The following is a 72,089-nucleotide window of genomic DNA, read 5'->3' on the forward strand; positions in this document are numbered from 1 at the left end:
TATTCTTTGAGCTGATTGGGTTTTTCTTTCAGTGATTGCTTAATTTTCATTAAAATCAATCATACTTAAAATAAGAATATTTCTAAGCTTTTTAAAAAAATGAGGGGAAAAAAGAGAAAATATTCAAATAAATCAGATCAGAGGTAGAAGAGGAGAAATTACAATGAACCCTTCAGAAATTAAATGTATAGTGAGAAGTTACTATGAATAACTTAATGCTCTTCAGCTGAAAAACCTAAAAGAAATGGATAGATTCTTAGAGTCATGTAATCTCTGAAAGCTGAATGTAGAGAAAGTAGAAAGCCTAAACAGGCCAATTACAAGTATGGAAATTGAAACAGTAATTAAGAATCTCCCAAAGAACAAAAGTCCAAGTTCAGATGGGTTCATTGGTAAGTTTATCAAATCTTCAAAGATTTACAGCCTAGACTCTGTAAACTCTCCCAAAATATCAAAGACACAGGAATTCCTTCTAACACCTTCTCTGAAGTTAGCTAATTATTCTAATACCCAAAGCAGACAGAGACACTTCAAGAGAAGAAAATTTCAGATCTATCTCCCTGATGAATACTGATGCAAAATTCTTTCTTTTCTTTTCTTTCTTTCTTTCTTTCTTTCTTTCTTTCTTTCTTTCTTTCTTTCTTTCTTTGTTTTTTAAAAAATTTTATTGAATCACAGTGAGATAGTTATAAGCTTTCATGTTTAGGTTACAAACACACAATGATCAAACACCCATCCCTCCATCAGTGCACACTCCCCACCAGCAATATCCCCAATATACTCCCCTTTCCTACCCTCTCCCTGCCTCCAAGGCAGACATGATTCCCCATAATCTTTCTGCTTTTGGGAATTATGGTTTGCAGTACAGACCCTGAGAGGTCATCATGTTTAGTCCTTTATCTACTTTCTGCACACATCTCCCATCCCGACCGATTCCTCCAGCCATCTTTTTCTTAGTGATCCCTTCTCTATTCCAGCTGCCTTCTCCCCTTTGCTCATGAGGCAGGCTTCCAGCTATGGAGCAATCTATCTATCCCATTTAGCAACTATCCTTAGGTGCTAGCCTCATGTTATGTTGTTTTATACTCCACAAATGAGTGCAGTCCTTCTATGTCCCTCTCTGTCTGACTCATTTCACTTAGCATGATACTCTCCATGTCTATCCGTTTATAAGCAAAGTTCATGACTTCATATCTCCTGACAGCTGCATAGTATTCCATTGTGTAGATGTACCAAAATTTCTTTAACCAGTCATCTGTTCTAGAGCACTTGGGTTGTCTCTAGATTTTGGCTATTGTGAACAGTGCTGCAATGAACATATAGGTACAGATGTCATTTCTACTGTGATTTTTGCATCCTCAGTATATATTCCCAGAAGTGGTATTGCAGGGTCATATGGAAGCTCAATTTCTAGTTTTTGAAGGACTGTCCATATTGTTTTGATGCAAAAATTCTTAACAAAATTTTAGTTAACTGAATCCAAAAACATATCAAAAAACATACTTCTGATCAAGTGGAATTCATCTCAGTGATAAAAGGATGGTTCAACACACAAATCAATTAACATAATATACAACATTAATAAAAGGAAAGATAAAAATCATACAATCATATAAATTGATAAGAGAAGCCTTTGATAAGATTCAATAACTGTTCATGATAAAACCCTCAAAAAATAGGGAGTAAGGAAATCTTTTTAAGATAAAAATGACCATCTATAACAATCCCAAGACCAGTATCATCCTTACCGATGAAAAATTAAAAGAATTCCCTCTGGGATCAGGTACGAGGTAAGGATGGCCACTTTCTCTACATCTATTCAATAGAAGTTACAGTAAAGTAAGTAAGTAAAGGCCCTCCCGTTGATCATCGATTTGCTTGAGCGGGCCCAGTAAGGTCTCCATTGGAGGCTTTGTTGTTACTGTGTCTGGCATATCGAATACGTCACGGGGAGCTTGCCAGGCTCTGCCGTGCGGGCGAGATCCTCTCGGTACCTTGCCGGGCTCTCCGAGAGGGGCGGAGGAATCGAACTCGGGTCGGCCATGTTGGCTGCGTGCAAGGCAAACGCCCTACCGCTGTGCTATCGCTTCAGTATTCAGGCAAAAAACTAAAAAACCAAAAAAATCCCAAAACAAAACAAAAAAGGGATTCAAATTGAAACACAAAACCTCAAATTATCACTACCACAGATGACATGATGACATACATAGAAGACCCTAGAGAGTTCCTAGAAACAATAAACTATATAGCAAAGTGGCCAGCTACAAAGTCAATATGCAAAAATCAGTCTTGTTCTTATATAGAAAGAATGAATCAGAGGAGAAAGTGATCAAAGATTCTAACCATTTAAAACAATATAGAAAAACATTATGTCTAAGGATCCGTTCAATAAAAAATGTAGAAAATCTATAACATAATAACTTTAAATCACTTAAAAAAGACATAAGACCTTGGGAAATAGAAAATTATTCCATGGTCATGGATTGGAAAACTCAGTATTATTAAAATGACTATCTTATATAAGCTATTATGTAGATCAATGCAATTCTCAATCCCCATCCAAATTCAGATTCTTCCAGGGTCTGGAAAAGTCAATAATAAAGTTTGTATGGAATCAGAAAAGATCACACATTGCCAAAACTATATTGAAAAATAAGAAATTGGGAGGTATTTCATTATATTTTTGGAACTGTACTATAAAGCTACTGACCCGGCCGACCTGAGTTCGATTCCTCCGCCCCTCTCAGAGAACCCGGCAAGCAACCGAAAGTATCTCGCCCGCATGGCAGAGCCTGGCAAGCTCCCCGTGATGTATTCGATATGCCAAACACAGTAACAACAAATCTCACAATGGAGACGTTACTGGGCCCGCTCAAGCAAATCGATGAACAACAGGAGGACCTTGACCGTGACAGTGACTATAAAGCTATATTGATCAAAACTGCATGGTACTGGAATAAAGATAGACCCTCTGTTGAAGGAACGTTGTATATGACTGAAACCTAATCATGAACAACACTGTAACTATCTCAAAGTGATTCAATTAAAAATAAATGATAATCTACTCATCAATGGGTCAGAATCTAATACTCTAAGACAACACCCCATATATATGGGCATTTAATTTTTGATAAGGGATTTGAGAACAGGAACTGGAGTAAATATTAGCCTCTTAGCAAATGGTACTGGGAAAATTGGATAACTACATGTAAGAAATTAAAGCTCAATCCATATCTTATACGTTACACCAAATTCAATTCAAAGTAGATCAACGATGTTGAGATCAGACCAGAAACTATAAATTTCTTTTAAGAAAATAAATATAGGCAGAACACTTCAAGATTTTTACTTCAAAGATGCCTTCAATGATCTGATACCACTGGAAAAGGCAGCACAATAAAAAAAATATACAAAAAGGACTACATAAAATTAAAAAGCTTCTGCTTGGTGAAAAAAACGCAGGCTAAAACTAAAAGACAGCTAATGGAATAAGAAAAAAATATTGTACTCAATATATAGGATAAAAGTTTGATATACATGATACATAAAGTACTCACAAAGATCAATTTAAAAAATTCAAAAAATGGGAAAGAAAATGAACAGACATTTCTCAGAAGTTAGCCAGATGACCTGTAAGCACATGAAAAAATATTCAGCATAATTTTATCATCAGGAAATACAAATCAAGACGACAATGAGATACCATCTCACATCAGTGAGAATGACACATAACAAAAATAGTAGAAACAATCTGTTGGTGGGGTGGTGATGAAACAGGATCTCATTCACTTTAGTATGGAAAGTTCTCATTAAACTTAGAACTGGACTACCTTATTACCCAGTAATTCCACTTGCGGGCATCTATCCCCAGAACATAAAAACACTCTCTCAAATGGACATATGCACACTACTTATTCATTGCTGCACTCAGTACAATAGCTAAAGTATGAAATCTATCTAGGTGCCCAAGGATAGATGAATGGGATTATGAAGATGAGGTACATATAATACACAACGAAAACTATGTAGCTGCAAGGAATGATAAAATCATGCAATTCGCTGCAACCTGGTTGGAACTGGAAGATATTGTGTTGTGTGAAGTAAGCCACAAACACAGGATGATATCATTTATCTGTGGTATACAGAATACTGGATGAGAAAATATATTGTAGTAAAAGGGGAATGACTAGATTACTCTTGACCCAGTATTTAGAATAGAGTAAGACAGAGAAGGAAAAACATCCCTTTAGGCCTTGTTTTAGGTTTGGTTTTAAGTCTATGAAGTTCCTGAGCTGCTGTTTATCTAGAAAATAGTGTAGCGTTCCTTCGATTTTGAGTGAGAGTTTAGCCGGATGGAGTATTCTTGGTGAAGCATTCATTTCAGTGAGTTTTTGACTATATCTTGCCACTGCCTTCGGGCTTGTAGGGTTTCCTCTGATAGGTCTGCTGTGAAACTCAGGTGTGCTCCTTTGTATGTGATTTCCTTTTTTGCCCTTGCTGCTTGCAGTATTGTGTCTCTATCGGCAGCATCAATCATGGAAAGTATCACGTAAAGTGAAATGACTCAGAAAGAAAGGGATAGACATAGAAAGATTGCATTCATCTGGGGAACATAAAGTAGCGGAATGAGAAACTAACACCCAAGAATGGCCGAGATTAGTACCAGGAATTTTACTCCATGACTTGGAGGCCAACCACACATACTAGGGGAAAAGAAAGCTCAGATAGAGAGGGGAACACCAAATGAAGGTGTTGGGAGGATCCTCCCAGGATGGGAGAAGCATGCTGAAAGTAGACTATAGACCAAACATGTTTCTTTTGCAAACCACAACACCCAAAAGGAGAGAGAGAACAGAGGGGAATGCCGTGCCACAGAGACAGGGTGGGATGAGGGGGACGGAGGGAGGGAGGGATACTGGGATCTGTGGTGGTAGGAAATGGGCACTGGTGGAGGGATGGGTATTTGATCATTGTATAATTGAAACCCAAGCACATAAATGTGTAAGTCTGCAACTGTACTTTTTAATAGTGTAAGTCTCACTATTAAAAAATTTTTTAATAAAAAAATCAAGTAGGGCATAAGAGAATGGGAAGTAATACGTGAACAAAGTTTCAGTTATACTGGTGAAATGGTGAGTGGTATAGCCATATATCCAAATCACAGACTCAACAAAACTGAAAGAAAGCATGAGATATAAGCTGCAACCAGTGAAACTTTGCAATGTGTCTATCAGATTCATAGGTGAGGACTCCACATCTATACTAAACCAGAATTTTTGCAGAGGAACCTCAAAATCTTTCCTTCTTTTTTCTTTTTTATGTGGTTGTGCAGAGTTGGCCCCAGGACCTCTCACGAAGGCTATACTTGAAATCAAGTCCATGTGATTGGGCTGTTCCAGTAGGATCTAGCCCCTTGTTTTACAAAGAGATCCACACATGGACGCCTTAGTTGCTGATCACCTTTTAAATTCCAGGAAGATGAAATCAATTTGCACTCCTCTCTTTCTTGGAAGACTTGGTTGTTTGTCATTTTTTTTTCGGATTCCTGGGAAGTCTGATTGAATGGCTGAGATTTTAGTACTTTCTATTTGCCTATGTATTTTTATAAATCAGATGATCATAAGCTAAACTCCAAACATACTGATTCTTGAAGTCACATATATGTATTTTGGTACCTTGCAAGACATCGTATCTAACACAGAGCTGAGGACCAAGCTCAGAGAGTTGGAATGAAAGCTTTGAATGTAATGCTGGAGTTTTGGGTTCAATACCCAGCACTGCTGGAAGCAACCTCCCACTTCCACCCTAGCACCAAGCTGGGAAAAAGCCTCCCACCCAGACCACGGGTGTGGTTCAATAGGCAAAATAAATAGAGAAAAAAATTATCTAACATAACACAGTCACAAAACTATGAGACAATGATGTAAACCACAGTGTTGGGCTAAGGTTTTTCATTCTGTAACTCCTGTCTTCAGGGAAAAACTCAAATGGAAATTTGAGGTTATTTCTTTAATGTTTTAAGATCAGGATTTTTATGAACTGATATTTCTGTGACCCACAGGAGGCAAATAACCACTCTAGACTTTTAACAAAGGGTCAAAATCTGAAATTTGTATCTCCCACCTACTAAATAATGCAGCTCAAAGTATTTGCAGTACTGTCTGTATTTTTGTAAAGCATATGATGCCAAATTTTGATGTAATCAAGGGTGTCTCTCAAACATATAGAGTATGGTAAAGATATTTTGAAATATAGAAAATGTAGCAAAATTTTGTGCTAAGGAAGGATTCCTGATTCAGCGAAATTTACTGCTGAATTTACTGCTGTGTTTGTGTTGCTAGGTTTGGAACAAAGGGCCAGGAACACACAAGATATATATTATTATATATATATATATGTATATATATGCTACCAGTGTGTTACATCCCAAGACCTGTCACTCTTGGTTAAAGAGAACTTTGTAAAAGAGTAACAAAAGCAACAAATTAAAAATAAATTGTTCAGCTAAATCTTCTGGATGGTACCATTCCTCTGCATGGTAGCAGAGGACCCAGGCTATGCCTCCCCGGGTCCCTGCCTGCTCTGTAGACTGACTGTCATGCCCACAATTTCCCTCTGGGTGCTATCTTACCACATCAGTAGCCCCGGCCCAGAGCCTCCCAATTGAATCCCAAAATGGATTCGTGCCATAAAGAGAAGTCTCTGGAAACTAATCATTTATTATCTAGAAATTTACATTTACAATCATGGCCATGTGAGCTCTCATGATATTTAAAATGATCAATGGAAAATAAATTATCTAGCATCTACCCCTGGCAGGTAGAGTTGAATGGTGGTGGGAAATTTCAAGCAAAACATAATGCCCCAAATTAGAGAGAGAGCATTGGTGAAATTGTCTGCCATAGATGCAGGGTGAGGACTGGAATATGGGTGGTGGAAAATGTGCACTGGTGCAGGGATGGGTGTTCCATCACTGTATGGCTGAATCTCAAACATGAGAGCTTTGTAACTCTATCTCACAGTGATACAATTAAGAAAAAAAGTAATGTAGAGTTCAATCAACTTAATCATTGACTGAACAAATAGCAGTACTCCTACATTATTAATAAAAACTGTAGCACTATCACCTGTCCTACTTGTTGTTCATCGATTTTCTTGAGCAGGCACCAGTAACGTCTCCATCGTGAGGCTTGTTAATGTTTTTGAAATATTGAATACCTCACGGGTAGCTTGCCAGGTTTTGCCGTGGGGGCAGAATACTCTTGGTAGCTTGCTGGGCATTCTGAGAGGAGTGGAGGAATCGAAACCAGGTCGGCCTCTTGCAAGGCAAACACCCTACCCACTATGCTATAGCTCCAGCCCTATTAATAAAAAGCACTGCACAGCACTGTTCTCCCATTGTTCATCAATTTGCTCGAGCGGGCACCAGTAGCGTCTCACAATAAATTGTGAGACTTGTCGTTACTATTTTTTTGGCATATCGAATACATCACGGGGAGCTTGCCAGGCTTTGCCGTGTGGATGAGATACTCTTGGTAGCTTGCTGGGCTCTCTGAGAGGGGCGAGGGAATGGAACCCGGGTTGCAAGGCAAATGCCCTACCTGCTGTGCTGTTGCTCAAAAAATAAATTGTTCAATAATAGTTGGAAATGATCGCTGTAGATAAGAACTGAATGCTGAAAGGAGGTAAAGTGATATATGTGATAACATTTCAGTACCTGTATTGCAAGCCACAGTGCCTGAAAGGATGGAGGGAGGGAGAAAGAGGAGGATATATATATATACACATACATACATACACACACACACACACACACAGAAAGAAGGGGGAGAAAAAAGAAGGAGGAGGAGGAGGAGAAGAAGAAGAAGAAGAAGGAGGAGAAGAAGGAGGAGGAGGAGGAGGAAGAGGAGGAGGAAGAGGAGGAGGAAGAGGAGGAGGAGGAGGAAGAGGAGGAGGAAGAGGAGGAGCAGGAGGAGGAAGAGGAGGAGGAAGAGGAGGATGAAGAGGAGGAGGAAGAGGAGGAAGAGGAGGAGGAGGAAGAGGAGGAGGAAGAGGAGGAGGAAGAGGAGGAGCAGGAGGAGGAGGAGGAGGAGGAGGAAGAGGAGGAGGAAGAGGAGGAGCAGGAGGAGGAGGAGGAGGAGGAAGAGGAGGAGGAAGAGGAGGAGGAGGAGGAGGAGGAAGAGGAGGAGGAGGAGGAGGAGGAAGAGGAGGAGGAGGAGGAAGAGGTGGAGGAGGAGGAGGAGGAAGAGGAGGAGGAAGAGGAGGAGGAAGAGGAGGAGGAAGAGGAGGAGGAGGAGGAAGAGGAGGAGGAGGAGGAGGAGGAAGAGGAGGAGGAGGAGGAAGAGGTGGAGGAGGAGGAGGAGGAGGAAGAGGAGGAGGAAGAGGAGGAGGAAGAGGAGGAGGAGAAAAAGGTTGGTTGCCATAGAAGCAGTATGAGGGGGATGGTGGCGGAATGGAAATTGGGACATTTGTTGGTGGGAAATGGTGAAGGGATGGGTTTTGGAACATTGTATAACTAAAACCCAATAATAGATAACCTTGTAACTGAGCATCTCACAATGATTCAATAAAAAATGGGAATTATTTTTAAAAATAAATTGTGCAGGCAAATGGTTTAACAGCTTCTGATAATGTACCATATATTACATAATATATTAAGCAGACTATGCAAATTTTTATAGTTTTCTTCAATTTTTCCCCAATAACTATAATTAAATGCCAATACAGCACATACTCATATAGACATTCCGTACCCTTCAGATGCCAAGACCAAAGCTGACTTAAACTGCATTGGAGTGCATGAGCAATGACTTTGACAAAATAACACTGTGGATTTTCTAGGAAAGCAAACAAACTCAACTAATCTAGTTAAGTTCAAGAGCATGGAAGAAGATCTGTATTTCTAGAGATCTCAGAAGCCAAACTCAGAGATCCAAGTTCAGCCAACGTCTTTCTCAGCCCTTTCTCCCAAACCTCTCTGGTTAACCTTCAGTCTGTCTAACAGCAAGCCAGTCTCATCCAGTCTACAGCAAGAGTTCCAAGCAGAACTGGGATTTTTTCCAGTTTATCAATTGTTCATGTAAAATTATTAAGGATGTCTCCTCTTTTTCTTTTTCAGGATAGGGGATCCCACACCTGGCTGTCCTCAGGACTTACTTTTGGCTCTGTACTTAGGTATCAATCCTGTTCAGTGGCCATATGGGGTGCCAGGGATCAAACCTGAGCCAGACACAGGTAAGCCGAATGCTCTACTCACTGTAATATCGCTTTATGATGGCTTCTGTTTTTTGGGTCACACAAATATTCAAATATGGCTGGTAGAGTAAGTGTGGCCTGGCAGATCCTAGATACCATAACTTGCAATTCTGATCATGGGAAAAGGTCTCTATCAAAGGAGATAGAGATATTCCCAGGAAAGAAGGGAGTGAGGGTGCCAAACTGACTAAAACAACATTCAGTACAAATCAGGGGGCCTGGAGATCTTGGATTAGTGGCTGATCCAGCATACTTGGGGGATCATGAATTATCAAGTATCAGCCACATGCCCTGTATTCTCTCTAGTCTTTAGATCTAAACTTCACACTAGAAAGACAATTTTTGTGAAATATCTTATTAACCACTCAAATTTTAGAATGACATGTACATTTCTAGTTATCTGATCAAATTATATTAGAAATAAATGTTCAAGTGCTTTATTTCCTCTGGTTGGTTGATGCTCTTCTAAAACCTAGCCTAGAAAAAATATTATTTAATTTATTCATAATTGTGGTTAAAAAATTACAATGTTGCTTGATCAGAGCACTTTACTTAGTTCTTAAATTAGAAAGGCTTAGCTCTATAAACAGTTTGTTCAAAATAAAGATGTAAAACCACTGATTGTTGAATTCAACCTATTTAGTGAAATATTCTGATCTTCTTTAATAGACATTGGTTAAAATACAGACAAAAACTTTAATCTCTGTTACATGGTGTTTCAACATGGGGCTAGGTCCTAGTTATTAGTAAGACAGAAAAGAATGCGAAAGATTAATTTTTGACCAAGTCACAAGGTTTATTGTGTTTTGCTAATGTATTCCAGTCACTGCTCAAATATAAAGGTCAAAACACGTACCTCAGCCATAAGCAATGTGTTCTACTGAGGATAGGGACTCTAGTATTTCCTCTGAACTCAAATTCTCTGGTGATCACGAATGGCTGCCTTGTTTCTCTCATTTGGAAATAAAAACAAAAAAGCCCTGTGTTTTTGCACAAAGTAGGGATAAAGCACATTTAAAAATAATCTCTCCCCATTTCCCAGTCTCCTTCCACCCTGTCCAGCTGCTCTGGAGAGGTGGTGAAACTCAGACCAGGGTGTGTCCTCTGTGGCTGACTGTTCACTCAGTCCCACGGCAAAAAGCATTGAGACAGAAGCAACACAAAACCAAAGAATTGATTTGGCTGTGGGATAAAGTGGAAAATGAAAAGAATTGCCTTTTGTATCAGTCCAACTTTCCCTTGCCCTTTGAATAAAACATGATTTTGTAACAAAGAGCCTTTAAACAATTTCTTGTTTTTAAGTTGGAGATCTGACAAATCCGGCTTGTGTCATCCTGGGTTAGAGCCACTTCTTAGGGTGTGGAGTTATTTGACTCCAGCACTGTGGATCAGTAAAACATGTGACACAGCTAGCTTCATGGCTCATTAATATTATCTTAGATTTAAGGGTGAGAGAAATGTACAGTATATTTTTCTTTGGGATTTGAATAAAAGGATTCATCAAGTGAGAGAGCACTAGCAATCATTTTGTTGTTGAACCTCACCTTTTTTTAAATGTAAAAATGATGGGGAAAAAGCAATGCATTTATTCTCTCATATTCCTAAGGAAAACAATTACAAGTTAAAGAAAAATTATTTTTTTTGTGATGTTGAGGATGGAACGTAAAGGGTCTTACTACACATCGTCATTTAATGCGTAGTGGCTCACTTGGCGCCAGAGTTATTGGGGGTGCTCAAGCTTACCCTCCTGAGAATAACTTCTTGTATAGAGATAAGTCTTAGCTCTTTCTGAGGGACCGTCTTCTATTCTGGAATAGCATTTGGAAAGGTACTGACTTGACTGCATCCAGGAAAATGTATCATAGTTTAGTGTTTTATGGCCATTTTTTAAGCCTCTGACTTGAAAATGAAAAGATGGAGTGAGAAGAAACATGGAAAAAGATGCTCAGTGCTTTATTGGTTCCTACCACCAAAAATGTAGTAACAGTGTTGCTTTAGAATTCTGGAGACAAAGATAACACTATTAGTTTTCTCTCTAATTTGAAGGCAGGAAACTTACTAAATACTCAATGCAAAGCAACACAGAAAAGAGCAGTCATTAATTCTACACAGAAATGCTACTCTGAAGACCTAGACAAGACACAATGCCTACCCATTCATTGAAAACTTTATGGAGAATTTTTCTCTAAAATTGAATCTAGCAAAATGAACACTGCTTAGGATGGGAAAGGGAGGGGAAAATTTCAGAAAAAAAATGCATACAGGCATTGAGAGGCATAAAAAATCATGCTACTTGGAGAACAAATTTGAATATTCTTTCAAAAAGTATATTAGTTTTGGTTCAGAAAGTGCAACAGGTAAGATTCTTGTCTTAAAGGCTACCAACCTAGGTTCAATTCATATGATAATCCATATGATTCCCCTAGCCTGCCAGAAGTGATTTCAAACTGCAGAGCCAGGAATGGGCCCAGAGCACTGCTAGGTATGGCCAAAACCCTCTCCTCATTTTTTTTTAAAAGTTTATCTATATTTATGTACTATTCTCCCTCTTGTTTTCTTTTCTTGTTGTTGACATAGTCAAGAGAGGATCTGTTAAAGTAAGTATGAGAGGGTCAGTGGGTGAAAAATTCAGCAGGCTGTGTAGGTAAAGAAGGTGATATAAACAAAGTTTAGAAGGTCTAGTACAAGTGCATTGACTGTGACTGTCCAATCAGGTGACTCAGAAGGACACAGTGCTCCAATAATATCACACTTAGCCCTACTTCCCACAGTGTCAGGAATTACCTCTTTCCTCAGACCCTTGCCAAGTTGGCATTTACTCCACAATACTTATTGAATACTCTCCGTCTTGAGCAGAGCTCCAGCAGCTGAAGAACTTCCGGACCCAGCCACAGCCATGCTGAGAACACTCTATATACACTTAGATGAGCCTCACGCATGAAGGAACTGGCAGACGAACCAAGGTGTGCGGGACCCGGGACTGAGATTTCCAAGCCGGCTTGGTTCGGGACTGGGCCTCCTCCACCCAGATCCTCCATCTTCCAGTAGCTAGACAGTTATACTCACCAATTGCTGTGTAACCCCATGAACAGCCTGGATCCAGAGACTGTAAAACCAAACTCCCAGAAGCGTGCTGTTGTTATTCTCTCTAGTTCTCACTCTTAGAGAGCCTGGCAAGCTACTGAGAGTATCCCGCCCACATGGCAGAGCCTGGCCAGCTATCCGTGGGGAACTCGATATGCCACAAACAGTAACAATGATGGTCCTCATTCCTCTGTTCCTCTGACCCTGAAAGAGCCCCCAATATGCCATTAGGCTACACTAGTCCGCGACAGGGATGAATGGAGACATTACTGGCACCTGCTTGAGCAAATCGATGAACAATGGGGTGATAGTGATAGTGATAGTGGTAGGGACTTATTGAGTACCCTCTGTTGTGAGGAATTGGGAATTGAGGATAAAACAGTGCATAAAGCAAAATTTACTATCCTTATGAAATGAGAATGGTGGTGGTGGGAGGAAGGAGACAGAATAAATATTAGTTCATTAAACAAATAAAAAGTAGGCAAAATAAAGAGGCATGTGTGGTCACTGGATAAATGTTATGTAGAAAAGCAGAGGGACAGCCCACAGGAAATGGGAGACAGATTGGAATTTAGATAAGGTAATCAGAATGTCCTCTGCAGATACCTTTGGGGCTTATTTCAAACCAAGAAAACAACAGAGCTAAGGGGCCAGGAAGCAAGCAAAGTCAAGCCTGGCTAGTGGAGAGAAGAGGTAAATGGGATTTGGGATGAGGGAAAGGAGATTATGCAAGGATTTTTAGAAAAATCTGAAGATTGAGTGCTTTGAGCTGAGTAAGTTGAAAAATTTTTGGTGAATTAGGAGCGGAGAAAAGATAGGTGGGGTTTTATTTAAAAACTCTTTCTCGCATCTATAGGGAGAATTAAATGACTGGGTTCTGGGAAGAATAGAAGCTCCAACTGAGAGCTAGTACTCAAGACACATGCAATGGCTTGGCAGAGTGGGAGAGAAGCGGGGTGGGGTAGGGAGTTGTTAGATTCATGGTTGTGTAAAATATAGAGCATCATGGGTCCAGAAACACAGTACCGACTTAGGTTTCAGTCCTCTGCACTGTTAGAAAAAGTCTAAGAAATCGAGGTGGGTGGAAAATTAAGGATAAGAGTTAAGGTAACTCCTGTGAAAGAGGAAGCCTCAGTTTCCCCTTGCCAACTGCTGTGAGCAATTCCATTTTTTTTTAACTAACCCCAATCTGCATGTTTGACTTCCTGTAAATTCCTGTTCTCTTTCTGATAAACAATTGTCCAACATAACATTCTGGCACAGAGTTTAGGCTCACAGGGAGGCTAAGGTATTGGGCAATACTTCAGGCAAATGAACAGACAAGGATCTATTTGATCCTTGCTTTCTCTGTAGCACTCTGGTCAGTCAATAAACAATGCAAAGACCCCAATTTTAATTTAAAAGCCCCCCCCCCCACACACACACCACACTCCTTTAACTTCCTGCATTTTCAGTAACATGAAGACCTAGTTTTATTTATAAAAGATCCACAAACACAATTAAAAAAAAAAAGGGCCAGAGTTAATTTAGTCCTATATTAAGTTCCTCCTCACATTTTCTTTTACTTTCCAATAAATTTTTTCTACTTTTCAACTCTGAGTCTAAGCTTTATTACTCAATATTTTCATTGTGGGGGGGTGGGGGCTAGAGCGATAGCACAGCGGTAGGGCCTTTGCCTTGCACGCAGCCAACATGGCTGAGCCAAGTTTGATTCCTCCGCCCCTCTCGGAGAGCCCGGCAAGCTACTGAGAGTATCTTGCCCACATGGCAGAGCCTGGCAAGCTACTGAGAGTATCTCGCCCGCAGGGCAGAGCCTGGAAAGCTCCCCATGACGTATTCGATATGCCAAACACAGTAACAACAAAGTCTCCAATGGAGACGTTACTGGGCCCGCTCGAGCAAATCGACAAACAACGGAAGGGCCTTTACCTTTACCTTTTCATTGTGGGACTAACACTGAGACCCACCAGCAACTCTCAGCCCCAAAGGAAGGATCCACCCTGCTTTCATGTCTTCAGATACAGAAGCAAGCAAGCAAGGGACTTACACAAACTAATTTGCAGTTAGGCCGATGAGGTTATTAAGAACAATGGGTTTTGCATAGAACTGTTTTTGCTCTGGCTATCTTGTTCTGGTGGTTCTAGTTTCTCTGTGCATTCACTTGATCACCACCTCCTTTCACAAACCCTTGTGCTTGTAAATCTCCACCAGTTTCCTTCACAGCACAACATTCCCTAAGCACCACTAGAGAACCAGGAGAACCTGAGCACCCTCATAAGGTCCACTTCTCCCCCACACCCCCAGTTCCATGAGTAAATAAATAAATAAAGCACCAGGATTCTACACAGACTGTAAATAATTCAAGGATGATTCTGGGAGTTGAGGCTTGAGCACTTAGAATGACAACTCCCCATTTACTGTTCAGGATGGCTGGAGTAGCACAGTCGGTAGCGTGTTTCCCTTTCATGCGACTGACCCAGGTTTAATTCCTCCACCTCTCTCGGAGAGCCCAGCAAGCTACTGAGAGTATTCTACCCACCAACAGCAGAGCCTGGCAAGCTCCCCGTGGTGTATTCGATATGCCAAAGACAGTAACAACAAGTCTCACAACGGAGACATTACTGGTGCCTGCTTGAGCAAATTGATGAACAATGGGAGGACAGAGCTACCATTCAGGAAGTTATGGGTGGATAGTTTAGACTGGCAGAATGGTAAGCCAGAGGGGGTCATAGTTTGGTTTGAGAAGCATTAATTTTGAAATATAATACAATGAACATAAACTGGTACCAGAGATATGGCGCAGTGGGTTCAGTGCTTGTCTTGCTCACAGCATACTTGGGGCATCATATACAGTTCTTTGAGCACCTCCGGGAGTGATCCCTGAACACAGAGCCAGAAATAACTTTGATCATCTCTGGGCGTAGCCCAAATACCAAAAACAAAGACCAAAAACCAAAACCAAAACAACTAATATAAATTTAGAGTAGACAGCTAAATATAGATTAAACAGCTGGATTAAAGGACGAGGTCTAGTAAGGCACTAGGAAATGCATTTCAAGTTTTAGTTTATCAAAGTATTGCTAATGCTTAAACTGTATGATTTGGTGATATTGAAAATGATAAAGTAAATAATCTGTTATTAAGTTAAAATACATAGTAGGCGGACTGGAGAGACAGCACAGCGGGTAGGGCGTTTGCCTTGCACACAGCCCACTCAGGTTCGATTCCTCCTCTCCTCTCGGAGAACCTGGCAAGCTACTGAGAGTATCTCGCCCACACAGCAAAGCCTGGCAAGCTCCCCATGATGTAGTCAATATGCACAACACAGTAACAACAAGTCTCACAATGGAGACATTACTGGTGCCTGCTCGAGCAAATCGATGAACAATGGGAGGACAGTGACAGTGACATAGTAGGCATAATTGAATAAAAATATTGGCAAATTAGAGGGCAGGCCTAAAAAATTATATACACTGCAATACACAAGGCAAGCTGATGAAAAATAGGGAAAGTTAGCAGATATGAAAATACTCATATCATATTACTGCTTGGTATCAGATACTAAGTAGGCAAACTGAAGATAAAACTCATGGGATTCACACACACAGGGATCCTCTGCCTGGCGGGGCGCTGATTAGTATTTTCCTTTAGGAGTGTTTGGGAGGGTCTATAAACAATAAATGAAACCATACACAGTGGAGTCAGAACATGCACATTGTAAAACAAAATAAAATTTCTCCTGTAAACCTAACTTTGCCATATGACATCAGAATTATCCTGTGGGTAATTTCTTTTTCTGTGCCTACAAGCATACTTAAATTTTCCTTCATTCACAAAAACCCAAATTCAAAGAATTCTTTCAATCCATTATCTTCTCTTTCCCCTTCTATTCAGCAACAAATTTCTTGAGGAAAAAATTATCCAGTCTTGAAATGACTGTTTGTTCACAATCCATTCATTGCTTGCTGCTCCCTGCTTAATCCATGGAAACAATTCTTTCTAAGTTAACAATAACTGCTTATCATAATGAATTTTCGTGCTATCCCCTCTTTATGCTACTTGATTCTGTCACTACTTATTCCTTTTGTCCATCTACAAAAGTTTATTGAGTTTTCCTATCATCTGTTTGAGGCCTTGGGAATAAGAAGATAAAATCATCCTCTGATTCAAATAGTTTAGAATCTTATAAAAGAAGACATACACAAGTAAGGGAAGTAGAAGAAATAGACCCTGACCTTGAAAGAGCCCCCAATATGCCATTGGGCTAAGCTAGCACGACAGGGACGAATGGAGACGTTACTGGCTCCCGCTGGAGCAAATCGATGAACAACAGGATGACTAGTGATACAAGTGATACAAGAGTTTTGAAGGAAAAAAGGTGGAACCATCAGTGAGGAAATGTCACTTGTACCGAAGGAGTCTGGAAAAGCTTGAGTTTCCATGAAAATGACAGAGTCAATGGTTTGCAGGTGGATAGGTATAGGCTATGCAGCACAAACACAAATGCATGAAGCATCCACATGGCGTGAGAGTGCTGTGAACAACTCAACACGACTGTTACAGAAGGACCCAAGATAGGGAGGATGGCTGGAATAAAAGAATAAAAGAATAAAAGACAATGAAGAAAGAAACATTGTAGGTGTTGAACCCATTCAAAAGGGTTCGGCTTTATTGTATTGTGCTCAATGTAGTTCTAAAGGGACTCCACCCCTCCCCCCGCACTTTTCTTGTCTTTTTTAAGTATTTTCTAGTTTGGAAATAACACTGGCAAAAAGACAGAGAGTCCACTGGCCAAAAAATGGAAGTTTATGAAGGGGGAGGAAAAAGAAGTTTTTGTTTCAGCATGCTTTAGTTTCTAGTTAAAGAAGGAGAGCATGGTGGGAGTAGGGAACTGAGGAATGGCAGTACTGCTAAGAGACAGGAGCACTGTCTGTAGCACTGTCCTCCTGTTGGTCATCGATTTGCTCCAGCGGGTACCAGTAATGTCTCCATTGTGAGACTTGTTGTTACTGTTTTTGGCATAACGAATATGCCACGGGGAGCTTGCCAGGCTCTGCTGTGCAGGCAGGATGCTCTCGATAGCTTGCCGGGCTCTCTGAGAAGGATGGAGGAATTAAACCCGGGTTGGCCACGTGCAAGACAAATGCCCTACCCACTGAGCTATCACTCCAGCCAGAGACAGGAGCATATGATATTATTTATTGATAAATAAATAACACTTATTTATATATTTATTTCAATTTTTTGTTTGATTTTGAGTCACATCCAGCAGTGCTATAGGCGCTGCTCTTGGCTTTTTGCTCAGGCATTTCTTCTGGCTGTGCTCTGAGAAACATGCCATGTGGAGGATTGAGCCCAGGGCTCCAACCCTTTGAGTTATTTATCTTCTTTGCCCCAGGACTTGGTTTTAATGTATCTCAGATGACTAATAGTGTAAACTACTTTCAAAGTCTAAAAGGTATCTTGTTTTTTCTCTTTTACAGTATTTATTTTTTTCCTCATTCTAAAATGCTTACAATAAGACATAACTTGAAACATTTTGAAAGTAAGAAAACAATTATCAAATAATACAGATATTATAGAACAGTTTAAGATTATGAGACATTTATATACTACATTTTTAGAAATATTTTCTTATACTTTTAACATTTCATTATATATTGTGAATGCTATTCAGATAGAGAGATAATCTATGAAAATGTAATTTTAATGACTGTTTAATCCTATGAAATTTGTTAATCCTAAACCTATTAACAAACACTAAAGTCGATTTATAGTTTTTCTATTAGACAAAATGTTGAGGACATAGGTTACTCTGATTATTTCTTTGGCAGATATTTGTGGAAGTAAAAGGGACAAGTCTATAAACAACAATAAATTTTCTTAAAACATACACACTGCTTTCCAAATGTTTTATCTCAGCTGGTATACATTATGAGAAAAATTATGTTTCCCCCTAATTTATAGGCAAAGAGTTCATCTTATTTTAATTTTCCAAACTGATCATGTGCTAGAAATGAGTGCTTTTGGATTTTGTAAAATGTCTTCGTTATTTGATTTTTTTAAAATTAAAATGCAGGGGCTGGAGCGATAGCACAGCAGGTAGGGTATTTGCCTTGCACGCAGCCAAAATGGCCAACACAGGTTCAATTCCCAGCATCCCATTTGGTCCCCTGAGCACTGCCAGGAGCAATTCCTGAGTGCATGAGCCAGGAGTAACCCCTGAGCATCACCGAGTGTGACCCAAAAAGCCAAAAAAAAAAAAAAACCGAAAAACCAAAAAAACAATAAAATTAAAATGCAGGGTAGATAGTAGGCTTGGAGATCTATGCCCCGGGTCCTGCACACCTGGGTTCCTCTGCTGGTTCCTTAATGCATGAGGCTTTTACGAACGTGGGGAGAGTGGTCTTAAGCATGGCTGTGGCTGGAACCCAAGTGTGCAGGACCTGGGGCGTAGATCTCCAAGCCTGCTCAGATTGGGACTGGGCTTCCTCCACCCAGATTCCCCACTTTCCAGTATGTAGGCATTACACCCACCAACTGTTCCCAGAGCCCATGTAATCCCATCAACAGCCAAGACCCAGAGACTATAAAGCCCAGCTCCCAGAAGAGAACAGCACAGAGTCTCCTGCCTCCACGCCTGGCTGTCCTCACCAGGGCCCCTTGGAGGAAGGTGGGTTGAGTTTCCCTCCCGGCCCTGAGCAAAGCCCCGGCAGCTGAAGACCTCCGGTTCCAGCCACAGCCATGCTTACAACCACTATCCACATGTTCGGACGAGCCTCACGCATGAAGGAACTGGCAGAGGAACCCAGGTGTGCGGGACCCGGGGCGTAGATCTCCAAGCCTGCTGGGTTTGGGACTGGGCCTCCTCCACCCAGATCCCCCATCTTCCAGTATGTAGGTGTTACACACACCAACTGCCCCTGGCAACATGTAATCCCATCAATGGCCAAACCCAGAGACAATAAAACCCAGCTCCCGGAAGAGACATCTTATTATCTAGTTCTTACTCTGGAGAACCTGGCAGGCTACCAAAAGTATCCTGTATACACAGCAGAGTCTGGCAAACTCCCCGTGGAGTATTCAATATGCCAAAAACCGGTAAAGATGATGGGTCTCATTCTCCTGACCCTGAAAGAGCCTCGAATGTGGCACTTTCTAAAATCTCAGGGGTAGGACGAAGGAGATATTACTGGTGCCTGCTCGAGGAAATTGATGAACAACAGGATGACAGTGATACAGTGGTAGATAGTACAGCCAGTAAAGCCCTTGCTTGCATGTGGCGAACTCAAATTTGATCATCTTCATCACATGTGGTCGCTTTGGAAGTAATACTTGAATGCAGAGCCAGGACTAATCCCTGAGCATTTCAGAGTGTGGTCCCCAACAAAACAAAACTAAACTAAAATATTTATTATTGATTTGTTAGTTATTTTATACATCTGTATCTATCTATCTTTATATCTCTATATATGTATTTAGTCTGCTCTTCTACAATATTGATAAAGTTTTACAATTATTTCATGGCTAGATATATTTATCTTTTCCTTTGACATATTGATTTTCTGTTCAAATATTCTCTTACAATTTCCAGGACATGCTTGTTATATTTTCTGTTTCTTTGTCCACTTTTCTGTGTTTTTTAGCTGGCACTTCCTCCTTCAAAGAGATGCTTTTGTTATCATTGGCTTTTTTCTCCTAATGTTCTTGTAAACTGTGAGTTTTATTCTATACCAAATGCTTCAGTGTTTCAAAATAATGACTTTCTTAATCTGCAACGTGGTCTGTGGCTAATTCGTGAACTAACTATCAACTTAAGAAGTACAAAATAATATATAATGAAAATATCTCTTTCTCCATCACAAAACTAGTCATACAATTTATCTCCTAGGAAGCAACCACAACTAGTCTCTTGCAGAGCCTTCTAAGAATATTCTGTGATATTAGAAGGACTTCACTCATTTGTGGAGTATAAAACAACATAACATGAGGCTGACACCTAAGGACAGATAGATTGCTCCATAGCTGGAAGCCTGCTTCATGAGCTAAGGAGAGAAGGCACCTGGAATAGAGAAGGAATCACTAAGAAAAAGATGGCTGGAGGAATCGGTCGGGATGGGAGATGTATGCAGAAAGTAGATAAAGGACCAAACATGATAACCTCTCAGGGTCTGTATTGCAACCCATAATGCCCAAAAGTAAAGAGAGATTATGGGCAATTACATCTGCCATGGAGGCAGAGGGAAGGTGAGAAAGGAGGGTTTACTGGGGATATTGGTGGTGGGGAATGTGCATTGGTGGAGGAATGGGTGTTTGATCATTGTGTGATTGTAACCCAAACATGAAAGCTTATAACTATTTCACGGTGATTCAATAAAATGAATAAAAAAAGAATATTCTATGAAATTAAAAATATGTGAATTTATATATGTGATTATTCATGTACAGGTATATATGTAACATAATTTTCCTTCCATAAATAATAATATGCTATACTAATTATTCCATATGCTACATTTTTTCTATTTAAAATGGATTTTAGAGATTTTTTTTGCCACTAATACACTTGAGGCAACTTTCCATTTAATTATTTGAGTATACCATGCCTTCTTAGGCCCATCTTCAAATGGATATTTATTTTGATACAATTGAATATTTATTTTGATACAATTCTGCCATTACTGAATCCAAGGTTCAGTTGTTCACCTCTGAAAAGTGAATGCTCAAGCATGAGATTTGGTGTAAGAAAAAGAGGTCAATTAAGATAATAGCAACCTGAGAGGAGGTGTACTTATTGTGCAAGCAAACCCATCTTACTCTCAGACTGGGGTTTGGCATTTCTACAAGGCAGAAAAGGAGAGCAGAGGGTGGTAATGAAGACTCCAGTCAGGTGGCTGTCAGTGGTTTGTTGACTGTGGTCTACTTCTGCCAAAACTTTGAAACAACAATCTCTGTCCCCAGGAGCCTTCAGCAATCTCTCTCCAGAGGCCCTGGGTATTGTTATCTCACATTAGTCCATGACTGACTCCTGGTTTAATATTAAAGATCCAATATATGAATATATTCCTTTGTGTTAAAAATCTGAGCAGAGGCCAAGGGGAGTGAGAGGTTCTAAAAACAATAAATATGGAGAACTAGATGTACCTAACACTTGCTCACTTACACTATTATACTCTTATGTGTTAAAATTGATAACCCAAAGAGTTTACATCTTATCATTGTAAGATTACCTTATATAGAAGTTGTGAAAATTTATAGCCCTTCTGGCAGTGTTTGGGGACCAATAATACGATAACATTTTTGGACTTTGCCAGTTGGATGAGTGAAAAATAAATCTCAGTCTAGGTTATAGTTGTATGAAGATCAGAATATTTTTTATACATGTTAAGAGTGATTTATTTGCATTTCCTTTTAAATAACTACAGTTTTCATATATTTTGTTTGTGTCACATCTTGGTTTGTAGGTGCTATTGCCCCAATGAACTTCACTTACAAAATAAAGGTCCAAAGATTAAGTTAACATATAGAAGAACCTTAAACCATGCACTGCTTCCTTCTGAAAGGGGGTTCTTCTATGAACAACACTGTCTTTCTTAGGGCAAAAATACTCAGTTGTCATTTTGCTTTCTCTTTTTCGAACCACACTCACCTATGCTCAGGACTGACTCTTGGCTCTGTGCTCAGGGATCAACTCTTGGCAGTGCTGGAAATCTGCTGGGGTCAGCCTGTGCAAAGCCAGGCTCTATTCATAGAATTCTCTCTAGCCCCTCAACTGATTTTTTTGAGTAATAAAGTGAATTTAATATTGGTTCAATATTATAAATATATACAATTCAAAAACCAAAACGTTATGAATTTTTTAGCCCCAATAGCTAATCAGTATCTCTGAAACACTAATAATAAGATTACTGCAACTATGACACCTAAAATATAGACTTAATTAAGTTTCCTCCACTGAATTTTGTTGTCATGTATTTTCTACCTCGAATCTAGAGCATTCTCCATCTTGCTCATGTTTATTATAGAGTCAAGAATTTTAAATATTTTACAGAATTTTCCATCATTTACTTTTGTAAGATTATTTCTTCACAACTAGATTCCTTTTAAACATTTTGACCTTAAAGCAGCATATGCATAATTTGTCAATTTCAGTCAAACTTTGTTAACTAGACTTCAGTTCAAATCTAGGAGGCAGAGATATGGTGCTGCTTGAGACCTACAGTGCTGAGGACCATCAGGGATACCCAAGCATTACTCTGTGGCCTCTAGGTCTGCACCAGGTGTTGGGTTGGGGAGGAAGAGATGGGAGGGGACAGATGGAGCTATATAATGCTGGAGATCAAACCAGGCAGGGCACTGCAAAGCCTGATCCCTGACCCCTGTGCTATCTCTCTATTCTCTTAGGTTTCCTTTTCACAGTTCAAAGTTGGGAACTTCGTTTCCTGCTTTGCTCCTCTGAAATCGATGCACCTCCACATTCAGTACTGAATCTGGAGGTGATAACTGGCTTCTCCAGTCAATTCAATTTTTTCATTGAGACCCTAAAGAGAATTCTGTGTTTAAATCTGGAGTTCTGTGTTCTTTGTTTCTGGTGCTAAGGGAAACTTCTCTTTTCTCTCACTGATCATTTTCTAAAACACAGTTAGATTTCATTTTACATTAAGAAAAAACGAGTATCTTTTCAACATTGGAAAACACGTATGTGTGATCAAATTTGATACTTCTCTTAGGAGCTTCACTTGCAAAATTGTATTGTCCTTTATGAAGAGAATACAGAGCTGACATTCAAGACTGAGGGTTGGGTGGAAAAATAAAGAAAATGATTAAGAATAAAAACATTTCAAAGAGGAGGTTTTGGGCCAAGATGATAGAGCAGCAGGGATGGCAGTTGCTTTTCATGCAGTAGATACAGGTGAGATCACCAGTAGCACATATGGTCCTGTGAGTCCACCAAGGGTGACCAGGGCACAGTGCCAGGAGTAAGCCCTGAACATTTCAGGGTGTGGTGCCAAAACAAAAACTAAACCAGAGAACATAAATAATGTGTTTTTTTTGTTTGCTTCTATTGTGTATTGGGGCAAAAGAAAAAATTGTGTAGCAATTTTCTACTACATAAACGCTGTGCACTGAGGAATAGCAATTCCTTAAGGGGAAATAGAATAAGCCTTGGGCACAGTAAAATAGCTTAGTGACAAAGCACCTGTTTTGCATGTGTCAGGCTGTGCCTTTGATCCTAGTTGGACACTATACTTCTGAGAGTGATCCCTAAACTTTGCTTATGTTATCCCAGATTGCAACCTGGTGTATAGATGCACACCACCCAGTGGGCAACCCTGGTTCACAACAACAACATCAACAATAAAAGAACATTGGGGGCAGGGATGAGTAAAAGAAGTACAAAATAAAAACTATAGTATAGAAGTCAGTAACCTAACGCCTGGGGGGAGTCTGGCCTCAGTCAGTTTTTGTAAAAAGGTAAAGGTAAAGCCCCTCCCGTTGATCGTCGATTTGCTCGAGCGGGCCCAGTAACATCTCCATTGGAGACTTTGTTGTTACTGTGTTTGGCATATCGAATACTCTCGCTCGGTAGCTTGCCAGGCTCTCCGAGAGGGGCGGAGGAATTGAACTCGGGTCAGCCATGTTGGACGCTTGTAAGGCGAACGCCCTACCACTGTGCTATTGCTCCAGCCCCAGTTTTTGTAAGTAAACTTTTATTGGAGGGACGTGCTCCCTGATTCCTTATGTGTGGTTGCTTCCAGGCTATAACATCACATGTGAGTATCTGTGATAGAGGTTGAATGGTTCACAAAGTCCAAACTGCCTACTCTGTTCCTTTACGTAACAGTTTGTAAACATTTGCAAACATAAGTCTGCAATTGTGTGCTTGGTAAAATGTGGTCTTTTTTCCAGACTTATGGGGAAGATCTACCTACAAGCAAGAGAAAGATACAGTCAGTTAAGATGAGCGTTTCAATAAAAGCAATAAACTTTGCTGCTTTCAACTGGCCCTGGAGCCAGCATGATTAGGTTCAAATCTTGATTTTATTACTTATTAGCTGTATGACCTTAGGCAAGAGTGTTAATCCTACTAGGCTGATGTTCCTCGTATAATGAGTAAAATATCCCTACCTACCTCATAGGGTAGTAGTAAGGATTATATTAATGTTCGTGAACCTCGTGGACTAGCATCTGGTACATAGTACATTTCATTAGTATGTTAAGCAATACTGATACCGCTTTGGACACCCTAAAGCAGTTGAGACAATGAAATAGAGAAAAATGTATTTAACTGGTGCTTAACAATGAATATAAAGCTGTACCTTGTTTTGTGATATATTTTGAAGCCATACAGATTATGCAAACTGTAGAGATAAGTCCAGTTTGGATAGTTAAGGGAAATAATCATGAAATATTATTTATTCTCTGAAGCAGAAGAAAAAATGATAAATTCCATAACTGTATACTTATTTGTATTACTAAGGTACTTAACAACTTTAGTATATAAACTTTTTTCAAACTAATATCATTTAGTCATTTTAAGAATATTTGGAATTATTTTGTTAAAATCACTAGATGAGTCCAGCTTTATATTTAAAAATGTCTTATCAAACAAAGAGACCCTTTTTTTATGTAGGAATACTCCTATTTATTCAGCCACTGATTAGCTGATTGAATTGTGCATGAACTCCACCTTACTTTATAAAATTTTTTTATAATTTTGTTTACTGAATCACCATGAAAGCAGTTACAAAGCTTTTGGTTTAAGTCTTGGTCATACAATGAAACACCTATACCTTCACCAGTGCCCATTCTCTACCCCAAAAAACCCCAGCATACTCCCATTCCACACCCTCCCCCTACCTGTGGGGCAGATGACTTCCACATTACTCTCTCTCTACTTTGATTACATTCAATATTTTGACACCAGACCCACCATTATTATTTGGGATTTTATCCCAACACTCAAATCTGCCATAAAGGCAACAGTAGACATTTTGTTTTCTATTGCTAGTTATGAATAACATATGATGTCGTGTGGCTGCAGCAGTGGCCATGTGATTTTGAAATTTTGAAATTTTAACAATTAAATCTGGAGAGATTTTGTTCCTGAGTCTCTTGGATCATGGCGGTTAAGCAGCTTGATCAGGAGCCAGAAAGGCCGTTTGTGGGCAGCGACTTGGGATCTTGTTGAGACAGGGAGGAAAGGGCCATCTCCACCCTCCCATCCCGTGATCATTGTGGGCCTAAACCTGACTGTCCAGTAGCCTCTGGAGGATGGCAGCCACCGGACCGTCAAGGGGAACAGGCCAAGGCACGAAACCTATTCCCACCTGGATTGGCCCAGCGCCAGTAACTTACTGCAGGAACAGGATGCAATTTCTACCAAAAGCCATTGGGTTCCGAGATTTGTTTCTGAGTCTCTGGGATCACGGCCATTGAGCAGTTTGATCAGGAACCAGAGAGGCCATACCTCCAATTATACAGCTGAGCTGGAGGTGGTTTGTGGGTGTGTCTCTCACATACCTAACTTTTGGCCATTTACTTTCTTGGTAAACTTTGCTCCAAGTTTTTGAGGTCTGGCCAAAGGCACAGCAGCAATTAGGGGGTATCTGGAAGTCTGAAGGCACCGTCAGGCTGCTGATGCACTTGCCTCACAGGTACAGATTGACCTCTTGGCGACACCATACCCCCAAGAAGACCCTTAAGAAACTAAACTTAAGTCTGATAATCTGAGACTATGTATAAGTAGGCCACAATTAGTCACAACCATATTAGTCTCAAATTTTTAGGCAGATAGAAAATTTATTTCTACTCAGAAAAACACCTGTGCATTAGGGCAACTTTTGTACTGACAATTTCTTTAGAAAAAGGATATTTTAAACTGAGGGATAAAAGGCCTCTTCCTGTTTCTAATAAAGCCATCCACTGAATATTTTCTTATTCACTATTTCCCCAAATAATATGAATTTGGAGTTCATTGTTTACCGGAAAGCTCAATGAAGTTAACATTTTGAAAATTCCAAACATATTAAATATGCCTAATAAATGTAAAAGGTAACTGGACATTTAAGTTGCTGTACATGAGTAGGAAGAAAACAGTCATTTTCCAATTTGATATTTGCTCATCACTCTTATCACTTCCTATAAGTGCTGATTCCAGAGGAAACAAGGTCCTGGGTTATGTTGAACTAAGACATTTGTTATTGAGCTTTTCAGTAAAATGACTCATGATATAGAAGAATAAAATCTTGAAACCAAGGCCTTTTTCTTCACTTAATTCTCTATTAACATCCTACTTGATTTAAAACAACTGTAATCCCAATGACACAGTGGACACCATTATGCTATGGATTAAATCCATTCAGGAATACACAAACTTTTTTTATATTTATTTATTGAATCACTGTGGGAAAAGTTACGAAGCTATCAGGTTTAAGTCTCAGTTATGCAATGATCAAACACATTTCCCTTCACCAGTACTTATTTTTCACCACCAAGAACCCCAATATACCCTCCTGCCTCCCCTCCCAATGTCTGTGAGGCAGATGAATTCTACCTAAACACTCTATCTACTTTGATTACATTCATTATTTCGACAAAAGATGCACCATTATTGTTTAGCGTTTACAACCAACAGTCAGAAGTGCTGAAAGGGCATTGTGAAATAATTTTTTTCCTACCAATTAGTTATGAGAACCATATGATGCCGTGTGGCCGCTATTGGAATTTGGATTTCTGATATTTTACTTGTTAAGCCTGGAGGTATTTCTACCATGAGCCGGATAATTATGAGATTGGTATCTGTGGCTCTGAAGCCATTGTCGTGCCAGAGAGCTGCTCGTGGGGAGCAACTCGTGACCTCAGTAGGGCATGAAGGACAAGCCGGGAATGCCCCCCTTCCCATGAGGTTTCAGTTGCCCCGTAACGCTGGCTCATACCTGGCTTTCCAGAAAGCTCCGAGGAGGCTGCCATCTTGCTGTCCAGGGGGAAAAGGGTGGAAGGGAGCAACACCCCTTCCCTCCCGGGCAGGCACTGGACCGTGGATTAATGCATAGTCCATTCACTTTTCTGCTGCAAGCTGCCAGGCTCTGCATTAAGTCCTTGTGCTTTTGGAGCCATGGCCTTGCCGGAGAGCCTCTCAAGGGGGGCAACTCGTGGCCTCCGTTGGGCATGAAGGACGAGCCGGGAATGCCCCCCTTCCAATAAGATTTCAGTTGCCCCATCACCGCCAGCTCATACGTGGCTTTAGGAATACACAAACTTTTTGACATCAGGTGAAAATGGCTCACCCACCTCTTGCATCTTGAGACAGAAAAAATATCAACTACTGAGCAGGCATAAATTTGCATTTGGGAACAGAAGGAAAGCCAACTATTGAGCATGCCTAAATTTTCCAGCTTGATGATAGTATAGTTCTCCCATTATATGTGATAATCACAATATAGTTAAGAATAATAATATGATTTTTTCTAACACTTTTTATTCTAGATATTTCTATCAATAGAAAGAAAGAAGTCATTTCAGCATCAGTTTCTTTCAAAACTTCTCTCTCCTTAAGTAACTATTTTTTTTTTTAAGTTTTAGGCACTGTTGTTTACAAAACTTTTAATGTAGGGTTTCATGCACAAAACATTCCAGCACTACACCTCCACCAGTGTCCACTTCTCTCCACCATTGTCCGGGTATAACCTACCTCCTCTCCCTTGTCTCCATTCCTCTTCCCCATCTCCTCCCCTCTGAGCTTTCTACTAAAAAACAGTTTCTTTGGGCACTTACTATTTACATCCTGTTTCTTTTTATCCCACATATATGAGAAATCATTCTGAGATATTTTTTCTCCCCTTCTGACTAATTCCACTCAGCATGATAATCTCCAAATGCATCCACATAGCAACAAATTGCATGATTTCATATTTTTAATAGCCAAGTAGTATTCCATTCTGTATATGTACCATAGTTTTGTTGCAATGAACATAGAAGTCTGAAGGTCTTTTCAGAATAGAATTTTGGTGGCCTTGTCAAGAAATGAAATTCTGTGACATATTGGAATTCCAATTCCTAGTGTTTTTAAAAATGTCCATATTGTTTTTCAAAAAGACTGGAACAATAGATCTTCCAATAGCAAGTGAATGAGAGTTCCTTTTGCCCCAATCTATTCCAACACTGTTTGTTTTGTAATTCATGCCAGTTCTCTGATGTGCAATGATATCTCGTTGTTTTGATTTGCATTTTCCTGATGATAGTGATACAGGCATTTTTCCATATACCATTTGGCCATCTGTATGTCTTTGAGGAAGTCTATGTTTATTTCTTTCCCCATTTTTTGTTGTGACTGGTTGTTCTTTTTCTTCTAAAGTTTTACTAGTGCTGTAAAACTGCAGATGAGTGGTGTGTAACTATTCTTTCCCATTCTGTAGGGTCTCTTTATATTTTTGTCATCATTTCTTTTGCAGTGCAGAAGTTTCATAGCTTGATGCAATCAATTTATTTATTTTTGCTTATGTTTGCTTGTCCAATGGCATTGAATCATTGAAAATACCTCTGGACTTGATGTCATTATATGTTCTACCTATGTTTTCCTTAATAGGAACTGTGGATTCAATTCTTATATGGAGATTCTTTAATCCATTTTTATTTGACTTTTGTGAATGATGTTATAAAGGGGTCTGAGTTCTTTTTTTTTTTTAATGCGTTAGACCTGTTTTCTGAACACCAGTTTTTGAAGTGGCTTTCTTTTTTCTGCTTCATGCCTTTTGCTCCTTTGCCAAAGATTAGCTATGCATATATTGTGAATCTGTCTCTGATTCACAATTCTATATTTTTAGTCTGAGAGTCTGAATCACAATTTTATTCATTTAATCTGAGAATCTGTCCTATTTCAGTGCAACACTGTTCCAATTACCAAAGCTTTATCATATAATTTGATATATGTTTTAGTGTGGATTCCCAAGATAATAATTTATAGCACAGAATAAGCAAAACATGTTCAATGGATAAAGTAAATAAGAGTTTCTAATATTCTATAAAGAAAATATAGGTGCTGTTTGTTTGAAATGTAATCTGTTCTCTAGTGATTAGTCAAAAATATTTCTGATTTTAATCATTTATCATTGTTAATTATTTGGTAATTTTTCTGGCAAAAGGTCAAATTTCTGACAGTACCACTTCCTTGGTAAGTTAATGAATTTAAAATGAAATCATTCTACTTGGAGTTGATAATGGCATGCTATTTTTAAATTACATGAAATGGTTTAACAGATCACTTAGAATTTGCAATTTGATAAAATAGGTTTGAAAAAGTTGGGCATTCATATTGATGAATAGTAACACCCACTGTAAAATAAATACAGAGTATCTGAAATTTTCTGAACAGAACTTTTTGTTTAAACAGGAGCACAGAACACCTAGGAGTCTAAAATTTCAGAAACCTTAAAATAAAAGCATTAGATGATTTTTAAATAAATGTCTTTCTTCGAAAAGTAGGACTGGGGAAGAGGAAATGGTTATTTTTTGAGAGATAAATATTTTGGTTTCACTTGAAATAATGTTTTAAAGAAAATATACTAGATATCCATAAATACATTTCTATTTCCATAAAATATCATATCTATTTTGACTCCAATCCTATGAACTTAACCCAAACTCTGTAGCACCCTCATCCAAGAGTGAAATACAGCAACAGATAATAAGTTGCTACTCTTAGTATTTATTCACTAAATTTTGAGAGGGTTGGTCAACACCAGGTAGTAGTCAGGGATTATTCTTGACTCTGTGCTCAGGAGTCAACCCTGGAAGTGCTCAAGGCAACGTATGCAATGATAGGGTTCAAACTGGAGTCAGCTAAGTGCTAGATAAGCTACATGCTTATGTTTAGCTACATGCTAAACTCTGTGCTATCTTTCATGCCCTTAACTTAATTTTTATCCTCTCCTCCTTTCCTTTGTTATTTCTCTGGTGACAGAGATTTGCACACACACTTGGGTGTGGTGCTCACTGAGGATTGCAAACTTCAGTTCCTGCACACATGTACCTGTGCACCAGGGATCACACTCTCTGCTGTGCTTCTGCTCCTGGGGTCCTATATAGCAGAGCCATAGAAACCTCGCTCAACCCGCGTGGGAAGCTCAGCCAAATTCTCACATGCAAGCAGGAAGGTTTTGCTGTTCAGTCATCCCCAGGTCTTTTTTATTTTATTTTTTAAATTTTTAAAATTTTTATTAGTGAAACACCATGAGGTACAGTTGTAGATTTACAAATTTTTGTGCTTGAGTTTCAATTATACAATGATCAAGTACCCATCCCTCCACCAGTGCACATTTTCCACCACCATGGATCCCAGTATCCCTCCCACCCCCATCCCCCCCCATCCTACCCTGCCTCTGTGGCAGGGCATTCCTTTTTGTTCTCTCTCTCCTTTTGGGTGTTGTGGTCTGCAAAAGAGGCATTGAGTGGCAATCATGTTCAGTCCATAGTCTACTTTCAACATGCATCTCCCCTCCTGGGAGGATCCTCCAAACACCCTTTATTTGGTGCTCCCTTCTCTATCTGAACTGCCCTTTCCTCGAGAATGCCCAGCTGGTCTCTAAGCTATGGAGTAATCCTCCTGGTACTGATCTCGGTTATTATTGGGTATTAATCTCCTATTTTGTTACTTTATGTCCCCCAGATGAATGCAATATTTTTATGTCTATCCCTATCTTTCTGGCTCGTTTCGCTTAGCATGATACTTTCCATGGGATACCACTTGTATGTAAAATTCATGACTTCATCTTTTCTAACAGCTACATAGTACTCCATTGTGTAGATGCACCAAAGTTTCTTTAACCAGTCATCTGCTCTTGGGCACTCAGGTTTTTTCCAGATTCTGGGTATTGTTGCAATGAACAAACAAGTGCAGATGTCACTTAGACTATACATTTTTGTTTCTCTGGGATCTATTCCCAGGAGTGCTATTGCTGGGTCAAATGGGAGCTCAATTTCTAATTTCTTGAGAATGGTCCACACTGTTTTCCAAAAGGGCTGAACTGGTCGGCATTCCCACCAACAGTGAAGGAGTGTCCCTTTCTCGCCACATCCGCGTCAGCATCGGTTGCTTTTGTTCTTTTGAATGTGGGCCAGTCTCTGAGGTGTGAGATGGTATCTCATTGTGGTTTTGATCTGCATCTCCCTGATGATTAATGATGTAGAGCTTTTTCTCATGTGCTTTTTTGCCATTCGGATTTCTTCTTTGAGAAATTTTCTGTTCATTTCATTGCCCCATTTTTGGATGGGGTTGGATGTTTTCTTCTTGTGGAGTTCAACCAGTACTTTACATATCCTTGGTATCAACTCCTTGTCAGATGTGTGTTCGACGAGTATCCTTTCTCATTCTGTAGACTGTCTTTGTATTTTGGTCACTGTTTTCTTTGAGGTGCAGAAGCTTCTTAGTTTAAGATAGTCCCATTTATCTATCTCTGTTTTCACTTGCTCGGCCAGTGTTGTGACATCTTTGAAGATACCATTAGCTTCAACGTCATGGAGGGTTTTGCCAACTTTGTCTTCAATGTACCTTATGGTTTCTGGTCTGATGTTGAGGTCTTTAATCCATTTTGATCTTACTTTTGTACACGGTGTTGGGCAGAGTTCTGAGCCCATTTTTTTGCATGTAGCCTTCCAGTGATGCCAGCACAATTTGTTAAAGAGGCTTTCCTTACTCCACTTCACATTTCTTGCACCTTTATCAAAGATTACATGATCATATGATTGAGAGGACATGTCATTGTATTCAACCCTGTTCCATTGGTCTGCAACTCTGCCTTTGTTCCAGTACAATGCTGTTTTAATTATTACTGCTTCGTAGTAGAGTTTGAAGTTAGGGAGGTTGATTCTTCCCATTTTCTTTTTCCCAAGAATTGTGGTTTAGTCCTTCACGTTCACTGTTACTATTCTGCTTGATATGCAGAATTAATTGAGATAGGCTTAATGAGTTATTGGCTAATATGTTTCTAGTGGTTGAGCTAACCTAGAGAAGGTTTCATCTAAGAGGGTAACTTATGGTTCCTATGGGATATGTAGTGGGAGAATAATTCGCGGCCACTAATGTGGTTGCGGCTCCGGAAAGGGTCCCTGGCACTGGACACCAGGCGGTACCTGTTCGAATGAGGAGAGAGTGCCCGGAGCCGTTCAGCTTTGTTTCCGCGAGATGTGCCTCAGTTCCCCGTCCAACGCAAATCCAGCCCTAGGTCTTTTATGCTACTTTAAACGTTAACTTTGGGTTTTAGTATAAAATTAATATTGCTACAAGACCTTTAGTTAGCCAACATTTAACATGAATAAATTACATTGTTATTCTCTAGTTGTGGATAGCACTGTAGCACTGTCCTCCTGTTGTTCAACGATTTGCTTGAGCGGGCACCGGTAATGTCTCCATTGTGAGACTTGTTACTGTGTTTGGCATATCAAAAATGCCACGAGGAGCTTTCCAGGTTCTGCCACGGGGGTGGGATACTCTCGGTAGCTTTCCGGGCTCTACGAGAGGGACAGAGGAATCAAAGCCGGGTAAGCCATGTGCAAGACAAACACCCTACTCGCTGTGCTATGGTTCCAGCCCTAGTTGTAAATGTAAGAAATAAGTGGAAACTGATCACAATCATTACATCCTAAGAGAAACTATGCATTTAGCTTACATGACAATGTTACTCAATTAAAGTAGCAATCTAGCATCTCTGTTCTGATTACAGAGCAAAAGAAGTAACTCATTGACCAAAACACTTTGCCTGAGTTTGTCTGAGGTTTGTTAATCTTGCTTATTCTTTCAAAGAAAATGTACCTGGTTTCAGTTTTTCCTTATTTTCACTGTCATAAAGTCTAGCTTTAACTTTTATTACTTCCTGCCTTTTACTATGTGATTCCTTTGTTGTTCTTGTTCTAGTTTCTCTAGCTGTGAGATTAGGTTGTTGATTTGAGCTTTTGCTTTATTTCCTGGTGTGAATCTAAATCTTTATCAACTTTCTCTTTACTACTGCTTTTGCTGTATCCCATAGGTTCTGGTAGTTTGTGTCTTCATTCTTGTTAGTTTTGAGGAGTCAATTTTTTAAAAAATTTTTTAATTTAATTTTTTTTAATTCATCTTTGATCTAATTTTTGTGTGTTTGTTTTTGAGATCACAACTGGCAGTACTCAGGACTTACTCCTGGCTCTGCACTAAGGAATCTCTCCTAGTGTTCTCAAGGATATAGAGATCACTTCATCTTTGATCTAATTTTTACTTATCAGATTGTTGTTCAATTTCAGAAGATCCAATCTTGTCCCATTTTTTTTTGTAATTTATTTCTATGCTTGTAGCTTTATGGTCTGAGAAGAAATTTGGTATCATTTCTATTTTCATAATTTAATGTATGTTCTAATTGTGTACCAGCACATTATCTACCCTGGAGAATGTTTGATGTACACTGGAGAAGAATGTGTATTTGGTTTGGAGAGAGTGATGGTAGAGGGTACAGAAAACATCTATTAGACCTAATTTTTCCAATTCCTAATTTAGAAGTCTTGCTTCTTTACTGACTCTGTCTGGTTAACCTGTCTCCTGATGAGAGTAGGATAGTAGTATCTCAAACTACTCTTGTGCTGTGATCAGTGTATCTCTTCAGGTCTATTGTGTTATGAGAACATTGCTTTGGTAAATCACTTGGTACATTTTTGTTGATGAGAGTTAAGAAAATGACTAGAATTTGAGAGATAGGATGCCTGCCTTGCATGCAGGTTTGATATGCCTATCCAGGTTTGATACCTATCATTGCACATGTCCCCTGAGCACCACCAGGAGTGGTCCTGAATACAAAGCCAGAAGTAAGCCCTAAGCACTGCTGGGTGCAAAACTAACAAAATAACAAACAAACAAACAAATAAATAAATACATAAAACACTTAGATTGAGTCCCAATCTAAACTGCTGAATTTGGGCACAGGAATCATTAAAAAAATCCCTCAAGGAAAGTGATCATTTCCAAACCAAGTTGATAGACCTCAGAAAAAAATCAACTGCCATTGCTTTGAACTTGAACTTCTTTGCAGTCTCCAGGAGTGAAGACAAAAAATCCCTGTAGTTTTAGTCACTCAGTCAGTGGTACTTTGTTTTGATGCCCTAGTACATAAATGTATGCTAATTTAAAGTGTGGTCCTTGTTAGCCCTAATTATAAGTTTTCCTTTCAGTACCCTAATGAAACACAGTTTATGTTTTTGCTTATTTGTTTTGTGGTCTTTGGTGTGAACATGGCTGATTTTTTTTTGTTGCTTATTATTCTTTATCCTTTGTTTCCAAACACCCTTTTTCTTCCCTATTCCTCATCCATTGTTCCTTTTCTATGTATATCTTGTCCTTTGTTCCACATCAGCTCTTCCCTTCAAGTGCTCTTTGAATGGTTCACATGCTGCCACCAGATGCCTTCAGACATGTGTGAATTTAAGACAATGAGTACGTGGTGGTGGTGGTGATTCTGGGGTGTGTGTGTGTGTGTGTGTGTGTGTGTGTGTGTGTGTGGTGGTAGTGGCACATACATGAGAGTTAAGAAAAAGTCTAGGAATTGGAGAGATAGTACAGACAATTGCCTTGCATTCAGCTGGCCCAGACTCCGTCTCTAGTACCACACATGGTCCCCCAAACCCTGCCATGAATTATCCCTAAAAGCAGAGCCAGGAATAAGCACCACTAGATGTGGCACAAAAACAAAACAAAATAAAACAAAGCATAAATAGAGAAACTGAAAGGAAGGGAGAAAAAGTTGACATAGGACTCTAAAATCTGTCAGGATGGCATATTTTTTCTTATAAACAACTTTATTTCTCTCTATTTTAGGGGGGAGATCACATCAAGCAGTTCTCTCAATATAAGAGTCTACTCCCAAGTTGGTACTTGGAGGACTAAGCAGTGTCAGAGATTGAAGCCAGGGTTCTTGTGTGCAGAGAGTGTGTTCTGGCTCTTTGAGCTATTTCTTTGACCCATACATCACTTAATCACTTAACTTCCCGTTAGTCGTCGATTTGCTCGAGCGGGCGCCAGTAACGTCTCCATTTGTCCCTGTCGCGTGCTAGTGTAGCCCAATGGCATCTGTTCGCTCCGGGAACATGAAGGGCCTCAAACCGATCGTTCATGATCTTGAGGAAGAAGTCTGACCATCTGGTAGGTGGGCGGCCACGCGGTCTTTTGACATCCCGTGGAATCCAGTCGGTAACAGCTCTAGTCCAGCGGTCATCTTTAAATCTCATTACGTGACCAGCCCATCTGATTTTCGACACCTTGGCAAACGAGACAGCGTCCCTGATTCTTGATCGTCGACGGATGTCAGAACTCCGGATTCGTTCTCTCATTTGAGTGAAACGTGATATTCCAAGCATAGCTCTTTCAATTCTTCTTTGGGAGACCTGAATAGCGTTCTCATCTTGTTTGCGTAGGGCCCAGGTCTCTGAGGCATATGTTAATGCAGGAAGAACAGTGACCCATACATAAGCTTAATAATATTTGAGTGGAGTTTTGACTAAATTGCCTTCTCACAATCCTTTAATAATTTTCCATGTCAGTACTTTTAAAAGCTGCTCATTTGTCTTTAAGTAAAAACCATTTTCCTAGTTTCTCTCTTTTTTCTGTTTTCCTTTTTCCTATAACTCTTTCTTTTCACATTCCTAGTTATCCTTTTCTCCACCAGAAATTATCATTTGGCTCAGCCATAGACTATAGTGGTAGACCACATATCTCACATGTGTGAAGTCCTAATTCAAACCCCACCTCTTCCTCCTTCCCCAAACATTCCGATTTGGAAAATAGTAGAGACTCAATAGACGCTTGACCAGTGAATAGATAAATGTCACAATCCCACTCTTTACAATAGCCAAAATCTGGAAAAAACCTGAGTGCCCGAGAACAGATGACTGGTTAAAGAAGCATTGGTACATTTACACAATGGAGTACTATGTAGCTGTTAGAAAAGATGAAGTTATGAAATTTACATACAAGTGGTACTACATGGAAAGTATCATGTTAAGCGAAATGAGTCAGAAAGAGAGGGATAGACACAGAAAGATTGCATTCATCTGGGGAACATAAAGCAACAAAACGGGAGACTAACACCCAGGAAGGGCTCAGATTAGTACCAGGAATTTTGCTCCATGACTTGAAGGCCAGCCACATGTGCTAGGTGAGAAGGAAGCTCAGATAGAGAAGAGAGCACCAAATAAAGGGTGTTGTGAAGACCCTCCCAGGGTGGGAGAGACATGCTAAAAGTGGTCTATAGACCAAACATGACTGCCACTCAATGCCTCTCTGGCAAAACACAGTACCCAAAAGAAGAGAGAGAGAACAGGGAGGAATGCCCTGCCACAGCGGCAGGGTGGGACGGGGGGGGGGGGGGGAGGATGGGGGGTCGGAGGGATGATAGGACCCGTGGTGGGGGAGGATGGGCACTGGTGGAGGGATGGGTACTTGATCATTGTATAACTGAAACCCAAGCACAAAAATTTGTGAGTCTATAAGTATACTTCATGGTGTTTCACTAATAAAAAAAAATGATAAAAAAAAATAAAAAATAAATAAAAAAAATAAATTAAAAAAAAATGTCACAATCCCAATGTTCTCCACCTCTTACCATTCCTCTGCTCTGCCCCTGCTCATTCTTATTGCTCTCTCGTATGGGTCATGGCAGAGCTGCTTAGCTGAGCTCTTTTTATTTGCTTCTGCTGGTCCTTTCCCACCCTTCTCCATTATATCATATCACAAAAGATCGAATTCATCAAACAATGTGTATCGCTCAGATTCTGTTTCCTATAGCTTTCTGAACATTTAAGTCAGTATCCACTGACACTTAACTCAGTATCACAGTCCATGTTACCAAGTCTGCTTAGGGAACAGACACTGTGCTAAGCTTCTGTTGTGTCAGTCAATCAGCCTATTCGGGTAGGAAGCTGAACTTGCACATTGTCAATCTGGATTCAAATCCCGGCACCCCATTACTTCCTCTGAGCTCCTCCAGGAGTGATCCCTGAGCTAAGAGCTGAGATAAAACCTGGACACCACTGTGTGTGACCCCCAAATTTTAAAAAAAACTCAGTGATTATATTCTGATACATAGTAAAATTACTTATATGCTATGTTCATTTTTAATTGTTTTATCCCTGATGGAATTTAAACCCCACAAAAATAGGGATTTTGTCTTTGATTCTGATGTATTCTTTATACCAAATACTTGGAACAGTCTTTGTCTTGTTTCAATTACTCAATAAATATTTGTTGAATATTGAATGAGTGAATGCAAAAGGATATTTGCCTTTTGTGTACAGATGAAAGTATATTTCCTTTTATAAGTACAACATATTTTATAAAATTAACTTAATGCTTTTTTGAAAATATATCTCCTTTCACTTAAGAACTTTGTATTATTTAATCTAGATATTTCTGGATTAAAACATTCCAAAGGTCGATGCTCTATGCTAACATTTATTTATAATGTGTAAAATACTACTTTTCATTAAGATTATTTTGTTAAATTCTCATAAAAACTCTATGAGATAATATATATTAAACTGATCCGTATTTTATATATTAGAAAACAGTGACAAAGAAATTAAATAACTCGTTCAAGTTTCCTGTGCTAGGACTGCTGAAAAAAAATTTAAATCCAAGCAATATTGAACCCAGAATGTATGTTTATAATTACAATATGTAGTGCCTGGATACTGATTTCCCTGTCACTCTATTATTGCACCATATGCCACTGGCTTTTAATCTCAACTTTTTAAGAGTTGAGATATGCAAAAGCATATCTATATACATATTCATAAATAGTTTGTACAAATAAATGATAGACTACAGATTCTGATTTTGATTATAATATAATGTTTTATTTGAAGTTTTCCATTTACTTAATCTTAAATTTATCTCTTAAACAGACTATCTCACTCTTACTCACATTTTTTCTTCCAGAAACAAAGTCATACTAAGAGCATTGCTGTCCTTTGTTTTACATTTTTTTTTATTGTTGTTGTTCTGCTCAGTGGTTGGAGTCTTTGCTGGTGTTATTCATGAGACTGTGCAGTTCTGGGTTTTGAAACCAGGGCTCATGCATGCAAAGTATGTGCCCCTTAAGTTCTTTCTTGCCATGTTTTACATTTTGGAGTGCCATTTATCTAAAAACAAACAGAAACTTTCTTATCAGCAAAAACTTTTCAGAAAAATAAATGTTAAGCTTACAGTATTCAATGAGGAAGGCAAAAATTTTGTTTTATCTGACTAAGTTGAATGTAATAAAATTGATGATTTGGGGGAATATTTTGATCTGCAGGTTCATAGAATTTATAAAAACTCATTTTCTGCTGCAGCCAGTGCCTATCAACTCCAGTGCTTCACCATTTTCTATGGTATTCTGGAATTCCCTTTTTTTCTTTTTATCTTATTAGTTTCTTAATTGATACTTATGATACATAATGACAGACATGTTGTCATCCTTTCCCTATCCTGTTCTTTTGGACTAATGTAGGTCTCCTTGGCTGTAATTCTTCTTTTTCTGCCCTGATTACTCTTTGTTTTGAAACTTCTCTGGGGTGTATGTTCTTCAGAGTGAAACTCTTCATTTTCAAACTTTAAATACAGCATCTGAGTTACAGTGACTGGTTATACAGCATCTGAGGACACCAGATTAATATTCTTGCCCAAATCTGTCCTTGGCATTCAACACTTTAAATTGCCAAGTTGCTATTCCATTGTATGTCTCAACATATTCTAAACATTTTCTCCTAATCCTGCCATGTCTTAATTCTGCAGCTCAGAGCAAGACACCATAACCTACCTCAACATTTAACATCTAGAAATAATCATTGAATCCCTTTCTCTGTTTACATGTTTTCCTTCAAGCCTAATAGCAAGCCTTGTAACATTGCCCCTCCATCCTCTAAAAAAAGTCCCACACCACACTACTCTCCATCCTTGCTTTCATCTCCTGGGTCCAACGCATATTGGCTTCTCTCAGGGGAAGACTTCCCACTTCTATTCTTATCCCCATGTCCTGTTTCAGGCCTCCATCACTTTCTCCTGGGACTACTGTCAGAGGGTCTGGCCTTCTTTTTTGCTAATCCCTCCTTTACATGCCCTCAGCTGAATCTTTTTAACATGTGAGATCCAGAATCTCGAGCATGGCCCACTAAGTCTTGATCTGTTGCTTCTCTAGATATGTTGCCCTCACTCAATATCACCAATCTAACGCACGATGCACATTCCTTGCATCTAATCTTGCTATCTTGCTGGGCTACCTCCATGGCAAACAACCAGGTGTCTATTGCTTTTCTCTTATTTCCCCTTAAGAATCACAGTTAAGATTTTACCTCTTGTAAAACATCTGGGCCAGCAATCCATAACTTGAATTTCTGCTCTTAATTGGCTAGGTCTAGCAGAAGAGAGAGAATATTCTGTAAGGAGTACCATAATAGAGGCTATGTAGGGGACACACTTTTTGAAGTGTGAAATATCAATCATCATAAAAATGTCTTGAGGTAATAAGGATAAGTTTATCTATTTATTCATTTACTTAAATTTAGACAACGTGATTTGTAAAGTTGTTTCTAAAAGGGTTTCAGGCATACAATGTTCCCACTTTCAACTCAGCAAGCTATAACTCCAGTCCACAAGCAATGATCCTGGTTTGCTCCCACATCCCAGATGCATCTGTATATTTTTTGTTTGTTTGTTTTGGGGTCATCCCCCTGGCAATGCTTAAGAGTTACTTTTGGCTCAGCTTTCAAGAATCACTCCTAGTGGTGCTCTGGGAATCCTAAAGGATTCAGAGGTTTCAGGGCCACTAGCCACATGGAAGGCAAATGCCCCCCCACCGTGCTGTACTATCACTTCAGCCCTGACGAGTAATTTTTTTTTCATTTTTTTCTTAATGGTGAAACACCATTAAGTACAGTTGTAGATTTACAATTTTTTGTGCTTGGGTTTCGATTATACAATGATCAAATACCCTTCCCTCCATCAGTGCCCACTTTCCATCACCATGGATAGTATCCCCCCCCACCCCCATCCCCCCATCCCCCCTGCCTCTGTGGCAGGACAATCCCCTGTGTTCTCTCTCTCCTTTTGGGTGTTGTGGTCTGCAAAAGAGGCATTGAGTGGCAATCATGTTCAGTCCATAGTCTACTTTCAACATGCATCTCCCCTCCTGGGAGGATCCTCCAAACACACTTTATTTGGTGCTCCCTTCTCTATCTGAGCTGTCCTTTCCCCTAGAATGCCCGGCTGGCCTCTAAGCTATGCAGTAATCCTCCTGGTGCTGATCTCAGCTCTTTTTGGGTATTAATCTCATATTTTGTTACTTTATATCCCCCAGATAAATGGAATCTTTCTATGTCTATCCCTCTCTTTCTGACTAATTTCGCTTAGCAAGATACTTTCCATGTTGTACCACTTGTATGTAAATTTTATGACTTCATCTTTTCTAACAGCTACATAGTACTCCATTGTGTAGATGTACCAAAGTTTCTTTAACCAGTCATCTGTTCTTGGGCATTCAGGTTTCTTCCAGTTTCTGGCTATTGTAAAGAGTCTGCAATGAGCAAACAAGTGCAGATGTCACTTTGACTATACATTTTTGTCTCTCTGGGATATATTCCCAGGAGTGCTATTGCTGGGTCAAATGGGAGCTCAATTTCTAATTTTTTGAGAATGGTCCATACTGTTTTCCAGAAGGGCTGAACCAGTCAACATTTCCACCAACAGTGAAAGAGTGTCCCTTTCTCGCCACATCCGCACCAGCATCGGTTGCTTTTGTTCTTTTGAATGTGGGTCAGTCTCTGAGGTGTGAGATGGTATCTCATTGTGGTTTTGATCTGCATCTCCCTGATGATTAATGATGTAGAGCATTTTCTCGTGTGCTTTTTTGCCATTCGGATTTCTTCTTTGAGAAAGTTTCTGTTCATTTCATTGCCCCATTTTTGGATGGAGTTGGATGTTTTCTTCTTGTGGAGTTTAACCAGTACTTTGTATATCCTTGATATCAACCCCTTGTCAGATGTGTATTCGGCAAATATACTTTCCCATTCTGTAGACTGTATTTGTATTTTGGTCACTGTTTCTTTGGAGGTGCAGAAGCTTCTTAGTTTAAGATAGTCCCATTTATCTATCTCTGTTTTCACTTGCTCAGCCAGTGGTGTGACATCTTTGAAGATACCATTAGCTTCAATGTCATGGAGGGTTTTGCCAACTTTATCTTCAATGTACCTTATGGATTCCGGTCTGATGTTGAGGTCTTTAATCCATTTTGATCTTACTTTTGTACACGGTGTTGGGCAGAGTTCTGAGCCCATTTTTTTGCATGTAGCCGTCCAATGATGCCAGCACAATTTGTTAAAGAGGCTTTCCTTACTCCACTTCACATTTCTTGCACCTTTATCAAAGATTAGATGATCATATGATTGAGGGGAGATGTCAGTTTATTCAACCCTGTTCCATTGGTCTGCAACTCTGCTTTTGTTCCAGTACAATGCTGGTTTAATTATTACTGCTTTGTAGTAGAGCTTGAAGTTAGGGAGGTTGATTCCTCCCATTTTCTTTTCCCCAAGTTGCTTTAGCTATTCGTGGGGGCTTATTGTTCCATATAAATTTCAGGAGTGTTTGCTCCATTTCTTTGAAGAATGTCATGGGTATCCTTATAGGGATTGCATTGAATTTATACAATGCTTACGGTAGTGTTGCCATTTTGACAATGTTAAGTCTCCCTACCCATGAGCAGGGAATATCTTTCCATTTCCTCATGTCCTCTTTTATTTCCTGAAGTAGGTTTTTGTAGTTTTCTTTGTACAGGTCCTTTACTTCCTTATTTAAGCTGATTCCTAGGTACTTGATTTTCTGGGGCACAATTGTTAACGGGATTGTTTTTTTCATGTTGCTTTCTTCTCTCTCACTGTTTGCATATAGGAAAGCCATGGACTTTTGGGTATTGATTTTATAGCCTGCAACTTTATTATACAAGTCTATTGTTTCTAGGAGTTTTTTGGTGGAGGTTATTGGGTTCTCTAAGTAGAGTATCATATCATCTGCGAATAATGAGAGCTTGATTTCTTCCTTTCCTACCTGAATGCCCTTAATATCTTTTTCTTGCCTAATCGTTATTGCAAGTACTTCCAGTACTATATAGAACAGCAGTGGAGATAGTGGGCATCCTTGTCTCGTTCCTGATCTTAGAGGGAGGGCTCTCAGTTTTTCCCCATTGAGGATGATGCTTGCTGTAGGCTTGTGGTAGATGGCTTTAACTATGTTGAGGAAAGTCCCCTCTATACCCATTTTGGCTAGGGCTTTCATTAGAATGGGGTGCTGGATTGGCAAGTAATTTTTAAACTGAATTATTATAGTTCAGTTATCATGATTACAGTGACACTGGTCTAGTGATTTAGAAATATGCAGGTACCTTGTCTCTACACCACAGATGAATCTGTTTCCTGTCCCTTGCCCTTCTGTTACCTCCAGAAAATAATTATTTTCTAATTAAATTCGAGGAACAGTAATATTTGGGCACAAAACAGAGCAATTAAGTCTAGGGGGAGTGCATAAATAAAATGTTGAACATAGAAAGAATTTTTACTTTTCTCATTATACACTTAACTTTTATTTTGTTTGGTTTAAGGGCCACCTTGGTGGTATTTGGAGGAACATGTAGTGCTAGGCATCAAGACAGGGACATGTAGGACATGTAAAAGATGCTTACGAATTCTTTGAGTCACTTCTCCGATCCTATATACTTATAATTTAGAAGCTACATTGATCTAGTCTATTGTATTTATGAGATTAAGAGAACCCAACATGAGATTTATCAGAGCTGAGGCGTCATTTCACACAAGACTTCTTGCTACCCAGACAACCCCCTGGGCCTCAATTCTCCACCTGTATAAAATATTAGGTGATCTTTTAAGAGGCTTCTTTGGAGTAAAATAATATGATTTCACAAGTGGAATAAATGACCAATGTATTAATGGAATTTCAACTTCCTTCAGTTTCAAGACCATTTTTTTTTGGTGCTCCTCAGATGTTATAAAGGTTCATCACACTCCCTATGACCCAGTGTTACTACTCAGGGTGGCACTAGAGAAGAGTCCCACAGGATTCTGTCTGCAGGATATCAAAGAAAGTGTTCATTTGCTCTTCTGGCATGCTTGACTTTAAGGGGGAAAATGTCTGAACAGTCACATGTTTCTTTTGAGCTGTATTTGCCAAAGCCACATTCCAAGAGACAGAAATAGGTTACCTCAAGTAGAGGTCAAGTAACTTTCGAACATTGCTGCATCTTAAAGCCCTTTATGGGAGTATAAAATTTATTTAGTCCTGTGGAAGTTCAGGGAAGGCTGAAGTTTAGAAGTGTGCTTGCTGTGGCCTCTCCAATACTTCGTGTGCACTATGAACACTTTGGTCACAGCCAAGTGTGTTCACATACTGTGCTGATCAATTCTCATGACACCAGCTTGGGAAATTCTTACTTAGAGCAAACTTTCTACTGTTCCCTTCACTTGCCATGTTCATAAAGCTCTTTGCATAACCAGCTGGACTTGTTAAAACTTTTTCATGGAAAAGTATTTGATGATTCCTTTCCAAACTAGTTATTATCTCCACTGAGTTCATTTTTGTACCTTAGACTGCTACAATGTAAAAGTGATTTTCTATGGAATTTCTTAAAGGCATCTTCACATAATCTTTTAAAATTTCTATTTCACGTTCTTGCTACTGGTGTCACTGACCCTGACATTTTCTTTTAAACATTTTAAAACTATGTGTATAGCGATACAGTCACAGACTATTTCCAGCTGGTCTAGTTGGCCTTAGACTTTCCTAAAAGGTACATTTTTTAAGAATTGCTAGAATTCTTGTCTTATAACACTTAAACCATACTTATAGTTAAAGTACAGAAGATTATATTGTCTCCCTATCCCTTTGCGCATAATAGATGCTATTCTGAGAAGTCAGTTGATCAGTATGGTAGCTCATTGCCAGCAGTACAAGTTGAAAATCTGTAAAAAATCTTCTTCATGTTTTATTATTTAAACAACGGCTTCTCACCTCGTTTCTAAGTAGATCATCTAATGCTTTACCAACTTAAGATCACAGTTGAGACCTCTGAGCTGAAAAATGACAAAGCTTCAATTACGTGTTCTACTTTATAGGGATTTATTTTTGGGAACTGTTTTTCTCTCTCCTCCCTCCCCCTGTCACCCGGTTGGTGCTGCGGGACCTCACATGCTCAGCATGATTGTGGACAGCTGCAGCCAAAGTTAGGAAGAGGCCAGCAGGATCTGACCTGACTGAGAGCATCAGCCATAATCTGCAGTAATACCAGAGGCTGGAGTTGCATGAGCTGACAGCTGCCTTCTTAAGAGCATTTAAGTACCATTTCATGAGCCTGATTATAACCTTTTCTTTGAAATTCTTTAGCTTTCAATTTTGGAAGGCCGAGGAGTTAATATGAATAATGTCATAATAGCTCCATTTAAAACTCAAATGAAACAATACATTTGAAGGATCTCTGGAATAAGTTATTAGAGAGAAAGCAAATACCATTATTATTGGCATTATTTTAGAATAATAGGCCCAGCTCAAAAAAAGAAACTATAGTTATAGGATATATGGAACAAAAAGAAAAGCCTAAGTTAAAAGAGAAAGTCATATGTATTTTTATAAGCAAAATAATTATTATCCTAAGAATATATGGATTAATACAGTAGAATAAATAAGACAGAAACTATTGCCTTAGAATTTACTATGAAATAATAGTAAGAGAACAGTTCAAAAGATGATGAGAAAGTTTTAAAATAAATAGTATAATGGTAAGTGGATAGTCACCAAATAGTTATTCCTGTCTTGAGTTATAAATTAGTGTTTCTAGTTAGTACAGGTATATTAAAATTAGGAATCCTTTGTTACCTAGTGGACATAGGTCAGATATTTGATTTTCAGATCATTAAATAAATGATCATTGAAAAATATATAAGCCTGACAGCAGCAACAAAACAAGGAGATATTTTTCATTTCATTTCATCATCCTGTTATTCGTCGATTGCCTCGAGCAGGCCCCAGTAACGTCTCTTTCATCCTAGCCCTGAGATTATATTCAAGGCTATTTAGGAGAATGAGACCCATCATTGTTACTGGTATTTGGCATATTTGGTACGCCACGGGGAGTTTGCCAGACTCTGCCCTGTGGGCAAGCTACATTCGATAGCCTGCAAGTTTGTCCAAAGTAGGAATAAGACAATAAGATGTCATAAAAAAAAAGTTCTGTTAAGATGTCGCGCGGCCGCGAATGCGGCCGCGTGGTTCCGGGATCTGGATTTTATAGTCTCTGAGTCTTGGCCGCTGATGGGATTACACGGCGCCAGGGGGCCAGGTGGTGGGTGTGACCCCCGCCTACTGGAATTTGGAGGATCTGGGTGGAAGATGCTCGACTCCAATTCGAGTAGGCTTGGAGGTCTCGGCCCCGGAACCCGCGTGGCTTTGTCCCTCTGCCAGTACCTTCATGTGTGTGGAGAGTGGTCTCAGCATGGTGGTGGCTGGTCCTGGAGGTCTTCGGCTGCCGTAGCCCTGGTCGGGGCGGGGAGGAAAGCTCAACCCGCTCCCCTCCAAGGGACTCCGGGAAGGAACACCAAGGCGCGGGGGCAGAGACTGCACTGTTCTCGTCCGGGATCTGGATTTTATAGTCTCTGCCCCCGCGCCTTGGTGTTCCTTCCCGGAGTCCCTTGGAGGGGAGCGGGTTGAGCTTTCCTCCCCGCCCCGACCAGGGCTACGGCAGCCGAAGACCTCCAGGACCAGCCACCACCATGCTGAGACCACTCTCCGCACACATGAAGGTACTGGCAGAGGGACAAAGCCACGCGGGTTCCGGGGCCGAGACCTCCAAGCCTACTCGAATTGGAGTCGAGCATCTTCCACCCAGATCCTCCAAATTCCAGTAGGCGGGGGTCACACCCACCACCTGGCCCCCTGGCGCCGTGTAATCCCATCAGCGGCCAAGACTCAGACTCAAGGAGATATTAGAGTTAGATAAATAACAAATACACTCCAGTTTAGACATTCACAATTAGAAGGTTGATATGTAAATTGAGGGATATTTATGAGATGAGATTATAAAGTTACTGAAAATTATAATTATTCTCTCAACTTAATTGGGATGCCATAACAAAATGCCACAGCCTTGGTTAGTGGCTTAGAAGTAGTGTAAATGTATTCCTCATGCTTGTGGATGCTATCAAGATTAGGATACTGTCAGTTTCCTTTTCTGATGCGAATCTGCTTCCAGACTCTTAGAGAGCTTAATCACCTCAGATCACTTAATCACTTAATCACTTAACTTCCCGTTAGTCGTCGATTTGCTCGAGCGGGCGCCAGTAACGTCTCCATTTGTCCCTGTCACGTGCTAGTGTAGCCCAATGGCATCTGTTCGCTCCGGGAACATGAAGGGCCTCAAACCGATCGTTCATGATCTTGAGGAAGAAGTCTGACCATCTGGTAGGTGGGCGGCCATGCGGTCTCTTGACATCCCGTGGAATCCAATCAGTAACAGCTCTAGTCCAACGGTCATCTTTAAATCTCATTACGTGACCAGCCCATCTGATTTTCGACACCTTGGCAAATGAGACAGCTTCCCTGATCCTTGATCGTCGACGGATGTCAGAACTCCAGATTCGTTCTCTCATTTGAGTGAAAGGTGATATTCCAAGCATAGCTCTTTCTATTCTTCTTTGGGAGACCTGAATGGCGTTCTCATTTTGTTTGCGTAGGGCCCAGGTCTCTGAGGCATATGTTAATGCAGGAAGAACAGTGGAATCAAAGAGATGTGCCCGGAGCCGGAGGTTCTTCATCCTCTTAGCTATTTCTTCGACGTTCTTGAAGGCGTTCCAAGCCGCTCTCTTCCTCCTGCGCAGCTCGAGTGCCAGGTCATTTGTCATGTTGACCTCTCGACCTAGGTACACATAGCTGTTGCATTCGGAGATGGTCATTCCATTGAGAGCGAATGGGGCGTCAGGAACAAGGCTGTTTCTCATAAACATTGTCTTCATAAGATTCAGCTGTAGTCCTACCTTTCCACACTCACGGTCAAAGTCGGCCAGCATTTGTGCTGCTTGGCTGATGTTTGGTGTTATTAAAACAATGTCATCAGCAAAGCGGAGGTGGTGTAGTTGCCGACCATCTATCTTCACTCCCATTCCTTCCCATTCCAGTCGTCGCATGATGTTCTCGAGGGTGGCACTGAAGAGTTTCGGTGAAATGGTATCACCCTGCTGCACCCCTCTCTTGACATCAACGATCACTTCTTTGTAGAATGGTGAGATCCTGGTAGTGAATCCACAATACAGCTCACGGAGGATCCTGATGTATTGGGCTTGAATGTCCTGATTGGCTAGGGCTTCAATGACCGCTTCCGTCTCAACAGAATCAAAGGCCTTCTTTAAATCAATGAATGTTAAGCAGAGCGGCATCTTGAACTCCCGAGAAACCTCAATGAGCTTGGTTATCGTGTGGATATGGTCGATGGTGCTGAATCCTTTGCGGAACCCTGCTTGCTCACATGGTTGTCCTTCATCTAGTGTTCTGCCAATCCTATTCAGGATGACTCGAGTGAACAACTTGTAGATGACAGACAATAGGCAGATCGGGCGATAGTTGCCAATGTCATGGATGTCTCCTTTCTTGAACAGTAGTACGGTCCTGCTGGTTTTCCATTGGGACGGAACCTTGCATTCAGACATGTAGCGAGTGAAGAGCCGAGCCAGTGTATTGGTGAGTACTGACGGCAGGTTCTTCAGGTGTTCAGGTCTGACCTTGTCTGGGCCGGGTGCTGTTTGTTTCTTTACCGATGAAATGGCGTGTCGGATTTCGGAAGGGAGAACGTTGGGAATGACATACCCATCCTGTGGAATTTGGTATGTTGGCAAGTGGACATGGCTATCGAAGAGATTTGAGTAGAAGTCATGGATAATCTTCTCCATTGCCGTTCTGGAGGATGTGATGGATCCATCAGGACGTCGGAGGGCAGTCATCTTGGTCTTATAGTTGGCGAAGGACAGGCGGGCGTTCCGAATACTTTTCCTGGCTTCTGCCGCATCTACCAGTACTTCTGCTCTTCTCTCATTGAGGTCTTCCTTGATCGCATCTCTGCACTGCTTTACAAGCTTGGACGTTAGCTTGCGGTTGCCTGAGGCATGCGCCAAACCACGCTGGCGAATTAGCTCAAGAGTTTTCGAAGATAGGCGATTTTTTGTGGCTATCTCTCTCTTGGCGTTCCTCGCACTTTCATGGAGGTGCTGAACCAGTCGATCGTATTCCTCGTCAATGTTGTCAACAATGGCATCTTCCCATGTTGCCGCAATAGTACCAAAGAGTTCCCAGTTTGTGGTCATTCTGGGAGTTCTCTTTTTGAACTTTGCAGCCCTTTCTCCCCGCTCTGTGAAGTAGAATTTTGCACGAAGGAGACGGTGGTCCGATCCCGTTCGAAATTTTGGGACAACAGCGACATCAGTCAGGCCAAACCGTCGATTGAATATGATGTGGTCTATTTCGTTGTGGAATCGTCCACGGGGAGACTCCCATGTCCATCGTTTAGATTCTGCCTTCTGGAACTGTGAGTTACCATGGATGGTCTTGGTCGACATGATTAACTCAGACAGTCTCTCACCCTGTTCGTTCCATTCTAGGCCATGGGTCCTGATGTGAAGTTCTTCAGCTGATCTTCTCGGTCCTATCTTGGCATTAAAATCACCCACAATGATCTTGTAGAAGGTGTGGTCTTCTTTATAGAACTTCTCTAGCTCCATGTAGAACTTCTCGATTTCTCTTTCATCATAATGAGATGTTGGTGCGTAGACAACGAAGATAGAAACTGCAGGCAGTGAGCCACATCTATTCAAATGTAAACGTCCGATTCGGGTTGTTAGCCATTCGAATGAATCAATGCTCTTGGCCAAGTTTGTGTTGACAAGGACACCGACGCCTCCAACACCTACCCTACCCTGCCTGTCTGCTTCCATCAACCACCCAGGGATCGAATTGTGCACAGGAGACCCACCCTACCCAGATAAATACCCCACTGGCAGACTTCCACTCTCGACACTACTTCCACTACCGAGCCGTCGCCACACTCCAGGACGCTTTCCGGACCCGCGACACATCATAAGACACTAAATACCCATCTTCTGGAGTTGTCGTACCATATTTGATAGGGTTCAAATATGGTAACACCTACAAGGGGGATTAGAGGTCACCCCAAAAGCCTCTATACCTCTCGGAAAGACTGGCAAGCTACCGAGAGTATTCCGCCCGCACGGAAGAGCCTGGCAAGCTATCCGCTGTGTATTCGATATGCCAAAACCAGTAACTACAACTGGTCTCATTCACCTGACCCTGAAGGCTTCACCGACATGGCAGCACTGAGAAGGATGAGAAAGGAGAGGCCGGCAAAATCTCAAGGCCGACCTAGGCTGCCACAACGAAGAAAGACAAAAATGATTGTCTGTACTTTCAATGCACGTACGCTAGCATCAGATGCATCCATCAAGGACCTGATGGTACAAGCGCGAATGATCAAGTACGACATCATTGGTCTGACCGAGACAAGAAGGCACCAATCTCACCATGCCGGTTTCGACACTGGAGAAGAATTGTTCCTCGGAACATGCGATCACCTCAGATACATGGAAGAATTGAAGGAGCTCTTGAGTCCCATTTATGAAGGCTCTCCTATCAGGACCTAGTACTCTTTCAAAGATCACTCCTTACAACTCCATTTTTCCAATGCCATCCTGTCAGGTGGCAGAATTCCAACAAAGGCATCTTGGGAGATGCAGTTACAAATTCTCTATACAAGTTATAAAGAACAATGTTTCACAGTAAAGACAAAATTAAACAAAAAGGGTGAACTATATCAAAATTCATCTATCTATATGATTTTAGATCTGTAGCACTGTAGCACTGCAACACTGTCCTCCCATTGTTCATCGATTTGCTCGAGTGGGCACCAGTAACGTCTCTATTGTGAGATTTCTTGTTACTGTCTTTGGCATATTGAATACATCATGGGTAGCTTGCCAGGCTCTGCCATGCGGGTGCAATACTCTCGGTAGCTTGCCGGGTTCTTCAGGTTCAAATATGTATAAGATAAATCTTAAATAACAGAGTCTTAAAACATTGCCCTGTAAAATAAAAGCCCATTTATTGTTCAGAGCTGGAATGGGTAACATCTTCTTGTTAACCTTCTTGTTCCATTAGAAATGAACCCACCACAGTTCTCAAGACATAAAGATGCTTCAGACAGTATGACAAAGAAATAAATGTTGGAAAATAGGTATCATATACGCAGTCTTTAGTGGAAAACTTTTAAAACTGGCCGCATGTATGTGCGTGGGTGTAGCCAAAAGTCACCGCTTTACCAACACTGAAGAGGGAGGAGAGAGAGAGAGGAGTGAGAGAGACAGAGACAGAGAGAGAGAGAGAAAGAGAGAGCAGTAAGAGAGCCAAAAAAACCAAAGAGCTAAAATAATTGGAGGAAATAAATTAATGGAAGAGAATATTTCTTCAAAAGGAAAAACACTCAAAGAATATTAAAAAAGGGATTGGTTGGTGTTAGTATTTCCATGTGAAATTCTTTCCTAGTTTTTATCAGGAAATGTGTGTGCATCCTTTTCTAAAAGATTAATGGCAAAAGTCACAGAAATAATGGCAGGAGGATATCAGTCATTAACTGAATCTGTGTCTCAGACCAAGCCAAAAGTTAACTGAAGGTGGATTAAAGATCTCAAAATCAGATGAAAATTCTTTTAAAAAGCATACATAAAGAAAGACATAGGGAAAAGGCTCCAGGATATGTTCTCAGAGGTGTTTTCAGTGATTTGAATCCATTGGCAAAAATAATAAAAACCAAAACAAAAAAATGGACTTCATCGAATTAAAAGTTTTTACATGGCAAAATATCTTAAGCTAAAATAAAAAGACACCTTATTGAATGGGAGAAAATATTTGCACATAATACATCACAAAAGGGGTTATTATTAAAGATATATTAAGCATTCACAAAGCTTGATAGCAAAAAACTAATTAACCTCATCAAAAAATGGAGAAATGAATGCGACTTTGAGTTCTGACCTCAGTGCCAAGGGCATAGGTCTTTGAGGAAAATATGCAAGTGACTTATAGAAGAGCTGAGACTATGAAAGATACAATGTCAGTGATTTCAACATTTGGTTATATGTGCCAGCTCAGGAATAAATTATAATGTGTTTTAAAAATGGGGAAGATGGGTAGATACTTCTCTAAATGAATAATATGAATGGCCATTAGGCATATGAAAATGTTTATAGTCACTGTCACTTATTATAAAAATGCAAATTTAAATGACAATGAGATATCATCTCACACCAGTAAGAATGGCACATATATAAAAAAAAAACCCTGTAAACAATCCATGTTGGAGGGTATTTGGAAAAAAAGGAACCCTCACTCACTGCTTGTTGAGATATTGGCTGGTTCTCTCTATGGAAAAAATAACATGGATATTTCTCAAATAAAGTAAAAATAGAGCTTTCATATGACTCTAAAATTTCACTTTGTGACATCTACCCCAGTACAAACACAGAAATCATTAATTCAAAGAGATATATACACAACCTATATCCTTTTTAATACTTGGTATAATAGCCAGGATAGAGAAACAAACCAAAGGTCCAACAATAGGTGAATGGATAAAGAAATTGTGACTTATATACACAATGGAATGCTATGTAGCTATAAGAAAAGATCAAATCTCACAAAAAGCACTTCACTGCAACTGTCATGAAACTGTGGGACATCATGCTATGTCAAACTAGTCAGAGGAAGGACACAAGTGGAATAATCTTGCCCATTTGTGGTATAGAGGGAGGTGTAACAAGATAATGGACAGTGTTGCATGGTGATGAACACTTTGCCTTGAATTACAGAATTGAGATTTTCTAAACAGGGAGTGAGGAAGCTGGGGAGAATGGGTAATTGGAAAAGAAATAACATAGGAACACTCTAGAAGCTCTTGGGTACTTTGGTGGTGGTGAGAGCTATAACTGTGCATCAAGGTAAAAATCATTAACACTTACTGTTAGCATGTTATCTAACATATAATTATTAAAATTTAAAAATAAAATAAAACACAAAAGCACCCAAACTAGAGTAAGGTGGGAGTTTTGTGGAATCACTCTTCAGGTGGTGATTATCCCCTTATATTGGAGTTGTAGTTTCCAACTTTTTTTTTCTATACAGTTTCCCCACCTGGTGCAGCTCAACAGTAACCCCTGGTTTGGTGTTCTGTGGTTGCTTCTGCTGGTGTATGGGCAACCATATGCTGGGGACCAAGTCTGAGTCTTTTGCACGCAAAGCATAAGTTCTAGCAATTCGAGTCTCTTTCTAAGTCCCTGAGATCCATCTGTAGGCAATTCTTATTTTCTTCCAGGAGAATTCTACTCATTTTACTAAAGCATGTTACCATATTGGAGTTTCTTGTAACTAGTCTGAATAAGTGGGAAGACAATAGCATGCACATAAACATAGAGTTATAGGATCAATCATGGTGTAATTGAAGAGAATTAGCATTTATTTTCACATAGCTACAATAAATGAACATGAATTATCTATTTCCCTTCTTGGTTGAATAGTTCATTTATACTAAAATACAGCAGAAAGTGCTTTCTCAGATATGCACTGTCTCAATGACCCAGGTCTGTCTCAACCTAATCTCAGATTTGTAAAACATACTGATTAATTATCCAGGTGTATTGCAAGATATACTTAGTTGAAAACTAAATTACTTTTTTCCCTCTGTGGTTCTCATTTGACTTGCTCCGCTTTCGACCTGGGCTGGTTCACCCCTCCTTAGGCAACCTGGCGGTCCTCCGCTCCCGGAGTTTCACCATATTCATGCCAAACTTAGTGCGGACACCCGATAAGCATAGCGCACTACAGCCCAGAACTCCGGGATTCAAGCCATCCTCCGGCCTCAGCCTCCCGAGTAGCTGGGACTACAGGTGTGCCACCACGCTGGAGTGATAGCACAGCGGCAGGGCTTTTGCTTTGCCTAGTCAGGTTCCATTCCTCAGCCTCTCGCCTGCTGGGCAAAGCCTGGCAAAACCTGGCAAAGCCTGGCAAGCTACCCGTGATGTATTCAATATGCCAAAAACAGAAACAAGTCTCAAATGGAGATGTTACTGGGCCACTCGAGCAAATCAATGAACAACAGGAGGACAGTGCTACAGTGCTACAGTAGTTCTCATTAGAAGCAATGACAATGCTTTCAAGTAAAACTAAACATTGAAAAATGGCAGCAGATGTGTGGAACTTAGGAAGACTTTATGTCACCAAGCATGTTTCTTCCATTATAACTCAGCCAATATACTACTAGTTTATGCTCCCATAACCTAATGAAGTTATTTCTTTATGCATATCTCTATTCCTTCTTTTTTTTTAGTTTTATCCAGAAAAAATTACGTGTCACAGATCATAGTGTCTGCAAATAAAACCATAAATAAAAACGCATAAAATGAAGATACATAAGTTTCTACTTTGATAATATTCTTTTATTGAAAAGGCAGTTAACATCATTTTAGAATCAGTTTGGAGGCCTTAGAACTACGTCAGGAGCATGCACAAAGCCCAGCGTTGGGTTCCAACACCACATGCCTTCCTCCTCAGGCCCCAGTACCACTGATTTGGCTTCGGTGTCCACCAGTGTTCTCCATGCACCAGTGTTCTGCTGAACCTGAGCAGTGTAGCATCTTAGGACCCTGGCAATAAAACTGCAAGTGTCCTTAACTGTGTATAATAGGGGACACCCCTGAGCTCTGTGTGGAAACAAACTGCACCCCTCAAAATTGACTGTATCCACTGTTTCAACGTGATTATTTCCCTTTCGGTATATTAGACCTGAAATACTCAGTGGCTTATTGTATTTCAGTAATTCACTTTTAAAGCAAACATAAATCATGTACTCTTTATTGTTCAGCTATTTAGTGTTAGGATACAAACTGATTGATACATAACCTTTTCAGTTTTTTCTGTAAAGAGTTGGCTAGTAAAAATATTAGGATTCTAAGGTTATGTATTTAAAATTCAAACTAGAAAACTCTTTCTTTGTAACGTGAATGCTTCCTTTGAAGTGTTACAGACAAGATATTAATGAAGGTTTATGGATATATTCTCATAAAAATTTAATCATGGAGTACAATATTTCCATTTCCTTTAATTTGATTTTTTAATTTTTCTCAAAATATTATTCTTCTATTCGATTTTTATGAACATTTAAACACATTTTATGAACATTTTAATGAACATTTAAACACATTAAAACTCGGGGGCACAGAGGGTAGGGTGTTTGCCTTGCATGCATTCGACCCAGGTTCTATTCCCAGTATCCCATATGGTGCCCTGAGCACCGCCAGGAGTATTTCCTGAGTACATGAGCCAGGAGTAACCCCTGTGCATCACCGGCTGTGACCCAAAAAGCAAAAATAAATAAATAAAAACATAAAAACTCAATTATGGACCTTAATAAGCAAACGTTGGGCTGAATTTGACTCTTGGAGAATAGCTTGGCCATCTATGTGCTGCAGTGGAATCATACATATTATAAAAATGTTCAGATTGTTGTTGATTTTCACTTTTACTGCTAAAGAACATTATAGTGCAAGTAGTGGTCAGAAGTGCCACTTCATAGGTGAACTTATAATAGTTTTGAATTTAGTGAATTTGTGTATGCAAAAATATTATATCAGGATGATAGGGAGAAAATCACTAGTTTTTATTTGAATTAAAGTGGTTACATTAATCACATAGAAATAAAATTCAATTATTAATGCTTTTTTCTCATCCTCAAAGGTGAATTGGGAAAAACTAGTGCTTTTACATCATATAAGAAGCAAAATTGTTATGTAAATATAGAATTTAATCACACATGTGGACCTGGCTTTAATAAAATGCAATTATAAATGTCAAGATTCACAGAAAGATGACTACAGGGTGATTCCTGATTTTGCAGGAGATTACATGCTCATTCAACAAGCTTAGTGAGGACATTCGAAACATGCTATGAAGTACACTCAGATTTCCCACAATTTATTTTATCTAGTGTACAAAATAAAGAACTGCAAATTGATACAAAAATATCTATGACATTTTAACCACCCACTCTACTCTGTACACTGATGTACAAGTCAAAATCTAAAAAGATAAGTTATCTGGCTATTCAAAAACTATTATCATCTTATAAAGATGTTTCTCCATGCACCAAAGAAGCCATTGGAGTACTTGAAGCAGATTTTACTAGTAGAGTAAAATTTTACATTTAGAAAATTCCAAAACACTAGAAAACAAAACTTTTCATCTTTGTATTCTTTTTTTTTTTTAGAAGCGAATTTATTTTATTTTTTTTTCTTTTTTGGGTCACACTCAGCAATGTTCAGGGGTTACTCCTGGCTTTGCACTCAGGAATTACTCCTGGCAGTGCTTGGGGGACCATATGGGATGCCGGGGATCAAACCCGAATTGGTCACGTGCAAGGCAAACACCCTACCTGCTGTGCTATCACTCCGGCCCCATCTTTTTATTCTTAAGTATACCTTTTTAAGCAGCTTTTCCTGTTAACAGTGCTGTGCTCAGCTACTATTTAACTAGAATATTCTTCAAGGGGCACAAAGGATGATTCACTAAACACTCTTGTCTTGTAAGAGTAAGACTAGTAGTTGGATTTCCCAGTGCTGAGCATATGAACAGAACAAAGTGTCCCCAATCTCCAGGGGGAGATTGTGCCACCATGCTAACATCACAGTTTAAAAAAATATGCGAGCTCTGTGGCCGGGAGTAGAACCCTAGTAGTGAACATGTGTGTGAGCAAAACTAGTCATTGATCCCTGGAAAGCAACACAACCAAGTGTGTACAATGACTCCTTGTCATCATAGCAACAAAGGATAAGACAAAGTGGGGTGAAATGAGGAGGGTGGGAACAGTTTGACAACTATTAAAAAAAACTTTCAAGAATGACTTAAATTCTGTTCCAGGGACAAGACTTCACCAAAGATTTCTCTTTTTCTGTGAGATATAAGCCTCAGGACATCGTTTGTGGATGCTTTACTATAAATTAGATGCTTTCTCAGTGGTGACAAAATTTTTATTCCTCATTTATATTCACTCTATTTTTGCAGTTCTAGGAATCAAACCCAGGTTTCCTTCATGCCAGGCATGCAGCTTACCACTGAAGACACATCCTTGGCACCCCTCTTTTATATTTTTAATATGAGTCTCCATTGGAAGCCCATACACTGCCATATATAGCTGGTGTGAGTATAAAGCAACTAGTCATAGCAAAACCACAAGTCAACAATGTTTTTCAGCATTCTGTTGGCATTGCTGTAAACAAACAAGCAAAACACAAGCTTCTTGCCAAGAGAATTAGTGTTTTTATTGAGTACATTGAGCAATCTGAGAGTCAAGACAGCTTCTTGAAACATGTGAAGGAAAATGTTCAGCATAATAGGAAGCTAAAGAGAATGGAACTTGGTTTCAACCGGTGCACCAGGCCACTGCATCCTTAGAGAGATACACTTGGTGAGAAGAACCAGTGGATGAAGTCTGAGAAGCTGGGCTCCATTCCCTAGGAATTCATGGCATGAACAGGGTAAACACAAATAAATAAAAATACCTCTGGATTACAAATGAAATCAAATTAAAATATTAAGCCACTGGTCTGAATTTGGGCTTTGTTCCACTTGCTCCAGTGTGGAAGAAGAGCCAGGAGGTGGGTCTGCTGTTTTAAAGTTCAATCCTGCCACAAATCTTTAGGGTTTAATTCTGGTGGAAAAACCTTAAATGCCATAAATCCCCTTCCATGCTTCCAATTAGAGATTTTATATTTGCTCTGTTGAGTCTGACCCTTTCAATTCTTTTCATTTCTGGCGTAGTTATTGCTGAATCATGCCAACACATAACTGACCTATTCTCAAGTGGGATATTAATTTACTTTCTAAAGGAAAATTAGATTTAAAAATTCTAAATTTCCATAAAGCACTTTATCTGACTTTATGATTTAACTTTATTTAAGTTATTACAGGCAAATAATTTTACAGATGTGCAATGTATCACAGGAAAATAAAGCAATTTTCCTAAAAATTTTCAAGGAATACCTGGATATCTTAATGTTGAATATTTTGCTTAACCTTTTCAGTTTTTTCCCATCTTAGATTTTCAGAATCACTTTATATTGTTGTTAGTTAAAATTTTGATCAGCCGAGGGCAATGAAGGCTGTTGCCCGTCCCTTCAGAATGAATTGGAGGGGGGTGGTTGAGTATCCCCGCCCCAAGCAGAACCCCGGCAGCCAAATACCTCCAGAACTCAGCCACAGCCATGCTCAAGGCCACTCTTCACACGCTTGAATGAGCCTCATGCATGAAGGAACTGGCAGGTAAACCCAGGTGTGTGGGTCCCAGGGATGGGATCTCCAAACCTGCTCGGATCGGGACTGGGCCTCCTTCACCCAGCTCCCCCATTTTCCAGTAGTTTGGCAGTTACATCCACAAACTACTGCCGGTGCCATGAAATCTCATAAAAGGCCAAGATTCAGAAACTATAAAACAAAGCTCCCAGAAGAGAATGATGCAGAGTCTTCTGCCTGTATGCCAGGCTTTATTCAACAGGGCCCCGCTTATAGTCTAGCTCTCCTTCTAGAAAAACCTGGCAAGCTATTGAGAGTATCCTACCTGCACAGGAGAGCTGGTCAAGCTCCCATGGCATATTCGATATGCCAAAAACAGTAACAATGATGTGTCTCATTTCCTTGACCCTGAAAGAGCCTCAATGCAGCACCATTGGGAAGGACGAGAAAGGAGAGGCTGCTAAAATCTCAGGGCTAGGATGAGTGCAGATGTTACTGGTGCCTGCTTGAGCAAATCGATGAAAAACGGGATGGCAGTGATACACTGAAGTTAAAATTACTTTCCTTATGGCTAAGTCAAATCTCTTTGAATCTTACAGAACATTCCAAAAACAATTACATATAGCACAACTATATATTTTTTTTCTTAAAATCTCTATGCTTCATTTTCTTAGTGTATGTGCATGTGGAGTGGGGTTGGGATGGGGAACCTCTTAAGTGGCACTCAGGAAGTCCAGGGGGACCCCCAGTGATTCTCAGCCAACTGGACTGACAGTGCAAAGTAAGAGCCCAAGGATAAGGTGCTGCTTGGCCACATATGTTACAGTGAGTATGCAAAACTGCTAGCTTCTGGTTCCGGGTTTCTTGGGGACAACAAGAATGCTGAACAATGGATATTTTTAGTGTAAGAGCTTTTAATTTTCAGCTCGCAAGAATATAGCAGGAACCTCTGAACAGCAAATCCCAGCAGCTCTGTTTCAGCAGAAGCCTCTGTCCAGTAGCATCTTCCTGCAGTCACTGCTCACATTAGCCTCTTTCTCTTCCAGGATCACAACCCAAAAGCTCTGCTCTGCTTATATACTAGACTGTCCCCATGCCTGTTGTCTGATTGGTAATACCTGGTGTAAATGAGGGATTGAAAATTGATCAATGGGATTATTTACACAAAATTATCAGATCACCTAGATTACTACCAGACTGACCCTACAATAACCAATAACCAATAACCAATTAGATTGGTTCTAACATCAGGTTTCATATATATCTTTATATGATATATATATCATATATATATACACACACACATATATATATATATATATGAGAGAGAGATAGAGAGGGAGGTGCTAGTCTCCTTCATTTATGCCTTAATAGTGTTCTCGAGGCCCAGGGGACCCCACTGGCAATCTGGCATAATGCAAGAGTCCAAGGATGTGACCCTGCTGGCTACTGCAGTGCTGGGAATAGCCAGATTACTCAGAGTGTTTGGAGTCTCCAGGACTATACCAGGACAATGCTCAGGAGACCATGAATCAAACCAAAGTCAGGCATATGTGCCCTAACTGCTATATTATCTCACTACCTCTTAATTTTCATCTTTTATCTTAAAACATAAAAAAATCCTCATGTGTATCTTTCCTGATGGGAATTTAACTCCAAGAGTCTCATCTACTTAGTAATATATTATTTTTTATTGAGGGACTTTGGTTCACATTCAGCAGTGCTCAGGGCTTACTCCTGGTGGTGCTTTGGGCATCTATATGCAGTGCTAGGAATTGAACTGGGGTTGGCTGCCTGTAAGGTAGGTGTTATAACCCCTGTACTATCTCGTTAGCCCTAAAATATTTCAGATGAATTCTGTGGATTCACTATTTCATAAACTGTTACACAAGACTCACACTCCATTTTTCAGATGAAGTCACTTTTACAGAGAGAGCTTCAAAAACAGACATAAAAATCTAGGTCTTATATTCAAGACTTAGACGATTGAACCATACAATCTGTTAATCACATAGAAAATGAAGAATATAGTAGCAATGCTCCCTTATAAGAGTAAATACTCTGTTAATTTTGGGACACACAGTTCTCTGGGCTATTCCCAGTAGTACTCTGAGGACCATGTGGCACCTTAAATCAAACCTGTGGCTTCTGCATGTGAAACACCCACTCCAGAGCTTTGGGCCATCTCTCCAGCCAAAAGTAAGTATTTTATATACTTCTATAATGTGTGTAAAATAATTAAGTTATCAATTTTTATTTCATCTGCACAAGTATTAACATATCTACATTATATGTGTATATATCATGTAGGTGTACCTCTCTGGAAATATATCTGCCATATAGATATACATGTATATGTCTCTGCATCACTTGATCACTTGACATCTTGTTACTCATTGATTTGCTCTGGTGGGCGCCAGTGACGTCTCCATTCGTCCCTGTCGCATGCTAGTGTAGCCCAATGACATCTGCTCATTCTAGGAATATGAAAAGCCTCAAACCTATCATTCAGTGTCTTGATGAAGAAGTCAGACCATCTCGTAGATGGGTGGCCACGTGATCTTTTGATGTCTCGTGAAATGCAGTCAATAACGGCTCTAGTCCAGTGGTAGTCTCCAAATCTCATTACGTGTCCAGCCCATCTGATTTTTGATGCCTTGGCAAACGAGACAGCGTCCCTGATTCTTGACCGTCAATGGAGGTAGGAACTTAGGATTCTATCTCTCATTTGAGTGAAGCATGATACTCCAAGCATAGCTCTTGAATTCCTCTTTGGGAGACCCGAATAGCATTCTCATCCTGTTTTTGTAGGGCCCAGGTCTCTGAGGCATATGTTAATGCAGGAAGAACAGTGGAATCGAAAAGATGTGCCCAGAGGCAGAGTTCTTTGTCCTCTTAGCTATTTCTTCAATGCTCTTGAAGGTGTTCCAAGCTGCTCTCTTTCTCCCACGCAATTCAGGTGCCAGGTCATTCATCATGTTGACTTCTCGCCCTAGGTACACATAACTGTTGCATTTGGAGATGGTAGTTCTGTTGAGAGCAAATGGAATGTCAGAAATGAGACTGTTTCTCATAAACATTGTCTTCGTAAGATTCAGCTGTAGACCGACCTTTTCACACTTATGGTCAAAGTTGGCCAGCATTTGTGCTGCTTAGCTAATGTTTGGTGTTATTAGAACAAAGTCATCAGCAAAACAGAGGTGGTGTAGTTGCCTACTGTCTATCTTCACTCCCATTCCTTCACATTCCAGTCATCGCATGACGTTCTCGAGGGTGGCACTGAAAAGTTTCGGTGAAATAGTATCACCCTGCCGAACCCCTCTCTTGACATCGATGATCACTTCTTTGTAGAATGGTGAGATTCTGGTAGCGAATCTGTAATACAGCTCACGGAGTATCCTGATGTATTGAGTTTGAATGCCCTGATTGGCTATGGCTTCGATGACCGCTTCCGTCTCAACAGAATCAAAGGCCTTCTTTAAATCAATGAACGTTAGACAGAGCATCATCTTGAACTTTTGAGAAACCTCAATAAGTTTGGTTATCGTATGGATATGGTCGATTGTGTTGAATTCTTTTCGGAACCTGGCTTGCTCGCATGGTTGTCCTTCATCTAGTGTTCTGCGAATCCTATTCAGGATGTCTCGAGTGAACAGTTTGTATATCACAGACAATAGGCAGATTGGGTGATAGTTGCCAATGTCATGGAGGTCTCCCTTCTTGTACAGTAGTACAGTCCTGCTAGTTTTTCATTGGGATGGAACCTTGCATTCAGACAAGTAGCGTGTGAAGAGCCACCCCAGTGTATTGATGAGTACCGATGACAGATTCTTCAGGTGTACGGGTCTGACCTTGTCTGTGCCAGGTGCCATTCTCTTCTTTACCGATAAAATGGTGTGTGGGATTTCGGAAGGGAGAACGTTGGTAATGACATGTCCATCCTGCGGAATTTGGTATGTGGGCAGGTGGACGTGGCTATTGAAGAGATCCGAGAAGTCATGAAAACTCTTCTCCATTGCCCTTCTGGAAGATGTGATAGATCCATAAGGACAGCAGAGGGCAGTCATCTTGGTCTTGCAGTTAGCAAAGGACAGGCGGGTGTTGCTAATGCTTTTCCCAGCTTCTGTCCCATCTGTCATCACTGCTGCTCTTCTCTATTTGAGATCTTCCTTGATCGCTACTCTGCACTGCTTTGTGAGCTCGGACATTCGTTTGCGGTTACCTGAGGCTTGCACCCAGCTACGGTGGTGAAAGAGCTCGAGAGTTTTTGAAGACAGGCATCTTTTTTTTGGCTATCTCTCTCTCTCTCTCTCTCTCTCTCTCTCTCTCTCTCTCTCTCTCTCTCTCTCTCGGCGTTCCTTGCACAATTATGGAGGTGCTGATCCAGTCGATCGTATTCCGTAAATGTTGTCAACAACGACATCTTCCCATGTTGCCACAATTGTGCCAAAGCGCTCCCAGTTGGTAGTCATTCTGGGAGTTCTCTTCTTAAACTTTGCAGTCCTTTCTCCCCGCTCTGTGAAGTAGGATTTTGCACAAAGGAGATGGTGGTCCGATCGCATTTGGAATTTTGGGACAACAGTGACATCTGTCAAGCAAACCATTGATTGAATATGATGTGGTCAGTTTTGTTGTGGAACCGTCCACTGGGAAACTCCCATGTCCAACGTTTAGATTCGGCCTTCTGGAATTGTGAGTTACCATGGATGGTCTTGGACATGATGAACTCACAGTCTCTCACCCTGTTCGTTCCATTCTAGGGCATGGGTCCTGATATGGAATTCTTCGGCTGATCTTCTTGGTCCTATCTTGGCATTAAAATCACCAACAATGATCTTATAGAAGGTGTGGTTTTCTTTATAGAACCTCTCCAGCCCCATGTAGAAATTCTCAATTTCTCCATCATCATAATTGGATCTTAATGCGTAGACAATGAAGATAGAAACTGCCGGCACTGAGCCACCTCTATTCAAGTGTAATCATCCAATTCTGGTTGTTAGGCATTTGAATGAATCAATGCTCATGGCCAAGTTCATGTTGACAAGGACACCGACACCTCCAACACTTCTTTTGTCACATGTTCCGAGTAACAGTTCTTCTCCATTGTTGACAAAGGCATGATGTGATTGATGTTTTCTTGTCTCTGTCAGACTAATGATGTCATACTTGATCTTTCATGCTTGTACCATCAGGTCCTCAATGGATGCATCTGATGCCAGCGTACATGCATTGAAAGTACAGGCAGTCATTTTTGTCTTTCTTTGTTTTGGCAGCCTAGTTCAGCTTTGAGATTTTATCAGTCTCTCCTTCCTTATCCTTCTTAACGCTGCCGTATTGGTGGCTCTTTCAGGGTCAGGAGAATGAGACCCATTGTATTTACTGGTTTTGGCATATCGAATACGCCACGGATAGCTTGCCAGGCTCTGCCGTGTGGACGGGATATTCTCGGTAGCTTTCCAGGCTCTCCGAGAGGGATATATGTCTCTGGATATATAATATTATTAGAAACTGAGAATCTTACTAGATCAAATATCACAAATAGTAATATGCACTTAGTTTTACATAAAGGAAGAAATAAAATTATTACTATTATCATCATCATCACTCCTGGCAATTGAACCCAGAACTTCACACAAGCTAGGAAAGCATTCTATGCTCAGCTATATACCCATGATATTGACCAAAGAATGCAAAGAGCAATAATAAAGAGGTAGAACATTTGCATTCCACATAGCATCTAGGTTTAACTCCTGGCACATATGGTCCATTGAGCCCTGCCAGGAATGATTCAGAGCCAGGAGTAATCACTGAGCACTTCCAGATGTGTCCCCCAAACCGAAAACCAAAACAGAAACGTGGGTATGAATAGCATAGCCTAGATTATTAAGGTAATAATTATTAACCAGAAGACCAAAGCAAAGAAATTCAGACAAGAGGCAGAACAATAAGTCTTAATTACAACATACTTCTCTAAGAATTAGATACTATTTTATTAATCAATAAATACATCAATAAATAAGAATTCCTTGAACATTATTATAAGCAAGCCATTGTATCAAATACTGGGAAACTCAAACACAGACTCCTGACATTTATAAATTAATGAACTAGTGGGAGAGTACCTGATATTTAGGAATAAAGAATCTTCTAGAGACTGAGATGCAGCTTAGAAGTAGATGCTTAACAGGGAATTGCTTTAAATATGGTATGAAAGGGCTTACCTTACAAAGTCAAGAGGAAGATGTTTCATTGCATTTCAATATCCTGATTGTCACATCTTGGATTAGAAAAGTGTTCAGACATATTGAGGTAAATTTGAGGACGAGAATCATATAAAAATATCAGTTAGGTTTTGATATTTATTACTGAGGCATTATAACTATCCTCTTAATGATTCTTTTTTCTCATCTATAAAAGAGGACACTTGAATGAACTTTCTTAAATTATTTCATAGAATTTAATTAAATATATTTAGTGGTTTTCCTCTTTGCTTACTTTTTAAAATATATTATTGAGTCTCCCTGGCAATGCTCAGAGGCCCATGACCCACTCTTGACAGTGCTGAGTTTGGGAAGGCAGTATTTAATATCAAACTCAGGTTCTGACATGTATAGAGCATGCTGAAGCACTTTGAACCCTGCCCTCATTTAGGAATTTTAAAAAATGTCAAGAGTGGTTTGTTCATCATGTACCAGGACTGATATGAGTGGAACAACTGCAGTTTCTATGGTTAAAATGGATAAGGACTAGGATAAGCTAACTGAATGGAAATGACAGAGAAAGTAGGATTAAGAATCAGAGAGAAGCACTGATAACATTCCATAACAACTTTTTTTCTTAAGCATTTTATTTCTGTCTTTTTCAAATGTGCACAATGGTCCATCATTTTCGTTGTTTTTGATTTTTTCCCAGTGGGTTTTTAAAAAATTTTTATTAGTGAGAAACCATGAGGTACAGTTGTAGACTTACAAATTTTTGTGCTTGGGTTTCAATTATACAATGATCAAATACCCATCCCTCCATAACAACTTTCTTGGAGTGTTCTTGAGTTGAATTTGTAGTACTTGTATCTAAATAAAACAAAATTCCATTCACTTTATATCTCTTCCCTATCTCAATGCCATTTCTTTACTGCAAATATATTAAAGAGAATGATCTTTATTATCTCCATAGTCTCATTGCAATTGGGTTTTTAAACTTCTACCCACTAATATGGCTGTTTGGAAGTTATAGCACTCCCCACAGCACCCAATCTTTGGGGTTCTCCACCTGTCAACTCTCTCCTAGAGCCTGGTTCTCCTATATCGACCTCTCTTGCTTAGAACTTCCCATTTCCCATTTCCTAACTCTAGTTTCTTCTTTGTGTCTTCTCTAAATACTGGAATATGAAGGAATTCACTCTTCTATAACTACTCACTATTCCTATATAGTCTCATTTGTCTCTCAAAATCAACTGTGGTTTTGGTTTTGCTTTTATTTTGGGATTCCTCCTGCTGGTGCACAGCAGATAACATGGTACTGGGTCTCCCACAGGCAACAGATATACTCTAGACATCTTTGAGTCATATCCCTGGTCAGGCTTTTAAAGTCATTTTTAATGGATTCCAAATATTTCTTTCCAGGCATGACCTCATCCAAAGTTCCAGATTTGCAATTTTCACTGCACACATGCTGTTTCTTTGCCATCGGGTATCAGTAAGTGTATTAGTCTCAGTAAGTTTTTTTAGTGTTACATTTTTAATTTTTTTTTTTTCGCTTTTTGGGTCACACCTGTCGATGCTCAGGGGTTCCTCCTGGCTCATGCACTCAGGAATTCCTCCTGGCAGTGCTCAGGGGACCATATGGGATGCTGGGAATTGAACCCGAGTCGGCCACAGGCAAGGCAAACGCCCTACCCGCTGTGCTATTGCTCCAGCCCCTCCGCCCCTCTCGGAGAGCCTGGCAAGCTACCGAGAGTATTCGATATGCCAGACACAGTAACAACAAAGTCTCCAATGGAGACGTTACTGGGCCCGCTCAAGCAAATCGACGATCAACGGGAGGGCCTTTACCTTTACCTTTACCTTTTACATTTTTAATTAGAGTTTAGTGATTGACGGTTATAGTTTTGGTGCGTAGTATTACCTCCATTAGCACCACTCATGTATTACTCCTTCACTACCACTCTAGACCTCTGTCTATGATCCCATGTTACTTATAGCTAACCTATTGGTTCTTCTCAACCTTATCCTCAGGGTTGTATTCCAGTATTGTAGCAACATATTTAAAAAGAATGTTGGAGACAATCCATTATCATCAGCTCTAGAAAATCTTTTCATGATCTTAGTTTCCCTATGTTAGGAAATGATACTACTAAACCTCTGGTTTCTATGTTAAAATACTTGGCAAGCGTTTTAATATTTTTCTCTCAAATCCCCCTATCCTCAAATCCTGGCAATAAATATTTCAACTAGACTTGTAAGTTATACTTTCAAAATCATTACCAAATTCAATCATTTCAGTTCATTTTTACTATGAACATACACTCTGTGCCACCAAACCTTTGACGTGGTCTGTTGAACAATATGATCTTCATGCCCCTACTTTAGTTAAACTAAGTGATTCTTCTCATTCAGTCAAATGCAGATCTTTTTATTTTTGAAACTGTAGACCATATTCAGCATATTTTGATTCTGTAGGCCCTACTATCAATAAGTTGAAAAATTACATATTTTGAAAACCTGGATGTTAAATGCAGAGTGCTCACCTACCCTTAATTCAGCTACTCCTAATGACAAGAACATTTATCAAAATCCTAATACATTTGTTAAAATTAAGACAATAATACTGGTCTAAAACTCCCTTTTTTTTCTTGGGTCACACCTGGTGATGCACAGGGGTTATTCCTGGCTCGGTACTCAGGAATTATTCCTGGGGATGCTCAGGGGACTATATGAAATGCCGGGCATTGAACCCAGGTTGGTAGAGTGCAAAACAGGTACTGTACCAGCTGGTTAATCGTTCCAGAGGTCTAAAACTCTTAAGTAAACTACAAACTTGAATCAGAACTATCAATTTTCCCCATGAGTGTCCTTCCCACCCCATTCTAGGATTCAATCTAGAGTATCACCTTGCATTTAGTAGTCATAACTCCTTCGTCTCCTCAACTGACCCTATATTCTTCCTTGGCCTTATTTCTTACATCGATGACACCTGAAAACTATGAACAACAGTAGTTGTAAGATGTCCCATGAATATCAGTCAGAATTAGTCTCACATTCTTCACAGCTAGAATAGAGTTACAGGTCTTAAAAAATAGCACAGAGATGAAGAGCTCTTCTCATTGTGTCAAAACTTTCTTGTTTTTGTCTGTGTGCTTTAGGTCACATCCCATAGTGCTAAGAGACCATTCCAGACTGCAGCAGTATCTGGGAGAGCTTCTGGTACCATGGAAGGAACTGAGTCTCTCACATTCAAAACATGCATACTAGCATTTTGAGTCATTTCCTTGGCCCAAAAAATTAAATTTTTTTTGAGAGGGAGGGGACAATGGAGGGCAGAGGTTATACATGGTTGTGCTCAGGTCTTACTCCTGGCTGTGTACTCAGGGGTCATTGCTGCGGGTGCTTGGGGACCATATGTGGTGCCAGGAATTGAACCCAGATGGTCAACATGCAGTATACATTAACCCTTGTAAATCTCACTGGCCTTCAGAATTTACCTTTTAAAAATTTAAATAACCCATTTTTGCTTCATAACCGATGATGCTTTCAAGTCATTAAAATTCAGATTTCTCAGATTTCTCAAGCTGTGCATTCATTACTTGGCTCCTGTCTATGTCATTGATAATTCTCTTGTATGAGTCTTTTCTTCAGTTGCTCTGTTTAAGTAACACTGACTTTCTCATTCTTCAAGCAAACCAAGCTCAGCGCTTTTGTCCTGGCTGTTTCTTCAGTCTTGGTACTTAGTCCTTATGTCTTTGCATAGCTGACTCTTTGGGTTTGATTTTCATATGCTGGCTCAAACAGAAATTAAGAATTAATTTTTATGTTCTCATTAAATAGATGATAAATTACAAAATCTGGAAGGCAAGTAGACTGGTTGCTTAACCTGGTTACATGAACAGAAGCAGAGCCAGTGTTTTAAATCCAGATCACTTGACTCTGGTCTAGCTTTAAAATATATTCCAAGGGTCTAAAAGATGGCTTACTTACTTAAATAAAGTACATGGCTGGGGAATATTCAAAGACACAAGTTCAAATCCTGGTATTTTCATGGGGGCAATTTGGACAGCCTTGTTCTCAGGAATTTTCCATAAGAAAAGACCAGGATGGTGGCTTCAGTGATTCTGGAAGACCTAGGGCAAGCACAAGGTCCTGGGCTTAACCAATAGTACCTCCAAGTCTTGACCATCCCATGAACTGGGGTCCCTGGCCAGGGAATAAAGTAAAATAGAACTCATAAAATAGAATATTCTTCACATTTCTTGTTTTTTTCTGAGTAGAATTCAAGGTATGCCTCTGGCTATCACTGGTTTCTAAAGCATCTTTTGAAATCATTGTGTTATAAGTAAAGATGAAATTATTCTAATCTTTCCCTGCTGCCGTGTGCACCTGGGCCACTAGAGGAAATTGCATAGCGGCAAAAATTGGTGCCATTAAAGTTTATATCTTCCAGCTTCACCTGGATTCTCAAAGCTGTCTAAAATATTTCTGCTTATTCCTATTTACATTTCTTTACCATCTGCAAGCAATTGTCCCATACTTTCATACTTCACCTCCTTTATGTTTATTAATGACTTTACCTTTAATTTTTTGTGAAAACAGAAGTGACATAATAAAAATTTTCTCAACTTTCCATAATCCTAACTGTAAACTTCCCTTTATATTTTGTATACTCCCTCCTTTATAGTTTCAATTTGAACCTAAATTAAATTTTCTATTAAAAATGAGTTTAAAAAGCAAATAATTTTCTCCTCCTGGAACTTGTTTTTCCTTGAGTTTCCTTTACCATTAGCTCCCAGATTTTTTCCTCACTCAACAGCCACTGCTTAGACTTTCCACTGAGCTTCTTTACCCCTTAAAATGTATTTTACTCTGTATGTTCTATTTTTGTCCCTTTTCAAAATTTAATACACATAGCCCCCCCTTCTTCCCTCTCTCTTCCCCTCTCTCTATCTCTCTGTGTCTATCTCTGTCTCTGTATCTCTCCTCTCTGTCTCTCTGCCTCTCTCTCTCTCTCTCTCTCTGTCTCTCTCTCTCAGAAATCTCAACCATTCTAAATGAAAGACCAGATTAATGTCTGCCTGTTTGCTACATGGCAATGGAGAAGAGGGAATATACTCTTTTGATATCATATCTCACTGAGATCTGTTTGAATGTATCCATTTTCATTCACTGCCATCAAGTGAATCAAAGGTTGCATATGAATCTACCACATACTTAAGTCCTTTACCTCCTGCATCTAACAACTCCAGCAGGATCTGTCTGAATCTGCTTAAACCAAACAATGAGTTAGAATTTTGATGAAGTTGACCCAGAAGAAAAGAATATAAAAGGCCATACTTCCTAATTAAATACTGGGAATATTTACCATTTCCTACCAAATTTTCTTATGCATGAAAATCAATGCCCTGTGCACATTGTGCATGTTTTTTTGCAAAACAAATTCTAAAGAAATTTCCATATTCCAACCTGAGGCAATGGAGCCTATTATAAACATTACCAGAAGACAATGGTATGCTATTGTAAGCATCTGAAACTCATATTTTGCCTCCAGAAGCTGATAACTTCTGACTGGCTGAATCTATTTTTGCAACGTCAGAAAGTATATATTCCAGACATCAAAGATAGCAAACACTGCATTTCTGATTTGAATGATTTAAACATTCTCTAAGAATGCACAAAGCAGACATGTGCAAGACTTACAAATCAAAGGGAGTAAATTTACCTTGTGATTCTGAGTCCAGGTCTTTATTGCAAAGTTCTTAGATTAAAATCATAGCAAACTTCAAGATGGTTTTTTTTTCTATTAGGCAGGCTTTTTCTCCATACAAGAGGAAATTCCAGTGAACAAACCATAATTTTGTATTTCAGAGAAGGCATTAAGATTGAAAATCATCTCTATGATTAGGTGATATGATCAGAAGCAATTTTAGTTCATTGTACAGTATATACAATAATTCGAGAAAATAAAGGGGGAAGTTTAATGTCAAGTGTAATCTGGCAGAAAGTTTTATGCTGTGCCAGTAGTGGATGTCTGGTATGTGGCATTGGATTCCAAGTTGAAGTACAGGCTAAAAACGAAAGCTCGATGAGTGATATTTGCCTTGGGTGTGGAGTTGGAGAATGATAGCACTCACACAGTGTTCTTGCCAACCCGAATAAGTCTAATGTATTGTTGTAATGCCAAAAAAAGTGTCTGAGTGGAAGGTACAACATAATTCCCAAAAGTGGAAGGAAAAACTGATTTTACAGCCTCCACAAAATATGCAAAACGTTGGCTAAATTAAAGTCTTCTATAGGAAGAGACAATTAACAGCTCTTGTAGAAAATTCTATACTCTCATGATATTTGGAACATACAAAATTTTATATATTCCTGGTAGGATGACACGGAGATTAATTATCAAATAAGAGAAAACCTATGAAAAAGGAAAAGTACACATTTTTATTTTTCAAAGATGTGTACCCAAGCAATCACTGATTAGTTCCATTAAATTAAGGCTTCAAATTTTTAAATGCAAACACAATATAAACACCACATTTAAACCAAATATCTAATACTCAGTCTCTTCACTATTTTGTCTTTTGTTATTATGCTAATTTAAAGCTCTCTTCCTCTTCCTTTCAGTTTAATTTTATTTCTTCTTTTATAACAATCTTGAGTAGAGGTATAATAGGAAACAAAGAAAAGACAAAGGAAATTAAATGACTAATCACTTAATTAATCTAGAGGTTTATCTCCTAGCTCATCCTTTTGTCTAATTGACTACTATCTGTGCATTTATAAAGAGTTCCATGTTCTTTGTGCTTTGTTAAACAATAACAACACAATTGAGTTTTATCAATTTACTTCATAGCTATTTAAATAAAAGTATTTAGGAAATAAATATCCCTTAGAACATTTTTATTCATGCACTAAAACTGGCTATTTTATTAAGAGGGAAAATTTCTAAAAGTTCATATGCACTGGGATAGGAAAGATAGTGCAGGTATTAAGACAATGACCTTGCATAGCATCTCTCAGTTCAATCCTTGGCACCACATATGGTCTCCTAGCATCTCCATGAGTGATTCCTGACCACAGAGTAAGGAGTACATTCTGAGAACTGCTGGGTATGGCCAAAAAACAAACCAAAACAAAGCAAAACAAATAGATTGTAAAAAACTATGCACGCTGAAGGTTGTGTGTTCCGGGCTCTCTGGACGGCTCTATCTCACCTCCCATGTTCGGTGCCCTAGAGCCGCCGTGTGTGGCCTGGACCAGAACGGCTGTTGGCCAAGGGTAAACGAAGGAAGAGACGAGGGCCAGGCTGGTTGATCTTAGTGGCAGTTTATTACAAGGAAGTTTATCCCATAAAAGAACCTTATGTTATGGAGGGCCTAGGTTCTCTCAAGCACACGTTCCCCTTGCTAGTCTCCCCGGGGTCCCTCTTGTAGCCCCGCTCTCTCCTTCTCCAGCTCCCCTCTAGTCTGGGCTGACACTCCACCCAGTCAGGTAGCCAAATCAACATAAGGAAACCCTTCCTGACTGCTCAAGGGCAAGATACCTCTTAAGGTGTTTTTCTCTTTTCCTCAGTCCAATAAACTATCAACTATTCCTGAGTTATGCAGGAAGGACAGAACAGTGTTATCCTACAATACATATCGTGTATATTATGATATGTATAATGAGTAAATCAACATGATGAATGACCTGGCACCTGAGTTGCGCAGGAGGAAGAGAGTAGCTTGGAATGCCTTCAAGAACGTTGAAGAAATAACTAAAAGGACAAAGAACCTCCAGCTACGAGCACATCTCTTTGATTCCACTGTTCTTCCTGCATTAACATATGCCTCAGAGACCTGGACCCTACGAAAACAGGATGAGAACGCTATTCGGGTCTCTCAAAGAGGAATCGAAAGATCTATGCTTGGAATATCACGATTCACTCAAATGAGAAATAGAATCCGGAGTTCTGATCTTCGTCAACGCTCAAGAATCAGGGACACTGTCTCATTTGCCAAGACATCAAAAATCAGATGGGCTGGACACGTAATGAGGTTTACAGACAACCGCTGGACTAGAGCCATTACTGATTGTATTCCACGGGACATCAAAAGATCATGTGG

This window comes from Sorex fumeus, unplaced genomic scaffold, assembly GCF_029834395.1.
Source record: "Sorex fumeus unplaced genomic scaffold, SorFum_2.1 ptg000009l, whole genome shotgun sequence".
NCBI classification, from domain to species: domain Eukaryota; kingdom Metazoa; phylum Chordata; class Mammalia; order Eulipotyphla; family Soricidae; genus Sorex; species Sorex fumeus.